At 41.3% G+C, this 72089-nt stretch overlaps 1 protein-coding gene across 1 annotated transcript; it reads left to right on the top strand.

Moving 5' to 3' along the window:
- Nucleotides 1–21818: 21818 nt before the first annotated feature.
- LOC126253162 (trypsin-1-like) lies at nt 21819–37024 on the top strand. Its single transcript, XM_049954319.1, has 2 exons — nt 21819–22236; nt 36543–37024. Exons 1-2 carry the CDS (start codon nt 21826–21828, stop codon nt 36903–36905), a joined length of 774 nt encoding a protein of 257 aa, XP_049810276.1. The 5' UTR covers nt 21819–21825; the 3' UTR covers nt 36906–37024.
- Nucleotides 37025–72089: the final 35065 nt, after the last annotated feature.

Consider the following 72089-nt stretch of genomic DNA (forward strand, 5'->3'; position numbering starts at 1 on the left):
CTGCTCGGACCTCTTACAACGTGTGCACGAAATCTTGCAAGCAGTAACTAAACTAGACAGCAGGTCCTGAAGTTAACGATATTTCGTGCGTTGCCCAAATGACGCTACGATTGCAGGAAGTCTCGTGAAATGAGTGTTACCGTAGCTTTCAAAAAAGAGATATTACTGCCGCGCGAAGTGTGCACTCGTATTTTTGGAATTATACGTATGGTCAAATGATACTACATATGGATCTCAAATACTTTTATCAAACGAACAGTGTTTAGTAACCGGTCGTTTTATGCCAGACGTTCTCAAAATGAGTGTGTGAATTCCTAAGTGACCAAACTGCTGAGGTCATCGGTCCCTAGACATGCACGCTACTTAAACTAACTTATGCTAAGAACAACACACACACCCATGCCCGAGGGAGGACTCGAACCTCCGGAGGGAGGGGCGCGCAAACTGTGACATGGTGCTGTGGTGGTTCTTTACATATCGGTATATATATGTCATGAAAAGTTTGAGTTAATGTTATTGTGCCTGCTTCACAACTGGAAAAATATTTACGTCAGTGAATCAGCTGTGGAACTTTTCGCAATTAGTTTGCCCGACACGGTGTGTTTATATTAAAAGATACCACCAACACACAAAATTCCAGATATGTAACTTGTAATATTGGTAACTTTCACCTCTCAAACATTAGTATACGCTCAATAATAAACGCCTGACGGCCTCAAGTTATCAAACAATTCTAATGTAAAAGAAATGAACCGTTTCATAGTAACTATATTTTGTATAACACTACAAACTGTAATTATTTTGTAAAAATTGATTTTTGTAAATTATTTTTACCTTTGTGAAAATACAAGGCTATGAAGATTCTCGCAATTTCGTTAAGCGGCGATCAAAACAATTCACTGAACTCACTTTACTCAAATACGATTCAATATTGGAAATATTGATTACTTTTACTGTTGCAAAGGAAGAACCGCTAATCAAGAGAAATCTCCTACATTTACATATATTTTTATCTGTCAAAATTAGCAAATATTAAGATATTTATTACGAATCTCGGCCGTTATCATTTGGAAAAATGGCGCTGACCTCTGCACCAATGGTCCCTCTACACAATTTGTATGAAGACATTAATTTTGAAGCTTGAAACACGTGTATTCAGTAGTAGCGATGGCGAGGCATGACAGAATCTCTGACCAGAGAGTTATTTATCGTTGCTAGTCTGCGCTTGACCGCGCGAGAGTTCAGTGCAGTTGCGAGGCAGTAGTTGTACGTAGCGAGTCGCGAGAGCATGTAGTGCAGTTGCGAGGCAGTAGTTGTACGTAGCGAATCGCGAGAGCATGTAGTTCGTCTGTGCCAGTAGCGCGCGAGACACAGTCGGAGTTGTGTGTGAGGAGTCGTCGGGCGTCGACATGGGTCTCTGGTCAAGATTCGGGACAAGGTATATTTTTAAATAAGGTAATGAAGCAGCATTGCGCACATGTGATAATGTAATGTATATTAACTGTAATTAATTTGTTCAAGAATTGCCCCAATAATAATTTTGTTCTGAAAGCAATTTTTTAAGAAAATATTCATTACAAATGAAACAATATTTCCTTTGCTTTTCCTCCCAGAATCAATTTATCAGGTTGATTTTAACGTTAATTTTGTGGGGACTTAACATTTTTTCACATTTTTGTTATTATTGAGTTTTATTACTGTTGGAAGCTAACATTTGGCACTATTTGCAATTCTTATTCAATTCTTTTCATTTTCATATTTTTGTGGGAAGGTTACACTTGGCTCTATTCCCATTCACATTTAAATAATATTGTCATTATTACAAAATTCTCCGGGTAGGTTACACTTGGCGACATCCAGTCCAGGATCGTATTTCTTTGAGAATCTTCTGAAAAGTAGTCAGATATTTGCTCTTATTTACTTAATATAATTAGCATTTGGCGCAACACTTTTACTAATTTTATGACTTTCTTTCCTCAGATCATCGCCAATTCGTTGCTCTGTTGTATTCGTGTGTTGCTTTTGCATTCTGCTTATTTGTTTTGTGAATAATTGTGACTATTGTAAAAATGCCGCGAAAGACTGTGAATAGTGTATCGCGAGGTATTATGAACGAAATAACCGACTTAAACAACTTCACCGATAGTACTTGTGACACGCAGTGTAATGATGACAATCCTGCGTTCACTGACAATCAGTGCGTTCCAACCACTAATGATGATTTTTATCTTAATGATGAACAAATGAACTCAGTTGTGTCCTCTGTTAATATGACGACAATTGATGACGTGGGGCGCCCTGTTGTAATGAGCACTGCCCAGCTTAACACACCCGGTTTGAAAAATTCAAGTGACGAACAGACAAATTTGTCTAATGAAAATGAACAGGATACACAAAATAGGACGGATTTATTTAATTCCGAAATAGTGACCGACAGTGTACATTTGACTGGCAAACAATTTTGTAAATTACAGAATGACCAAATGGTCACACAGAACGCGACAATCGCAGGTACAGCACTAAACAGCACAGAGAATAGAAATGCTAATTTTGATTTGGAACAAATTATGGCAAAATTGCTACAACAACAATTTAGTGAAAATTTCAAACAACTTAATGAAAAACTAGATAACAATAAAGAAGATTTCAAACAACTTAGAGAACAGAACAAACAAGATAACGAAAATCTCAAACAACACTTAAATGAAAAATTAGACAACAATTCCAAACAGTTAAATGAAAAATTAGACAACAATTCTAGACAGCTTAGTGAACAGATCAAACAGCTTAATGAAAAACATGACAGCCTTAATGAAAAATTAGACAACAATTCTAGACAGCTTAGCGAGCAGATTACAGCCATTGCCGTGCAGTGTCATGATACTAAGGAACAGTTACGCTAGGAAATTGAGGCTTGTTCAAGAAAAAGTAGCGAAGAAATTAGATCTGTTGCTCAAGAATTAAGGGATATGCAAACAGCTACAACAGAAACACTTAGAAACGAAATTAGCGGAGTCGCTAAACAATGCTCTGAAAAAGTTACACAATTACGCGACGAATTTAAATTAATGACAGCAGAACTTTCGCGCACAATGGACGCAAAGATAGACGCGAAATTCGAACAACAGAACACTGAAATTGACGAGCACTTTAATTAGCACATACAAAACAGTGATACACGTTTCCGCAAATTTATACAGGATCAAAATAAAGTAAAACGGCAAGTAATGGAAACAATCACAGCACAGAGACAAGAAGACAAACGTAAATTGTTTGCGAAGGCAAAAACATACGTAGACAACAATATTGCTACAGTGTCCGAAGAAATTAATACCATCAAACAGTCGAACACAGAATTACGTGATGAGATTTCTGACCTTAAATCAAAAACAGATACACACTCAGTAGATTTTCAAACAGTGACCGACAGACTCGAACAATTAGAACTAACATAGGATTCCTATGTCGTCAAAGCTGACGTTAAAAAACTGAACGAAACTACACGTAAATTGCAAAAACAGATTAATGCCTCTGACACTAAAACCGATTATCAGGTAAAAATACTGACTGAAAAATATGATGAATTGGCCAGTCGTATTGACGTTATTGAAAGTAATAATGACAGCAAATCAGACGATACTTCACCGGTTTCATTTAATCAAACACCTGAATTTCAAAATTTACAGCAGACAGTTAATGAGATCGATTCATCTAATAACACCTTGCGTAGAAAATTGTCAAGTTTACGGCAAGAGGTAACAGAGATAAAAAATTTTTCAGCGTTTAACACATCACAGCAGACGCCACTTAGTGAACATTTGTCAGACTCACGCAGCGCGTAGAACTTGGGTAATCTACAGAGAGTACGGGACTTAGATTCAGAACAGACACAGACAAATAGATTCTCTTACAATCGTGAACCTGTTCCATCATACAGAGACGATAATTTTGATTACAAACATTTTCTGTCAGTGAGAAAATTTAAAGTGTTTAAAAATGACAGAGCACAGATACACGATTTTCACCGTATACGACAATTTATTTTTGTATTTTCACCGCTATTACCTGTAATGCAGAAACTAGCTTCGAACTGGATGCAGCAATTTATTTTTGAATTTTCACCGGCATTGCCTGTAACGCAAAAGCTAAAATGTATTTGCAGCGCATAAAAGACCTCAGGGGATTCATTACGCTTTAATGAATATGTGCCGTAGCGTGCATAGGACCCCGAGCTGTAGTAGTGCTGTTTCATCTTTAGTTTTCTGCACTGCTTGCTTCTCTTCTACTATCCTTTATATCTATCAAAACAGCTCTTTAACTATTGCTCTACCTAGTATTAAGAAAAATGACTAGAGAAAACCCGATAAGACAAATTTTTACCGAAAGTGACAATTTTCATTAGGCACTCCAGAACTACCAGCGTAATTTTAATAATAGATAAAATTGTAATCATCAGTATGTGTAAAATTTTCAGCAGTCGCAACCACATTTTTGGTAACAATAGACGTTTTTCTCCACAACAGCAACAAAACCAGCCGGTTAGCATACCTAACTAACAATGCAGTCTACAAGGTCAACCAGGCTTTAATGTTTCGCCGCGTGCATGTATAGTCTCAGCTACAACAAATAGTAACGCACGGCAGCAAAGAAATAACTACGTACAGACAACACACTATTTCAACTCGTATCGCAATGCGCCGTATAGAAATTACTATCATGACAGACGTAAAAATGATGAGCACAATTTTCAGCGTACATTTAATAACAGTCGATCTTATGAGCAGCAACAACATCAGCAACAACATATTATCATGAATGAACCAGACAATAGGTGTCATCCATAGCGTAATACGTCAGGAAGAAATAATAGTGCAGTTCAAATAGTCGAAATGCCACAGAATCCTGCTGAAAATAATAACACGTACGATAGAATTTAAACAGATACAGCACAGATTGCATATTCCAGTAACGTAAGCAATAATTTTGACACGCAGAATCTTGTTCACGAGAATGTTATTTGAAACATGCTTTGTTGAATGCACCACTTTTATCGCACCCAGATCTTACCAGAAACTTTTCCATTGCCACCGACAGTTCTAACACCGCTTTAGGCGTACATATTTTTCAGGAAATTGAAGAAGATGGCTCAACAGTAATTAAAAACATAGCATTTGCAAGTCGCATTCTATCACCTGCTGAACGAAATTATTCTGTTACAGAAATTGAAACATTATGTGTTGTTTGGGCTTTTACGAGATTTAGGCACTTTCTTTATGGCAGACATACCACTGTTTATACAGATCACAGAGCGATACAATTTTTATTTTCCGCTAAATTCACACACGACAGATTAAGCAGATGGAAGCTTTATTTACAGGAATTTAATTTCACAATTGTTCACATTCCCGGCACACAAAATGTTGTAGCAGACGCACTATCCCGTTCTCTCAGCAACAATCAGCAAGACATCGCAACCAATTTCTGCAAAGCAAATTTCAGCGTCATGTACATTCAGCAAGTTGCATTTGAAATTTTTATTTCATCGTCATTACAGGACATAGCAAAAGAGCAAAATAAAGGCAACGTGTGGAAAGAAATTAAACACCTTTGGCAAGATAAGAATAATGTTACGATTAGAAACCACTACACTGTACGCAATGACATTCTGTTTCGCCGCTCTCATCCTGACAGCAACAATTGGTTATTATGCATTCCTGACAAACTGGTTAACAAATTAATATGGTATACTCATTTAAGTTACGCACAGTACGGAGCCAGAAAATGTTTTCTTATACTGAGACAGAACTGTTACTTTACCAACATGGAAAAACGTATACGACGAGTTTTAGCGTCATGTAAAATTTGCTAGAAAGCTAAGTGAGACACAACTTCACATATTCTTCCATTACATCCAATTGTACCTGTTAAATTGAGACATATGGCCGCTGTAGACATTTTTGGTCCAATTCCGAGAACTAATAGAGGTTTCTGCTACATCTTTGTCGCTGTCGAACTCACTTCAAAATTTATTACTTTCACTCCGTTACGCAAAGCTACTGCTAAAACCGTTTCGAAAGCATTTGTAAAGCATTTTTTTATTTCATGTAGGGCATGTGTTGAAAGTAATTTCCGACAATGGATCACAATTTCGTTCTGCTATATGGACACGTATGTTACGAGCTAGAAACATTTCTCCGATCTATATATCCAAGTACCATGCTTCTTCGAACCCCTGTGAACGATTAATGAAAGAAATTGGTAAACTGTGTAGAATATACTGCCACAAAAGACATATTGATTGGGACACACACATATTCTCATTCCAAGATGTAATTAATTCCATTCCAAATGAATCCACTATGCTATCTCCGTCTGTTATACTGAAAAACGTTGAACCACCAAACAAAATTACAGAATTAGTAAATTTTCCTACATCTCGTCGATTACGACACCACGAAATAATTGACATTGCGCTGAACAACATCAAACGTGCCGCAGAGCGCCGGAGAAGACAGCAAAAACAGGTTTGTACACGCCGAGACTTTCACATTGGACAGAAGACATTAGTACATACACACTATTTATCCAGCAGAATAAAAGGTATGTGCAGTAAATTTGAACCTCTATACGCAGGTCCATATCGGATTCGCAGCATTCCTCACCCCAATGTTGTACACGTCGAAACTCTGAGAACCAGAAAAAGTAAAGGCAATCACCATGTCTCCAACATTAAACCCTTTATTGAATGAACATACTTTATGATTTATCACACTGTAATGCCATTTACTAATTTTTATGATCACTTATGCAATTATATTTATGTGACTACTTACTGATGATTATCGTATTTTTTCTTGGCAAGTGCCCGGCAAGGTAAAGTTAGCAGGTCGCTCCTCTTGTCGTTACAGATCAGACCGTGCACATTTTTAATTTTTTTTATGTATGTACGATTGTTTTCATGTTTTGTTTGTATGCACTATGAAATGGTTAAGATATAACCAACACCAGTTGACTTTGACATTTTTTTTTGCCCTATGACATCTCAAGATCGTGACTGTTTTACATTTTTTTTTTTTTTTTGCTGCTGCATTGTGATATTCTGTGTACACTTTTTGCATGTGAACACTGTCAATGTCTTTGACATATTACGTTTTCTGTCATATTATGCTGTATGCTTAATTATGTTACCATAAACCAGTCATTATTTAGTGAGTATATGATGTAAATGCACGACATTAATCTTTGTTCATCATTTTCAGAAAGAAATAACGTGTAAAGGAAATAAATTAAACAGAAATGGGAATTTCACATACGGAATAAACGAAAGAAGATGCAAAAACCCTATGAGGAAGAGTAAATGGATCAGAATTAACAAGCATTAACAAGAATATACTATACACATCGTAGAATAGCAGTATTAACTAATTTTTTTCTTTCAGAATACGAAGCGATTGATGCAGGCTGTCAGACAGAACTACACATCTTAGTTTTAGTGATGAAATATGCTAGAGATAAGGAATAGTTATGTAGTGAGTAATGAAGTGATTTTTTTGCAGATGATAATGAATGGTGATGAATAATGATGAAGAATATGCTACTATGGATAATGAAGTTTTTCTTTACAGGTGATGATAATAATGGAGTTATGATAATGTAAGTAATGAAGTGATGGATAATGAAGTTTTTTCTTTACAGATGAGGATATTGTTGAATTTATGCATTTATGCTATATAGTTATTTAAGTATTTATTGCAGTTTGCTTTGACAGCAGGTGTTATATTGCATAGTATAATGATTGAAGGTTTTGGAAAGGACAGATATGGAACACATTTTTATACACATTTCACTACCTGTTAATTCGAAATTCACTACTTTTCAGCATATAATGCACTTCTTCTTTCAGCTTAATAATCCATTTTTTTATATATTTTTGCAGAAGAAATTATTTATGAAATTAATGTGCTATAAGCAGTGGTTCATTAAATCTATGTCATCTATGAATGTGATTACATATATTCTACTTGTTTCATAATCTTGCCACAGCTGACTTATGATGAATGATGTTACACATTTTCATTTACACCAACAACCCAGAAGCAAATTTTTCTCTCTTTCTTTCCTCTATAATTACCCAACGCAATGCATTGCTAACAAAAAATGTATTACCAGTCCCAAATAATGATACCAGTTTAAGAGAATTCTGAGTCATGCTGATCAGCTATGAATAATATGTCACCTGAAAAATGAATAGTACTAATTACTATATAGAGGTAACCAATGCTTTGTAACTAAAAAGAATGCTACTAATTATGCTTTGTAACTAGAAAATGAATGCTATTCATTATGCTTTGTAACTGAGAAAAGAATGCAATTATTTAATAATGTTTTGTAATTAGGAAAAGAAGGCTACTGATTATTACTATATTGAAATTACAAATGATTAATTAATGAATGCTAGCTTTGTAACTAGAAAATGAATGCTATTCATTATGCTTTGTAACTAGAAAATGAATGCTATTTATTATGCTTTGTAACTAGGAAAAGAATGCGATTATTTAATGCTTTGTAACTAGGAAAAGAATGCTACTAATTATGCTTTGTAACTATAAAAATAATGCTATTCATTATGCTTTGTAACTGGGAAAAGAATGCGATTAATTAATAATGCTTTGTAAATAGGAAACGAATGCTACTAATTATGCTTTGTAACTAGAAAATGAATGCTATTCATTATGCTTTGTAACTTGGAAAAGAATGCGATTATTTAATAATGCTTTGTAAACAGGAAAAGAATGCTACTAATTATGCTTTGCTATTCATACTGCTTTGTAACTAGGAAAAGAAGGCTACTGATTATTACTATATTGAAATGACAAATGATTAATTCATAATGTTTTGTAACTGGAAAATGAGTGCTACTAATTAATAATGCTTTGTAACTGAGAAATGATGACTTTATTGGGATGACCAATGATAGAGTATCAACATTATTATTGACTACCTCCTGTTTTAAGTAATGACTTCTGAAGATTTGTAATTAGAGAATGGGTGCAAATATTCTATGTAAAACAATTAATGAACATTTTTCTGTAATACTACATACATGGTACAGAAATGTCCAATAACTGGGCTATGAATGCCGCAAACTACTAATGTAATTCCTAATGAAGACTAGTATGTGACTTAATGTCCTTCACCTTCTAACCTCACTACCCTGAATTACTGCAATATCCATTTGTCCTGTATATCCTCTTGATCATGGAGCACTATATTTGGTTTTTGCACTAATTCTACGTTGGTGTGCCTTGTACAAGCGTGGTGTTGACACGACATGCTGTCCACCACCGTGAGCGATGGAGACGTTATTATGGTCCCACTGTTTGGTGTACCTAGTGTACTGCCAAAATGAAAACATGGAATATTACTACGACATTTCAGTGTCTTGGCTACGCTGATAAATACTTCTGGGAATAGAACTTCAAATTGTCTCACTTGGTGTTGTACTTCTGTGGAAAGATATGGACTTTCAGTGCAGCTGCGTGCAACCTAAAGTGCTACAACCATGATGCAATCCTTCCCTTTCCTATCCTAATTCTTGTAACATAGTGAAAATCATTTATTTTTTTTGCTACCATTATTTATATTCATGGCCTATACATTTTTTTCGATTTGCTGAACTGTAGTACATGTGTACTTATGTCACTTACTAACATGATTTTTTGCCATAATGTTTATTTTGTTGTGAAAATGCTAAAGAGTTTTTCAGTGTGTGTGCACTTATGTCATTTGTTTTGTCCTATATGTTTTGTACTTGATGCATGTGCACCACATTTACTTCATGTTCTATATCTGTATATATGCTGTAATTGTAAAGTTCATTAGTTAAGAAAAAATTTGTTGCTCATGGCAAGTCCAAATGACTCACCATCGCTGCCAAATTTTTGCCCCCCCCCCCTCCCCCCCAGTGGAGGGTTATGAAACACGTGTATTCAGTAGCAGCGATGGTGAGGCATGACAGAATCTCTGACCAGAGAGTTATTTATCGTTGCTAGTCTGCGCTTGACCGCGCGAGAGTTCAGTGCAGTTGCGAGGCAGTAGTTGTACGTAGCGAGTCGCGAGAGCATGTAGTGCAGTTGCGAGAAAGTAGTTGTACGTAGCGAGTCGCGAGAGCATGTAGTGCAGTTGCGAGGCAGTAGTTGTACGTAGCGAATCGCGAGAGCATGTAGTTCGTCTGTGCCAGTAGCGCGCGAGACACAGTCGGAGTTGTGTGTGAGGAGTCGTCGGGCGTCGACATGGGTCTCTGGTCAAGATTCGGGACAAGGTATATTTTTAAATAAGGTAATGAAGCAGCATTGCGCACATGTGATAATGTAATGTATATTAACTGTAATTAATTTGTTCAAGAATTGCCCCAATAATAATTTTGTTCTGAAAGCAATTTTTTAAGAAAATATTCATTACAATTGAAACAATATTTCCTTTGCTTTTCCTCCCAGAATCAATTTATCAGGTTGATTTTAACGTTAATTTTGTGGGGACTTAACATTTTTTCACATTTTTGTTATTATTGAGTTTTATTACTGTTGGAAGCTAACATTTGGCACTATTTGCAATTCTTATTCAATTCTTTTCATTTTCATATTTTTGTGGGAAGGTTACACTTGGCTCTATTCCCATTCACATTTAAATAATATTGTCATTATTACAAAATTCTCCGGGGAGGTTACAAGCTTCATGAATATAGGAGCTGGGACATATAAAATTTTACCACATTTTTAAGTAGTATTTGATTACATTTAGGCTAAATATTACATAAAACTTAGACGTTTTCGTGCCTCCTCACAAAATAGCTTCTTATACTATGAAGAAACAAAAGAGAAAAGAGTGCGATCTCTTTGCAAAAGAACAGAGATTGCAGTTACATGCGCAGATCATATTAATTGATTACAGAGTCTTTGTTATTTTTCTGAGATAATATTTATTTCGTTACGTCAGTTTTGGTATATTTGTGAAGTTATTCAATATCATATTTATCATGTTTTGTTGCTTACCGCCACATGGGACCCCCTAGTGAGGATGTACCCAAATATTTCCAATGTTGGATCTCACTCACAACCAGACCCGATCACTTCACATGGTTTTTAAAGTCTTCAGTCACATTTTTCGGTGGCAAGCACAGTTTCAGACTATTCAAATTATTAAGCAAGTAAATCTTTAACTTACACCTACAGTATTTGTTTACAATGTATTTGCAGGTTTAGAACTATTTTTGTCGGAGATTGTGTTTAACTTACTCTTTGCCCTGTGTCTACACATGAAGGCGAACAGCTCGGAATAAACTACGACCTGATAACAAAAGACTTATACTACCCCATTCGGGTTACGGGCATATGGGATAAAACGGGTCGACAATACCTCCCCCCCCCCCCCACCAAGAGTGTTCGAACTGTTTATTTTCATGTGATATTTACTAATTTTTTCGTAAGATAGACATTTAAACATACATATACACAACAATTATGATAAAACAAAATTTACATCAACACAAACGAAAAAAAGTTCATGTAGCAGATGGTTATAGTGCAAATTATTTTAGGAAGTTTTTCATAATCGATGGTTTAGAATTTCCATGACATGTTTTGTCACTTAAGGCTCAAGTCCGTAACAAGTTATACTAGTTTCACATATAAGGCAAAAGTCTTTGTCAGTTTCCAAATATTGACGAAAGGATTGACGCGCATGCTGTTTTAGCACATCAAGTTCATTTGACTTTACATTCATGAGCAAAATGTTCCACGCTTTCTCAGTTACTTTCGTAAAGTGTTCATGTAGTTTGGTATTGAGAACATACGTGTTAGCATTCACATTACTATTCAGCGCAGGCCAGCAGCATAAGCGTCGACAAGGGGCGCGGAAAGCATGTTCGATGACCGGAGGATGGCGTCAGCGGACAAGTGAGCGTCGCCCGGCGCCGATCACCTGACCGGTCCAGAACTGCTCCGCGCCCGCTCGCCACTCGCGCGACATGGAAAGTACACACCGAGCATTAGACTTCTCACCAATAGTACTACAAAATACACTGGCTGTAAGGGAAACGTTATTAGGCCATACGCTCCACAGTCACGTGTGTATTTGTAAGTATCTGTAGTATGCTGGTCGAGAACAGACAATAATAGTACTTCACTCGGGATTTTGGCTTTTTCAAATCACTCTTTTACTTTAACGTAAGTAGTGTTTCGTGACACACGTGTTCACTATGATTTTCCTGTACGTCACTCTGGTGGGCGTCCGTAAAAGCTTTATCGTCGTGACACATTCACGCTGTTGCGTTAACATTTGTGCCACTGAAAGCGTTCACTTGTGATTATAGCTCGCGGTTTTGTTGTTTCTTAACCGCTCAGTTTTAACTACGATGTATAGGTTCACTGTCTTGCAATAAACACCACTGTTTCTTGCTATGCACAGTTCAGTGAAACTATAACGATCATATAGCACTTTATTTAATACAGTTCAGCCATATGTGACGGGAATTTTCGTTTACTTTATTACTGCTGCACTTTGGTACAGTTTATCAATGTTTTGACTAGCTATATCACGTACGGTCTGTTTCATTCTAACTTTGTTTAAAGTTTGTACCGTGTGAGTAGCTTCTTTCTTCATGTCACTGAGTGTCTACATCTACATCTACATCTACATCCATACTCCGCAAGCCACCTGACGGTGTGTGGCGGAGGGTACCCTGAGTACCTCTATCGGTTCTCCCTTCTATTCCAGTCTCTTATTGTTCGTGGAAAGAAGGATTGTCTGTATGCTTCTGTGTGGGCTCTAATCTCTCTGATTTTATCCTCATGGTCTCTTCGCGAGATATACGTAGGAGGGAGCAATATATTGCTGGACTCTTCGGTGAAGGTATGTTCTCGAAACTTTAACAAAAGCCCGTACCGAGCTACTGAGCGTCTCTCCTGCAGAGTCTTCCACTGGAGTTTATCTATCATCTCCGTAACGCTTTCGCGATTACTAAATGATCCTGTAACGAAGCGCGCTGCTCTCCGTTGGATCTTCTCTATCTCTTCTATCAACCCTATCTGGTACGGATCCCACACCGCTGAACAGTATTCAAGCAGTGGGAGAACAAGCGTACTGTAACCTACTTCCTTTGTTTCCGGATTTCATTTCCTTAGGATTCTTCCAATGAATCTCAGTCTGGCATCTGCTTTACCGACGATCAACTTTATATGATCATTCCATTTTAAATCACTCCTAATGCGTACTCCCAGATAATTTATGGAATTAACTGCTTCCAGTTGCTGACCTGCTATTTTGTAGCTAAATGATAAGGGATCTATCTTTCTATATATTCGCAGCACATTACACTTGTCTGCATTGAGATTCAATTGCCATTCCCTGCACCATGCGTCAATTATCTGCAGATCCTCCTGCATTTCAGTACAATTTTCCATTGTTGCAACCTCTCGATACACCACAGCATCATCTGCAAAAAGCCTCAGTGAACTTCCGATGTCATCCACCAGGTCATTTGTGTATATTGTGAACAGCAACGGTCCCATGACACTCCCCTGTGGCACACCTGAAATCACTCTTACTTCGGAAGACTTCTTTACATTGAGAATGACATGCTGCGTTCTGTTATCTAGGAACTCCTCAATCCCATCACACAATTGGTCTGATAGTCCATATGCTCTTACTTTGTTCATTAAACGACTGTGGGGAACTGTATCGAACGCCTTGCGGAAGTCAAGAAACACGGCATCTACCTGTGAACCCGTGTCTGTGGCCCTCTGAGTCTCGTGGACGAATAGCGCGAGCTGGGTTTCACACGACAGTCTTTTTCGAAACCCATGCTGATTCCTGCAGAGTAGATTTCTAGTCGCCAGGAAAGTCATTATACTCGAAAATACTCGGAAAAGTACTTCACATTGAAGGCACATTGAGCACATTTTGATGCTTTTCATTAAAAGTATATACATAAATACATATACAATCGATATTATATTTTTCGTCCGCTTTACTGACAAGTAATTTAACTAGTAATAAGCTTTGTCTATTACAAAATTATCATGTTCTTTGCCAAATCCTCTTATTCATGAAGTGTCGGCCATTTGGTCACTCTGATATCGTGATTTCAGTAAATTTTGTACATAATATTATTATTCAACACAGAATCATTCTGTTAACGTAGATTGCGCGCTTGCTGCTGCCTTGCTCGTGAGAGTGTAGCCACAAGTACTTCCAGCAGGTATTCACGCTAAATCTATCAAGCTATGCTGTAGTTGAAATGAGAAATACGAACGATCCCGTCCAGAGAATGAACATTATCAAAACTTCAATGGGACAAATTTTCGGGTGCACACATCGTGCTCAGTGTTAGTAAGTCATTTACGGGCACTTACTTCCGATTCATTTGCTAATGTGTTAGTTAATGTATATACATAAAGCACACATTCAATTCAACTCATTCAAAAATACACATACGTGCACACTATATAAGACAAGAAAATTTATGCACAAAAAAAAATAACACTTAAATCTCCAAAAATCATATTTAAACTAAATTTGTTCAAAGTATGTTGCTTGCTTGTCAAGTACGAATATATTTACAATTTTCACAGAGTGATTTGTTCTCAGTTTTCAGGAATGTCATTGGTTGTATTTCCTTTCCTACCGCTTGCTTTTTCGACCAGGGTGTAGAATAGGTTACGCGGCAGAACGTATCGTGAGCTAGGACTTGCATGTTATACTCAAACCCTGATATTATACCGAGTCTTGCGGTAAATACTCCGGCTGATTCATTAAGCAACTGTGTCAGTTCACTTTATTGCTGGTCATTCAAACATGTGGACTCGGCTACCTTTTCGACAATATTTCGCTTAATGTTCCGTGACTCCTGCACCCACGCATCTTCCGTATCATTTTCACCCTCTACTGTGAGATTATTCACCTCCATTAGTGTGAGACTGTCAGGGAGCACTACGCCAACGTGCCGACAGTAGTTCGTGCACTCATCAGGCGTCCTGATTAACACCAATTCGATCTTATTATCATGGTATACTAAGGCGCAGATGCCCCGTTCCAGGGCAATTTTCACCTACATTTCACTGAGAGCATCTAAACCCAGGATACAGGGTACGGCGAGATTTCTAACCACCAGGAATGAGCTTCTAAATGCTTCTTTTTCCAATGTTAACTCGACCTGCAACTGGTTTTTTATTGACTGTCCCTTCCCTCGTAGGGCTCCTACCACGCTACAGTTTGCGACTGGTAAAATCGGTAGCTACCTGATCTTGTCCAGGACAACGCAACAATTGTTCATCTATCATGGATGTGATGGCACCGATGTCCAGAATCACTGTCATTAAAATTTCGTTAATTTCAGCCTGAAAGGCAGCCTGAATTAATTCCATATCATCCGTACTTCGTTGTCGCGGTTCAGTTATTAGTTCGTCCTTTAAATGCTGGCCATCATTGTACCTCAGAATACACAAGTTTACATTCCGCGCGCTCCCTACTCCTCGACTGCCGACCGACTGGAAGGGGCCTACAGCGGTCGGTCTGTCTCCCGCTGTAGGTGTCTCACCTGTGACGTCCACAACCCTCACGCTCTCGGTTTGAACGCAAGACTGACTCTGTGCTACATACACTTGCGCATTATGGTTAGATGGATGCGGCGGTGGCGGTGGCATGGGTAAAACGTTAATGTGATAGATCGGTACATTATTATTTGACATTTGACTTTGTGCCTGCCAGTTTGCGGCCCTGGGCGTTGTCAGTGGTCGTTGGCGGAGAGCATGTTTTTCTGGGAGGAGTTGTGGTTACATCCTCCTTCACCTCCCCTTTTACGGTTGTATTGTTCATTGCCGGTTTTACTCGGTGAGTAAGTAAGTCGTGAATATTGGTTACCTTCCGCATGGTTAGGATGTCAATTACTGTTACTCGTTTGCTGGTTATGCCCCGCCTGTCTTTTATTGTACGCTTCACCATTTGAAAAGTCATTATTCTTCGCGAACCCGTTCTTGCTAGGGCTGTTATTATTCGACTATCGTGATTTATTGTTGTTTTGATTGCTCCCCGCATTGCCATATTCGTTTTGACTTGCATCTTCTTGAATTAAATCCAAAGAATCTAGTGTTGACATAAATTGTTCTAAGTCCGTGTCTGGGACATGAACGAGTTTTTCTCGAATGGCAATGGGTAGTTTTACTTTAAGAATTCTCAATACATCTCTTGCCAATATCGGTTCATCACAATAGCGCGTCTTATTAAGACATTTCTCAAAATACTTTCTTAAATTCCCCTGGCGGGTGTTGCACAGTTTTCTTAAGTGTTCTTGTACAGATCGGGAACAGAACCGTGCAAGAAACTTGTTATCAACATCAGTAAACGACGCACACCGTTCGGCCCTTTCTAGTCTCCACAGGGCTGCATTTCCTGTTATAAAGGATGTGACAAACTGAAGGTTTAGACTCTCTGTCCATGAGAGAGGCAAATTTTTTTAAATTTTTTATAAAGATGACAGGATGCACAGCCTTTTTCTCATCATTGTATATCTGAAACGGTCTGTGTTTTATCAACGGTTCCTCAAGTTTTGCTTGGGAAAGGGTTGGTAATACGCCTGAATCCGCTGCGCCAACAATTCCCGTAAAAGTCGGTGGAGTCTGGCTTGGCTGACTCTCGCAGACAAATTTACTGTAAAGTTGACGTATTGCCGTTTTTGCTGCGGAGTATCCGGATTCACGTGATGTGATGAACGGGTCGATTTGTAACCGGTCCACCGCTTCACAGATACTCTCGTCAAAGTGTTGGTCTGAGTGTAGTGTGAGGTCATCAATCGTCCAGTTGATGATCTTTAGTTAATCTTCGAGCACGGCATGCGTATTGTCAAGCATATTAACTCTATCGTCAAGTTCATCGATTTTTCCCGGAACATTTTCGTTTTGTTCTATAAGTTCCGAAACTTGATGTTTTACCACATCCATCTCCTGCGATATATGCGAGAAGATAGCCTTATCTCGTTGTTCTAAAAGGTCGTTTTATTTCTGAACAAGGAGCGCATCACGCTCTTTTCTCACTTTCGTTACGTTCTGATTGTAACACGTCTTTTACCGGACGTAAAAGTGCTTGTTCGCGTTGTCTGTCCCCGATAATATCTAATTGTGCTAACAAAATCGCAAGAAAATCATATTTGGGACCTTCTGTTACTGATGCACCAACAGGTGATGCTGTGACATCAGTCTTCGTTTCTGGCCTAATTTCATGAACATGTGTGCTCACTTGAGCTTGTTCCGTATTTTCAGTAACATTTTGAGATGTTGGTCCCAGTTTATATCCATATCGATATTTTATGCTTTTCGTATGTTACCAGCCTACGTTAAGCCGTATTGGCTCTCAATAATGTCATGCAGCATATGAGGGATGGAGCTTCCTCTTCATAAGGCGTAGCTTTTCGATGCTGTTTAGCAGCTACGATGGTGTCTTCCGATACTTACCAATGCTGCAGCCGTCGTTTCTGTTCACCGTCTCATGGTATAAAAACTTAAAGGTTATCTGTACATATTTATTATGTAGATTAAGTGTGTAATTTTCACGCCTTTTTCCCTCTAAATAATATTAATATTGAAGGTTTCAGAGAGATGGTCTGAATATGATTTTTGATAAAATCGAAACCGGTTATCATTTTTACGTGTGATTATTAAATTTTAATGAAGCCTTGCGCTCAAGACTGTTGAGTATTTTAATTATGAGATAGCTTTTATTTTCCTCCAATTTTTTCAAGAGTTATGAACATTAAAATACTTCAAACTGACCAAAGCGAAGAGAAGTAAACCACAATGCAGACTATGGACGGTCTCTACAATGTGAAAACTCTTGGATGACATCTAGTGTTTGTTTCTTTTAACGGAGCTCTTTGTGTGCTTCTGGAGTGTTAGTTGTTCGACAATAGTCAGCTGGTAAGAACACTGATGACAAAATATTTTGGAAGAAACTGCTATTCTTGAAATGGTTCAAATGGCTCCGAGCACTATGGGACTTAACTTCTGAGGTCATCAGTCTCCTAGAACCTTAGAACTACTTAAACCTAACTAACATAAGGACATCACACACATCCATACCCGAGGCAGGAGTCAAACCTGCGACCGTAGCAGTCGCGCGGTTCCGGACTGAAGCGCCTAGAACCGTTCGGGTCCCGCGCGGCGCTATTATTGACGTACCAGAAAGTGAAGTATACTACGACTGCTTTCTTGTTCACATGTATTTTTAATTCACGGAGGAAATAAAGTATTAAAATTATAAAAGAGTGAGTTACCTCCAATAGTGTGGTTGGGTATTTAAATTTATGGCTCTTACCTCTAACGACACTTACCACTAGCACATGCAGCAACGGGCTGCCCGAGATACAGAGCATTTCCTTTTCAAATGGCTTTAGGATTTAATTTTGGCATACTTCGATTTTTGGGAGACAATCATGCTACTTGTCACGATAGTGCTTGAATCAGAGTAGTCACAACGTCAGTTAGGAGTTTTGTCAAAAACTGTAATAAATTAGCGCAGTGAGTTACTCGTTGCTTTGTATAGGAGATAGTCACGTGGTTGTACGGATCACAAAACTGACTGAAACACAGAAAGTCGTAGCATCTTCTACCAGTAGCCATACGACGTGGAACGCCTCTGATGTGGCGGTCATGACGTTTGAAAAATATGGTCTCAACACTAATAGCATGAAAAGTCCTTGTTGTTAATAACAATAAAAAATGTCATGTATTTGTAAGAAATAACTCTAGGAAAGTAGGCCGGATCGAAAAATTTACATATTGCAGTCTTACGTTTGTTTCCATTTGCAGGTCAATATGTGCTTAATTTAGAGAGACTGGACAGAGTTTGCTTCTAGGATCATGTTATTTGAAGTAGAACGTCATTCTACAGCAACTGCACTATTGTGAAGAAAACGGGTCTCAGAGATCTTCTTTGTGTAATTTTGACCGCAAATTTCTATTATTTAAACTCAAAAATGCAACCCATTTTACTTCTCAAACACAACGGAAGTAGCCACGTCAGTGTTTGGCAACAAATGCCACAAGAGCATATAACAGGAAAACTACAGAAAATAAATTCGTAAATAATTGAAGGGACGAGAATGATATAGCCCAAAGCCACACTTTTCTCAAACCACGTTATTTGTGTTAGTTCAACTTCTACTCAACAGAGGAAGCTACTGTGTAAATATTTTAACTTTCCCTCACTAGATGGCAGAGCAGTTCACACTTGTTCTGATACTGTTAGGAAGCAGTCTTTTTCGCGTCTGAAACAACCCAAAGTCACAGTACAATGGCGTTCCCAAAGAAGAGGCTAGTTCCATGCATAAGCGAAAAAGAAGATTCAGATACAGAAATGGCTAGTTCTGAAGACGATTTTTCGTCCAGTGGCAGCAGTTATTGTCCCTCTGGTGAATTTTCTTTTGAAAATGACATGGTAAGTCTAAAGTACTTACTTTCTTAAACATTTAGAACATTGAGGCTTAGGTCTGTATCACAGTGAAATATTATTGCTTAATTATAACTGTTATATACTCGCTAATTAAAATATGTACATGTGAATCATGAACAAATTTTACTTCTCCTATTAATTACTGCATTATTGGTTATATGCCTATTTGCATAATATATTAATGACTGGTACACGTGCTAAAGTGGATTTGTTCTTTCTCATTCTGAATACTTTATTTGGCTTAGGATGCTGATGAATGTGAAAGGTCTCCTGAAGTATCACCTGCTAAAGAACCTAAAAGCAGAAAAAAATAGGAGAAATATGAGCAATTGGAAAAGGGAAAAATGTAAACGTCGTAGAAATTATGGCAGAGTGTACATATCTGATAAAACAGGAGAAATTGTTGGTGCTAAAATTCTTGGTCGTGGATGTAAATCTAAAAACATATGTTCGAGCAAAATTCATGAATGTGTAGAACAGATATTCAATTCTTTTTGGGATATGGGTGATTTCAATTGCCAAAATAATTACCTTCTGAGCAATATTAAGATGCAACAAGTGCAAAGGAGGTAATTACGTATTTGTAAATCCACTCTGAATTACGCCATTACCAATTACATTTTTGCTACAAGCAGTATATCAATAATTGTTCTAGCCAGCAATTTACAGGAGTGGGATGGACGATTATTCTTGATTCTGCATTCGCAGTGTGATGATAACGCTTTTCTGATGAGAAGTTTTCTGTTCGTATATTCTGAAGGTGACATCAAATAACTTTCTAGATCGAGTGCCATCCCTCTGTTTTATACTGTCGGCACTTTCATGTGACCATCTGTCAATAGCCTAAATAACCACCCTTTGTAACGTGGATCGCTGTGAAACGTGCAGCAAGAGAGTCTATGAGATTGTGGAAGGTATCGACATGAATGTGGAGCCATGCTGACTCCAGTGCCGCAGGCCGCTGCGACAGGTTTGTCGGGTGAGGATCCAAGTCACGTGCAATCCAATCTAGGGAGTCCCACAGATTCTCGATTAGGTTCAAATCCAAGGAGTTTGGTGGCCAGGGGTGTAATGTAAACCATCCTAGTACTCATAGAACTATGTACGTACACTGCGAACCTTATACAGCTGGTAGATGCCATCGTACAGAGAAAAACTAAACTGCATGTAGTGTTGGATATGCAACAAGAACAGATGCATAGTTCTGTTGATCCATTGTGCCTTCGAGAATGACGAAATCGCCCAGGGAATGTCACGAAAACGTTATCCATACCATAACGCTCCCTCCGCCGTCCTGGACCTTCCGACGACTGTTGCAGCGTTAGCTTTAAGACGTTTTGAGGAGTACAGGCCAACAGCCATCTGTCCGGTGAGGCATGGAACGCGATTCATCTGAAAAGCCTACCTGTCGCTACTCCCTGGATGTCCAGTTGCGGCATTGGCGTGCAAATTCCAGCCTTCGTCGCCGATGAACAGCAATCAACATGAGTGCATGAACCAGGCGACTGCTGCGGAAGCGCATACACAGCAACGGTCGCTCAACGGTCGTTGAGGGTCCTTGGTTCATCTGAGTTGTTAGCTGCTCAACTGTTGCATGTCTATTCCCCTGTACACGCCTCCGCAGCCGGCGTTCACCCGTTTCATCTGCAGCCCGTGGTGCATCGAGGTTGCGTCATCGCTGATTTTTGGTAGCGCCAGTCTGCCATGCTCGGTGTCTTTTAACCACGGCGGCACACAAACTGTTTATAAATTAGTCGTTTCGGAAATTCTTCCACTCTTGACGTCAGATAAATGGCTCCGTTTCAGCATTACGATAACGGCTGCACTGTTCCCCGTGTACCCTTCACACATCTTATATACCCTCCACTGCTCCTGGTACCACCTGCCGTCTGTGAGTGATTCTTTCTTCTTTGACGTCAAACATTAGCGGTGGTCACGTAATTGTGACTGGACCGCGTAGTACGTCTCAAGGCAAATGTTTTACATTGCAACTCATTGTTCTGCATATGACACAAGTGTAAGGTGGAATTCATTTCATGAGGCGTGTTGTCATGTTATCAAATTAGTTGAAGGCTTTCTTCTAATGAGTATTCATAGTTGTGCTTTTCTCTGCATTTTTCACCATCTGTTGTACTCGATGAAGTATATAAAACGCAAAAAACGCTCTATATTAAAATTGAACTTGTACTGAGAGATATGGAGGCTGATGAAGTACATCAGCTTATTGTATTGATTGAAAGTGGCCGATAAGTCTGTAGAGGTACAGATAAGCGATAAGACGGGGGACACTGAATAACGTGGTAGCCAGTGCTGCCAAGCACAGCCATGTTGAAAGCAGCCTTACCCCTTTGCCTGCTGTCTGTAGTTTGCGGTGCTGCGCCTTCCACGGCGCCTCGCAGGCTTCTTGCACTTGAGATTAATGATCGGATATTGGGAGGTGAGGTCGCGAACATCTCCGAGTACCCGTGGATGGTCTCAGTAGAGTACTTGGAGGCGCACCGCTGCGGCGGCACCATCGTCAGCTCCAGCTGGGTGATGACTGCGGCGGCGTGCATCTGGGGCACCACCGCCAACAACTTCGCCCTGCGGGTCGGCACATCTATTCGCGAGAGCGGCGGCACCGCCTACTCAGCCACCCAGCTGTTCTGGCACGACGATTACGATGCTGCCACATCGGACTACGACATTGGTTTCTTCCAGACCACTGATTCAATCTTGTTTGATGACAACGTTCAGGTACTGTGAACAGCTGCATGTCAGATTCATTCACCAAATACCTAACTAGTACAGTTCCACAGCCTGTTCATCATCTTCCGCAGCTGGAACCGTATTATTGCCACTTCTGCCTCAATCACTGAAGACCTGCACATAAAGGGTATAACGGGTATAAGTGCAGATTCTTCTGTCGGTGACTGGGACGATGTACTGAACAACATTACATGTGTAAGAAAACGGTTCAGATGGCTCTGAGCACTATGGGACTTAACATTTGAGGTCATCAGTCCCCTAGACTTAGAACTACTTAAAACTAACTAACCGAAGGACATCACACACATCCATGTCCGAGGCAGGATTCGAACCTGTGACCGTTGGAGTAGCTCGGTTCCGGACTGAAGCGCCTAGACCCGCTCGGCCCCTGCGGCCGGCTTTACATGTGTACTTACGTCATTTGAAGACTAATAATTGTAGCTATTGCATGTCATATGTTTTTATGTTGTTTAGTACCTCAAAGTACATGAGGCAAAAGCAAGCCACTAATGCGTATTTTCCCCGGGGGAGCAGGTCAGGTATTGAAGTGTGGATGTGAGTGGGCGAAACGGTTAGTCTATACTGACAAGTGTAGTCGATTTAGTGATGCAGTTTCGACCGTGAAGCAAACATAAGACCGTAAAGTTTGTGACATGTTTGTGGTTAGACTGTTCAAAATAGACTGTTCAACACATAGGAAGAAACAACCAATACCCTGATGTGTGTATATATTAAGATTCCGCATACAAAAGTATCTGCGCTTATATCCGTTACACGATGTCTAAAATAATATTTCTTACCAAACTGATCACTGAATTCTGCACGCACAATTCTTCAAGAGAAACATTGCTATGATCTAAGAGGTGTAGCTACCACTAATTGTGTCATTCATTCGTGAAAACGAAATTATAATGAATCTTTTTATTTCTTTCCACAATACTTCAGTGAAGATATAGATTGTAAAACATTTTGGGAAACTAATATGTTTATAAAAACTTTTGGATGTTTCTGAGCCACAGTCATGCATTTCTTTTTGAAAGAGTAACCGCCATCTGAAAGGGTATTAATATATTTATATTTTGTAATATTTAGATTTCGGCTTTTGTATCATTATCAAGTAATATGCTAAAAGTTGTTAGACCATTATTATGTCATATCTGTCAAGGTAAACAAGACTAACACATGTCTTTAAGATTTAGCTTTCAAACTCTCATGATAATGGCACAGAAGCCCCAATATAGATAGTACATATGATAAATGTAGTAATTCACAATCAAATGGCGGTTTACTCTGTCATATGTTTATGCTACAGTAATCAATGTAGAAACAAAGGGTCTCCTGATAAAGTTGCACATCTATTAAGCATTATATCACCAAATAACTACACTTTTTCAAAGAAATGCACTTTATGTTCGTTTCAAAAAAAGGTTGTTTTCAGTTATATCTAGTGCTTTGATATCACAGCTATTCATCAGTTTCATTTTGCAAGTAAATTAGAATAAAATGGTTAACTGACTTCAGTTGGCCCTGCATACTGAAGCTGTTGGACTTCTCTACTTCTCAGTGCGTTAGCAATCCAGTGATAACATCGTCGCCCACTCGACTAATATTGCTTTTTTTATTTATATATCTATCTGTGGAAATTTGGAAATTTGTGGTAAGTTTCTATGGGACCAAACTGCTGAGATCATCGGTCCCTAAGCTTACACACTACTTAATCTAAAACTAACTTACGTTGAGGACAACACACGCACCCATGCCCGAGGGAGGACTCGAACCTCCAACGGGGAGAGTCTCGCGAGCTGTGACAAGTGGAGATGGGTAGTTCGCGAACGAACGGGTGCAAAGAAACGGTTCACCAAGATGAACGATAGGACCGAGGAACGAATTCCAAGGAACGATCACTTCATAGTTCACTTCGGTCGCGGCGGTCTACTTATAGTTCGCGGGAACGAGGAACGATCGGGTCATAGTTCACTAGTTCACTTCGGTCGTGGCGGTCACTTCGGCAGTTCTCGTTCCAGCCTCGGTCGCGTGCTCGTCTCAGTCTCGGTCTCCCTCGGCCGCACTCGTCGTTCTTCGCATGACCACCTGTCTCAGTTCCCCTGCCGACTGCTCCTAGTTAGTTCAGTATCCAGTTGTTCGTTTTGTTCACTGAGCTCACCTATTTTACATGTGTTCCAAACTGTTCTTCCACTTGGTTGTGGCTATTCAGCGTCGACGACCGGTAATCAAAAAGTATTTTATAGTTACGTAAATTACATAAAAACTACGTTGTATGTAATAGGTACGTCTTTTCAGGTAACAAAACGGCATATCAGCTCACTTCATTATATCGATGAACAGCAGAATACATACTTGTAACAAGGCAAGTTTTTGTTGTTGTTGTTGTTATTCATATATTATTTTGGTTTCATAGACTTGATTTAGCAACAAACTTTCAATAATTTGATTAATTTTTAGTGTAAGAAAATTCATATAAAACGATTTTCGTTTATCTTTCATATACAAAACATTACATTTAGGAAGGCTCTAATTATTTTTAAGTTTGGTTGTTTCCAATTTGCATTACCTGCTAGTTAGGTTTCTTTGGAAAAGAAAGTGAGCTGTGGTCATTTTGGCTCAGTAGGAAAAGCGGTGCCTCTCCATTTGAAAAGACATACATTGCCATAAAATCGTATTTACTTATTATCTCAAAAACATTTGTTCAGAAGGAGCTTCCAAACCAAAAACTTTATTACTGAGAACTTAATTATTATTTTTATTATTGCTGCATTAACTTTAATGATGCAACATAAAAACCTAATTTTTACTAAGCTTGTGACGCAAGTATGATGAGAAAACCACATTTTATTTTATGCTTCCATAAAGTCTCCACTTCGCCTACGAACCCAGAGACAACGTGAAACTACATATAGGGTTAAACGATTATTGTTTACAACGTAGTATAGCTATGTAGTGGAAGTCGAAACGAAGAATTTTATACAAGACACTGGTGGTCTATTAAGTTGTGAAACAGCCACCAACAGGTTTACAAGACTACATGGGCTATAGCCCACGCGCGTCGCGTGAGATTTTCATGTTCTCTTCTCCAGCTCTCTACACATCGTCATCGATTGTTTCGCAATTGTTGCTTGCATTAGCTTGTTATTTCTTCACTGCCTAATTATTACATGTTTGTCTGTTTGTTGTAACTGCTCGTAACGGGCAACACATCGTCCGTAATTGGCGAGCGGTCTGTACTCGGGGCCGGTTTTCCGTTCACCACCCTATATTATTTCCCCGCGATCATCCACACAACGCTACAGTTGGCTAAACGAGAGGTTCTGCAGAATCACGGAAATTACTTCTAAAAGTGTGTAAGAATTCTGTAATGGATAAAAACTCTATAGTCCAGGGAGGAGGCAAGTACCCCCTCTTGGTGCCCTCCATCCTTCAGTCACCTACACTACTAATTTTCAATTTTTCATAAGAACCATATACCAAGCACAAATGAACGGTGAACGAGTAAAAATGAACGGTGAACGAGTAAAAATGAACGGTTCCCAAAAAAGAACGATGAGCTGTGAACTAGTTCCCAACGATCAACGAGTTTGCCCATCTCTAGTGACAAGGCACCTAAGAGTCCGCGGCTACCCTGCGTGACTATCCGTGTTTGTATTGATGTTAAATTCTATATTACCAGACGATATTGGAGTAGCTGTGTTGTTAAAAAGAACGATCGAACGTTCCTTCATAAATGCTAATACGCACTGCCGCGACTATAGCCGTCATGAAATACGTGAAATACATTCACAGTTGTGAAAACGAACAACAGTTACCTGTACAATGGAATGACGACTGTTTTGGTTGGCAGGAGAGCCAACACCGTGTTACTAGAGGAGGCCGAAAGGCACGTGTTTTAGCTCACGCAGGCTGGCGTGAGGTCTGGAACAGGACAAGGAAATTAGAATTTAGAAAAACGGACGTAGCTGGTGGAATACTTAACTTTAATCCATTAATGAAGAACGTCGGTCTTGACGGTACATGATTCATAATATCAATAGTAACTGATAATGGCGCCTTGCTAGGTCGTAGGAAATGACATAGCTGAAGGCTATGCTAAACTATCGTCTCGGCAAATGAGAGCGTATTTTGTCAGTGAACCATCGCTAGCAAAGTCGGTTGTACAACTGGGCGAGTGCTAGGAAGTCTCTCTAGACCTGCCGTGTGGCGGCGCTCGGTCTGCAATCACTGATAGTGGCAACACGCGGGTCCGACATATACTAACGGACCGCGGCCGATTTAAAGGCTACCACCTAGCAAGCGTGGTGTCTGGCGGTGACACCACATTCCTCCCCCGCAAATCGGCGTACGGTTGTGTTATAAGGCTTCCGCCCGCCGTGGGGAGGACCCCATGTTGACGTATGCGACGAGGTGGGGAGCCTAACAACAGGCGAGGCTGTGCCACCCGCACCCTGCCATTCGGACCACGGGGAGCTAGGAAACGCCTGAAAACCTGCTCCAGGGTGCACGCCAACATGCGGTGTTTGCGCCCGTAGAGAGACAGGAGGGGCCGAAGGGTCGACCTCCATCGGGCCGGGGCACCCGACGGGCGAAGACGACATATGATCCGGAGCGGGCAAGAGTTCCATGTCGGAGGACAACTGGTCACGGGAAGCGATCGGCAGCGCGTGACCCAGGGAGGCGCCCGGCAGTTGCAGCGACGCGTCCACTACGGGCGTCGCCGGCGGGAGAACAGGCGGCGGCGGCGGTGGTGGTGGCAGCGCGTCGCCATGGGGCAAAATGGAAGGCAGCGTCGGTAACACCTGGGGCTGAGGCGAGCCAGTAGATGGGTCCCCAGGGCGCTGGCCGGACGGCACTGTCGCTGAAAGCAGACGGCGAGCGGCAGATCCCGTGCGACGACAGAGGCGCAGCTGGTTGAGATGCCAGCGCACCTCACCAGAGGCCCCCAAAACCAGATAAATAGCGCGTCCGAGGCAGCGAAGAATGCGCCCTGCGAGCCAACGCCGTGAACCTCAGTAGTGACGATAGTAGACAACGTCGCCTGGAGCAAAAGCAGGTGTCTGCCGCTGCACAGGAACCTGATGCGGCGGATGTAGCAAAGACATCAAGGATCGATGATGACGACCGTGGAGCAACTCAGCCGGCGAGCGACCATCTCGGGGCTGAGAGTGATACGAGGACAAAAAGAGAAATAACGCATCCTCCCGAGAATGTGACTCTTTCAACTTCAACATCTGTGACTTGAAAGTCCTGACCAATCGTTCAGCGGCACCGTTTGACTGTGGCGAAAACGGCGCGGACGTCAGATGTTGAATACCATTGGCCTTGCAGAATGAATGAAATTCTGCGGACATGAATTGTGGTCCATTGTTGGAAACAATAGTCTGTGGAAGACCTTCAAAGCAAAAGATAACAGATAACGCTTGGATGGTGGCAGATGACGTCGTGGAAGACATCCGGACAACAAAAGGAAAATTACTGAATGAATCAACCACAACCAACCATCGAGCATTCCAGAATGGACCAGCAAAATCGATCCGTAAGCGTTGCCAAGGGGAAGTGGCTTTTGGCCATGCAAAGAATTTCCGCGGTGGGGCTGATTGTTGTTCGGCACACACCATACAAGAAGAGCACATATTCGTAATCGCGGCATCGATTCCGAACCAAGTACAGTGCTGACAAGCAAGTTGTTTCGTTCTCACTATACCCAATGTCCTTGGTGGAGAAGCTGTAAGACAGAGGACTGTAACGAACGTGGGACCACGACCCTGGACTGATCAATATCAGAACGCAACAGCAAAACACCACGTCGGACAAAAAGTCTCTCCTGGTGACCAAAAAATCGGCGAACCAACGGATCCCCGATCCGTGACTTTGACAAGGACCATTGCGTGGCAACAAAACGCAGAACGGTAGCAAGGACAGGGTCGGCAGTTGTGGCTGTAGCTACACGACGAAAATCAATCGGAAAGGATTCGACCACGTCATCGGTTTCCGAATCAATGAACATGCAAGCAAGTTCAGAGGAATCGATTGCCCTATCCTCAGCAACAGGCAAACGGGACAATGCATCGGCGTTTCCGTGCTTAGCAGTGGACCGGTACAAGATATCGTGGCGGTACTGCGAGAGGAAAATAGACCAGCGAATGAATTTCTGCATTGTACGTGGAGGTACAGGCTTGTTCGGATGAAAAAGCGATGTCAAAGGTTTGTGGTCTGTGATTATGGTAAAGTGACGACCATACAAGAAATCATGAAACTTTGTAACACCAAATACGAGAGTCAATGCTTCTTTCTTGTTCTGTGAATAATTTCTTTGCGCAGACGAGAGCAATTTGGACGCAAAGGCAATAGGGCGATCGTGCGATCCATCTTTGTGCGCAAGCACAGCACCGATCCCGAAATCCGATGCATCCACCATCAACAAAAGGGGCTTCTGGGGATCGAATGGCGTAAGGCAAGTATTGGAAAGCAACGCCGATTTCAACTGTCGAAAGGCGCGTTCGCATTCCGTCGTCCAGGCGAATGGAACACCTTTACGGCGTAAGCGATGAAGCGGAGCTGAAATGGAAGAGGCGTGTGGGATATATTTATGATAATAGTTGATTTTTCCCAGCACACTCTGTAGCTGCTTCAAATTCTGCGGCGAAGGCAAGTCTTGTATGGCACGGAGGTGCTCGGGACTAGGAAGTATGCCTTGGGCATTGAGTACATGTCCCAGGAAGGCCAAGTCACGAGCAAAAAACGCACATTTGTCCTTCCGCAAGCGAAGACCATTTTGTCGCAAGACCTGAAATAATGTTCTGAGTTTGGCTAAATGTTCTTCTTCCGTCTTTCCGGAGATCACAATATCGTCCAGATAACTTGCTGCAGAAGGGACCGACGCACAAACAGTTTGTAGATATTGCTGAAACAATGCAGGGGCGGAGCACACCCGAATGGCAGTCGTTTGAATCGATACAAACCAAGATTCATGTTAACCACCAAAACGCGCTGGGAGTCTTTGTCCACCGGTATTTGCAAGTATGCATCTGCTAGGTCCAACTTCGAAAAATATTTACCTGGGCACAGTTTGTCAAAATGATCTTCCGGGCGGGGTAAAGGAAAAGTTGCAATCACTAGTTGTAGATTCACTGTTGCCTTGAAGTCCACACAAAGTCTCAATTTTCTCGAAGGTTTTGGCAAAATTACTAAGGGTGATGCCCAGAGAGAAGCCTGCACACGTTCAATTACACCTTGTGATTCCAAATCGCGTAATGTTTTTGCGACCTCATCACGCAATGCGTGGGGAACATTGCGCGCTCTGAAAAATTCCGGTTGCGCGTTTACTTTCAGTTCCAAATGTGCTTTATAGTTCTTAGCGCAACAAAGGCCCGGTGCAAAAATGTCTGCAAATTCTTCACATAGACGAGAAACACTGTCTGAATGCACGGTCTGGTTCACTGATAGGACCTGATTTACTATAGACAAGTTAAACAACTGAAATAAATCGAAACCAAACAAGTTTACTGCAGAAGAAGAACGGAGGACGTAAAATGACACACGTTTTGTTTGTCCTTTGTATGTTGCAAGAAGGCTGCACTTTCCTAACACAGGGATCTTTTGACCTGAATAGCTAGTTAACTTAACATTTGCAGCACGCAACGGAGGTATGCCCAGCTGTTTGTATGTGTCTTGATTGATCAGTGAAACTGCAGCTCCGGTATCGAGCTGGATTGGTATCACTTTGCCGTTAATGTCCAAGTCTACAAAAAGTTTATTGTCCTGCTGACGACAAGAGCGACTGTCTCGTGCAACGTGAACTGACACTGGTACACTTGCGACTTGACGGGATTTCCGGTGATGTCGACGCACACTATTTGTGGGATGAACACAGGCACTGTTAGAGAGAGTGGCACTGAGCGGAGTGGAATGAACTACATGAATTTCCATGGGCGAAATTTCACGAGCCTGAGTATCCTTGGTTCGAATTCGGCGCGAAGTAAAGGGCCTGGAATGGTTTTGAGTTTCAGATCTGAGCTTTTTCTGGCAAACACTCTGAACATGTCCTTTTTTATTACAGAAAAAGCAAATAGCCTGACGTGACTGGCAATTCTCACTCGAATGTCTAGTAGCACACCGCCGGCATGATTTTAGCACTGCATTTGCTTGCCTGCACGGCACACGTGGCTGAGAGCCTGGCGGCAGCGGCGTGGCCAGGTACGAGGGCTGTTTACTGCTCCCTGCAGCTCGCCCGGTGGGCCGGTTAACCTGACACAAGGCTGGTGAAGTTTCAAATGATTCCTGAGCAACGTCAAGCGTGTCCTGCCGATCTAATATGTCCATCACTTGTTGAAGGGAGGGATTGACTAGTTTCAAAATCTGTTCCCTTATACGAACATCAGAAACGTTCTTTGCAATTGCATCAAGTACCATAGTATCTGAATAAGGGAGTCCACATTGACACTCAAAAGCACAATCCCTAGTAAGGCCTTGCAAGGTTGCAACCCACTCCCGATTAGTCTGATCTGCCGTACGTTTTGTACGAAAGAAGGTATACCTTTTTGCAACTACATTGACTGATTCTTTGAAATATACATCTAATGCAGACAAAATTTCGTCGTAGGACAGAGTTGCTACGTCGCATCGGGGAAATAATTTGACTATCACACGGTACATTTGTACGCCGACCGAAGACAACAAAAATGGCTGCCGCTCGTTACCTTGAATTCTGTAGGTGGCGAGATGGAATCCAAATTGGCGTGACCACTCCGTCCAGCTTTCCAGTGCAGCATCAAAAGGTCGAAAAGTTGGAGCAACAGCGTGTTGTGGCTGCGTTAGCGGTGGAGCGGAGGCTGCCGCATCGTTTTGCATTCCCCGTTGACCCTGGACGAGCTGTCCAAGGGCATCCAGTAAGGCCTGCGTTTGCTGATTCTGTAAGCGATAAAATTCGGACAGTACATCTGGAGATTGTGGCGAAGCCATTACACAAGTAAATCAGGGCAATATCGATAAGAACGCGGTATTTCCTCGTCGCCAATGTTTTGGTTGGCAGGAGAGCCAACACCGTGTTACTAGAGGAGGCCGAAAGGCACGTGTTTTAGCTCACGCAGGCTGGCGTGAGGTCTGGAACAGGACCAGGAAATTAGAATTTAGAAAAACGGACGTAGCTGGTGGAATACTTAACTTCAATCCATTAATGAAAGACGTCGGTCTTGACGGTACATGATTCATAATATCAATAGTAACTGATAATGGCGCCTTGCTAGGTCGTAGCAAGTGACGTAGCTGAAGGCTATGCTAAACTATCGTCTCGGCAAATGAGAGCGTATTTTGTCAGTGAACCGTCGCTAGCAAAGTCGGTTGTACAACTGGGCGAGTGCTAGGAAGTCTCTCTAGACCTGCCGTGTGGCGGCGCTCGGTCTGCAATCATTGATAGTGGCGACACGCGGGTCCGACGTATACTAACGGACCGCGGCCGATTTAAAGGCTACCACCTAGCAAGTGTGGTGTCTGGCGGTGACACCACAACGACAGTGATAATTTGTGCTAGACCTGGGCTCGAAACCGGATTTCCAGCATGTCCGAAGAACTAATACATCGTTCTTGTTAACAACACAGGCACCGCAATATTGTATTTATCCGCCGATATCAGGCAGCGACTTTCAGTTAATATTTCCTCCCCTGTACGGAAATTTCCTTGTATTGCTCTCTAGGAGACCTACTGAATCACAGAGATACAAGAAATGACGTATTTGACAATATACCAACATGAATAACATGTCTCACAGACTGCGTGTTACCAAGCGCAGTTTTATGGCATTTAACCTTAGAAACATTCTCTATATTATGGGTGGAATATTGAATAGAAATGTGTATTCAGCAACAAATTTGTGTCGCACGTATTATGTATTTTTACACAAAAAATTTTACAAATGTATATTAGGTGGCATAAAGTTCATTTCTTTATACAATCTGTGCGACAAACTACAGTAAGCATACGTCATTAAACTCATCATTTAGGATTCATAGCCGGCCGTTGTGGCCGAGCCGTTTTAGGCGCTTCAGTCCGGAACCGCGCGACTGCTACGGTCGCAGGTTCAAATCCTGCCTCGGGCATGGATGTGTGTGATCTCCTTAGGTTAGTTAGGTTTAAGTGGTTCTAAGTTCTGGGGGACTGATGGCCTCAGATGTTAAGTCCCATAGTGCTCAGAGCCATTTGAAATTTAGGATTCATATACATTAGCACAGATTATCTTGTTTTGAGTAAATTAAGAACTATCTGAACTAACTACATGTATTTCACGTAGCAAAGTGGCGAAATATATGGCTGTTGAAATAAAAGAATACACTCGACCATTTAAATGTTACACTTAGAGTAAAAATTAGTTTAACTCTTCGGTGCAGCACTCCATACAGAACATTGACCTGTGCAATTATCGCTGTACCATCCCCACAATTATGGCCACACAAAACTTCATTTCATTCATGCTGACTTACGAAACTGCAGCAGACGCTTCTCCTTTGAACAAGTTTCTGTTCCTCTTTACGAAACTGGAAGGACACCATGAATGTCAACTCACATTAGACAACTCTTTGACGTCGTTGTGGATGGAAATACGAGTAGGTTCCTCCGTGCTGTGGTCAGACACATAGACCATTGAATCACGGAGTTGAACCCAAAGGTAAAAGCAAAATTCAGTGCAAAAGACGAACTAATGCATCGTAAGTACTTGAAATGTGCAGGGTGAAGTAACGGTTGCATTCTGTTCAACATGATGTGCAGCTCTGCATGAAAACAAGATGGGCATGCAAGTCTTATATGATAAGACATGAAGACTCCTGACCGTAGCGAGAAACTGAGTACAGGGGAGTGTGTGGGGCAGCTTTCAAAACAGGATACGTAGACAGTTCAAATACCGGCAGTATTTTCAATAAGGCTTCCACAGTAGCCACTAGTCAAATCGTGTTATAGACCACAACCAAGGAAATTAAATACTGATTTATTGCATCACTGATAAAGAACTACCTTTTCGGTTGAGCACTGAAATTTAGTTCCGGAATTTCAAACTTATAGGCGATCGAGAGGAAAGCTCTTCCAAGCGGCATTAACTTACCATACGTTTTTGTTTTGTTACTTCTTGCTGTTGATCAACGCTTATTTGATACTTCGTTTTGCATGTCCTACTGAACATAAAAAAATATCCATAACGAAAGAAATGAGTACCTTGGTCGAAGTCTACGAATTATACATGATCTGCTTTGATTATTACAGATTTTTAACGTGATTTTATTACGTCGCTTTCTTGTCTGTTAGTTCGATACAAATTTTGCAATTGATGTTGAGCGAACTTCGCGATGAGCTAGAAATCTGAAACTTTAAATGTATCTCAGAAATGAATGGCAATGCGACATTAACTCCCTTTCTTGTCTAGTGGCAGTGCCTTGTTCACCGCTACTACTTCCTGACGAATTAGTCACTTGAATCTTTCAACGTAGCTCAGAACTCGATGACAATGCAATATCAACCTCCTTTCATGTCTGGTGTGTGTAGCACTTCTGTTTGCACCTTTCCCTGTTCCTCTTGCAAATATTTTGTGGTAAGAACTATTGCTGCTAAGTCCTCGCGAGAGCTCGATTCTCTCTAATTGTTTACCTCTGAGGGCTTTTCGTGAGATAATCATAGGAGGAAGCGACGTATCGGTTGATTCCGGAAAAGAGAAACTGAAATAATCCTGAAATTTACTTTCTGGCACTGTAGTAGTTTCATCAAGAAGTTTGAAATATATTGGGAAAAAGTTGACAACGTTAGGAAAAATTAGGTTGTTACTTACCGTAAAGATGACACGTTAAGATGCAGACAGGTACATTTAAAGACACTTACACATTAGCTTTCGACTACAACATTCGTCAGAAAAAGGAACAGATATACACACACATTCTTTCACACAAGCAAGCACAACTCACGCACACATGACCGTCATCTCTGGAAGCTCGGACCAGAATGAAAGAGGTGTGCTTGCTTGTTTGAGTGTATGTATGCGTGTTTCTTTTTCTGACGAATGTTGTGGCCGAAAACTAATGTGTGCCTGTCTGCTACTTAGCATGTCATCTTTATGGTAAACAGCAACCTATGTTTTCCTAACACTGACATTCCAACCAGCATTTTCCATTGTTTCAAAAAATTGATACACACAGGATTAAAGGCCGAAAAACAATTGTTATAAGACTTTTTTAAAAATTTAACACATTTTTAAAATGGACTAAAAAGTATAAAATAGTTTCTCTTAGCCCCATACAGATTCTTAGCCCCATAGAGATATTCCTGAAAATTTGTGCTTGAGAAGTTTTAACAGCTATGAAAGTACTTGTAGAATTAAAACGAAAAACGTGGGGAGCATGAATCATTGATGCATGAAGAGTTCCCTTTCTTGCTATTATCTCTTGCATGCACCCCAAGTTTTTCCTTTCAAATTCTGCAAGTAATTTCGTATCTATCACAAATTCACAAGCATGTATTTTCACGATTATGGGGTTAGGAATTTTTATGGGGCTAGGGGAAATTATTTTATACTTTTTAGTTCGTTTTAAAAACGTTTTGTATTAAAAAGTTTTTACTTAAATTCGAGGGTTGCCCAGAAAGTAATGCATCGCATTTTTTTTCTCAGCCGAAAACAATGCTACGAGTGCAAAACGTTGCGTATGTATTATTTGAAGTCTCCTCAGTGAGGCACCCGTCACTTTCGACAGATAGCGTAGCTACAGAACAGTTTCAAAATGTCCACTGTAGGTGTTGTACGACACATGCAACGTGCCGTCATTGAATTTCTCACTGCAGAAAAAGAAACTGTGAGGAACATTCACAAACGCTTGTGCCATGTCTGTGGAACATCTGCTGTCTACAGAAGTACAGTTAGTAGCTGGGCATCGAGGGTGAGGTCATCCAGAAGGCAGTTCGGAGGAACTTCACGATTTGCAGCGGCCGGGGAGACCATCCACGGCTTTCACACCTGACAAGCTGCAGCGAGCTGATGTCATTCGCGGGGACAGACGCATTACGACTCGGCAGATGGCGCTGCATCTGTCAATCAGCAAAGGAAGTGTGGATGCAATTATCCGCAAGATGAATCCGCGGTGTCTAACGGTGAGTCACAAATGACACAGAAAAAATATTTGTCTTGATTTCTTGCAGTGTTTTGAAGCTGAAGGAGAGGCCTTTTTGTCCTGAAATGTGACAGGTGATGAAACCTGAGTTCATCAATTTTAGCCCGAAACAAAACGACAGTCGATACAATGGCATCATTCCTCCTCCTCAAAGAAGACAAAATTCAAAGCAACTGTTTCTGCCGGTGAGGTCATGAACACCGTGTTCTGGGTTGTGAAGGAGTGATTCTCATTGATGTGATGCGAAGAGGCGGTACCATTAATTCAGAATCATGTGTCAACACATTAACAAAACTTAAGACGCGCTTCCGGCGACTTCGGTGGCACTGCAACCCAGGAGACGTTTTGTTGCAACATGTTAACGCTCGGTCCCACACAAGTCTGAGGACTGCTGAACACATCGCATAACAGGGTTGGACAGCCCCGACCTAGCCCCCTCGAACCTCCACTTGTTTGGGCCTTTAAAGGATGCCATACGTGAAAGACAGTTTGGGGACGGTGGGGAAGCGATTCAGACAGTGAAGCACTGGCTTTGCCACCGGGACAGGGAATGGCACCGACAGGGCATAAGCGGCCTTGTTTCGTTGTGGAGGAAGGCCATAGAACGGGATCGATATTACGTGGAGAAATAGGATGCGTAGATAAAACAACATTCTTTCGTGGGTAATTCTCATTATGTTCAATCAAGAATTGTTCAAAAAAAATGCCCTACATTACTTTCTCGGCAATCATAATACTGAATACAGGAAAACACTACAGTAACTGGAAAGCTCACTTTCTGTTGACCAGAAACCATATTCAGATCAAGCTGTTACAGTAATTTATACGTGAGAAATACGAGTAACTTGTCAAAATCTCTTAAATTGTCTGTCAGGATTAGAGCCGATAGAAAAGAGCGGTTTTATTCGTTTTTCAACTGTTCGTGTGTTTTAAGACGTAAGGGCTCAATCGGTTTTCATTTTGGTGCTGGGAAACTGAAACATAGGTCGCTAGGACGCCAGAGCAAGTAAAGCGGAAAAAAATTTGAGGGTATTTTTAAATTCTCCGAAAAGCTATCAATCTTTTCTCATGTGTTATATCTTATTCTTATGTCCTTTAACTCGCATAAGCTTCACTGAATCCTGTTAACGTCCCTCTTTATATAGCCTGTGGCTCTGGCCACTGAGGAGCTCGAGGCTGGCACGTCCGTGACGGTGAGCGGCTGGGGCAGCCTGCAACCCGGGGTCGACTACCCGGAGGAGCTGCACGCCGTTAACACGACCATCATCGACCGATCCTTGTGCAACGACACCTACGAAGGCCTCATAACCGACAACATGATCTGCGCCGGAGAACCACAGGGCGGCAAAGACTTTTGCAATGGTGACCATGGCGGCCCACTGGTTGTAGACTCCACACAGTACGGAGTCATCTCGTGGGGCTACGGCTGTTTCTATCCACCATACCCAGGGGTCTACACCGATATTGTTGCACTGCGTTCCTGGATTAATGAAGCAATTGGAGTGTGATGAATTTTTTCTCCCAGTTACCTTCAAATGCTTGAAGTTGCAATATAACTGGGTTCTATTTGTAATTCTCTATGGAATGTAATACAGCAAATTAGTAAATTACTCGCTGATGGCGAAAACGAGTCGTCTTCTTGGTATTAAAGTAGAGAAGGTAAATGAAATTTTCTTACCCTCTAAAATTGGTCCCTTCCTTTCCCTTACACACACACACACACACAGAAGGGGACAGAGAGAGAGAGGGAGAGAGAGATCTGATAATGATTATTTACTAAACCTAACGATCTTATTTAAATCCTTACCTACAGTATGTCGTGTCGTGTCGAAGTCAGGGGACACATTTTTAACATGCATAACGACAATTATGTCAATTTATTGATGACAACATAGCCATGACCAAGAAATCTAAATTGAATAAAGAAAACGTCTACAAGGAACAACATCAAGTAGAGAAAATTTCTTCCGAATGGAAAAAGGTAAAACCGTGAAACATGAAACTTTAAACATGTTGGATGTAGTTTCAGTAAAAGATTAAGGCCAAATCTGTTAAAGTGATGAAAAGATCTTGTGTAGAGCAAGCCGCCCCACAACTAGATGGCCTCACGCTTTTCTACGCCTGTGTAGTCCTCGAAGAGAAGTACTTGATATCTGCTACAGGACGTGACTGCTATTTTGTACAGGGTGAAACCCCACGGGAATGTTTACATATAGCCTTCCTGTTGCCAAAATAAATTAAAAATTAGCGCTGGTTAATATGTGCTGAGGTGACAAAAGTCATGGGATACCTCCTAATATCGTTTCAGGCCTCCTTTTGGCCGACGTAGTGTAGCACCTCGACTTTGCATCGACAGAACAAGTCGCTGGAAGTACTCTGCGGAAATACTGAGCTACGCTGCCTCCACAGCCGTCTATAATTGCAAAAACGTTACCGCTGCATGATTTCGTGCACGAACTGATCTCTCTATTATGTCCATAAATGTTCGATGGATTCATGTGGACCGTTCTGGATGGCCAGATCATTCCGTCGAACTGTCGAACTGTCACGAACAGTTGTGGCTCCGTGAGAAAACATCGTTGTTTGGTTGCAAAAGGTCTCCAAGTAGGCGAACAAAACCATTTCTAGGCGCTACAGTCTGGAGCCGCGCGACCGCAACGGTCGCAGGTGCGAATGCTGCCTCGGGCATGGATGTGTGTGATGTCCTTGGGTTAGTTAGGTTTAAGTACTTCTAAGTTCTAGGGGACTGATGACCTCAGAAGTTAAGTCGCACAGTGCTCAGAGCCATTTGAACCAAAACCATTTCCAGTCAATGATGGGCTCAGTTGGACCAGTGGCCCAGTCAACTCCATGTAAAAATGTCCACACAATTACAGAACGACAGTAGCTTACACAGTGCCTTGTTGACAATTAGAGTCCATGGCGCCACATTCGAACCATACCATCAGCTGTTACCAACTGAAATCGGGACTCATCCGAGCAGGGTCAGTCGTCTGTGGTTCAACCGATGTGGTCACAAGCCAAGGAGAGGCGCTGTGGCCGATATCTTGCTGTTAGCTAAGGCACTCTCCCTAGCCCACTAACGCTAATTTTAGCCGCACCGACCTAACGGACACGTTCGTCGTACGTGCCACATTCCTTTCTGTGTTATTTCACACAATGTTGCTTGTCTGTTAGCACTGACAAGTGTACGCAAACGCCGCTGCTCTCTTTCGTGACGTGAAGGCCATCAGCCACTGCGTTGTCCGTGGCGAAAGGTAACGCCTAAAATTTTGTATTATCGGCACACCCTTGACACTGTGGATTTGGGAATACTGAATTCCCTAACGATTTCCATGCGTCTAGCTCCAGCCACCACTCCGCGTTCGAAGTATGTTAATTCCCATCGTGCAGCCATAGTGACGTCGGAAACCTTTTCACGTGAATCGCCTGAGTACAAATGACAGCTCCGCCAATGCACTGCCGTTTTTCACATTGTTTAAGCGATACTACCGCCATCTGTACATGTGCACTTTGCTATCCCATAACTTTTGTCACTTCAGAGTTTTGTCTTGAAGTACTCCTAAACTCCGTTGCACAGCTGCATGCTGCTTCAGGGGCCACTGTTACCTTTAGTTTTGCTGGGGACTATTTATTTATAGCTGACACCTAGAAACAAATTCTGACTTTATTTCTGGTCTTATCCGTCACCCTCTCAAGGTCTGAACGTTATTCTGGATTTGAAAATGAAAATGTTAGAAGTACAGGACAGCCGGATGCCCTTACTGTTCACACTCCTGCCCGCTTTCCCCGACCCATCCCTACCCGGGACGTAAGACGCGTACAGCTGCCTGCGTCTGGTGTTATCCATGTGAATGTGTGAGAAAGAGTTTCGAAAGGTCTGCAAATCATGTACCTGTGGTGGAACGTGAGTTTCAGTCCTGTATTCACCTAGCGAGATGTGGAGAACCACCTAAAAACAGTCCACACGACAGACCGTGCCTGTCGTTAATCCACCCAGCAGATTTGATCGAGTCCGACGAGCCTTCCCGAATACTGGAAGTGGAATGCTAACGCTGGCAGCTGGCCGGACTGTTGACACCGAAGCAGACTGCTACCAAGAACCAATAAGCAGCTATACAATGATGATTTCTCTTTCACTTCGCAACAATTTGAAAGATATAACAATACTTATTGATAAACGATCACCCGAAAATCCCGTTCCACTTGAAGGTTACCTGTTTAACACCTACCAGAGACAAAAAACTCTGCTTACCAGTATTTCATGTAATTATTTAACTGATTCAAAAATTTAAAATTTTGTCAATATCTAATAATAAACAGGTCTATAGTCTTACATTAAATCATGTGTGAATAAAAATCCTAAGTCAAGATCGCACTTTTCTTTACTGGTTACCTCTTTCGGCTCATTAGCGAGCCGCCTTCAGATCTAAAAATGCAGAAAAGTGCGTATAAAAGGTGAACAATAAGAAATACATTCAATACTTGAATTTCCATTATGCAATACATACCAGTCTAAAATTTTCATTGTGTGACACACTTCGTATTTGTATTCGTCATCGCCCGCATCTCGTGGTCGTGCGGTAGCGTTCTCGCTTCCCACGCCCGGGTTCCCGGGTTCGATTCCCGGCGGGGTCAGGGATTTTCTCTGCCTCGTGATGGCTGGGTGTTGTGTGCTGTCCTTAGGTTAGTTAGGTTTAAGTAGTTCTAAGTTCTAGGGGACTGATGACCATAGATGTTAAGTCCCATAGTGCTCAGAGCCATTTGAACCATTTTTGTATTCGTCATCGTATTCGTCTTCGTATTTTTAGAGCTAAGTCTCCCTAGTTAAATAAAAAATATAATGCCATTTGTACGGAGTACCCGACCTCAGGTTATAACAATATGTAACTGTTAGCTATTCACTGCTTTTATATGAGGCATAGGTTCTAGAAGTACCTTACACAGTATGCAGTATGTGAAACACAAGACCTTAAGCTAGATGTGTATTATATACATATTTTATGGCTTCTGTGTTTCGGTCTTCTAATGTAACTTACTTCACGAATACGTTACGAAGTAAATTGGCATTTTGCTCGTTAGTCATCGGCTTATTTTATTTTGACATTTGTTGCACATGTCAGCAGTCCATGCTATTTTCTATAACAAATAGCTAAGTATAAGGTTACTTTGACAAAACTCTTGTCTTTCGAGGTTATATTCTATCTTCTGTAACACTTAATGACTCAGTTGAAATACTGCTTGTTAGTCACATACATGCTCGTTGGTTATCATAGCTATTGACCCAGATGGCTGCATTTGGTATCTAGATCCCGGCTTACGATATTATTTCGTCGTAATATTCAGCATCACAAATTTATGGTTTCGGTTAGTAATTTGTTAGATTATTGTATTTAAAATAGTGTTCCGTCTCCAGTGTAATTCCTGATTTTTATCATTTAATGAACTGTGTTTCCTTACTACAAAAGTACTGGTATGGATATAATTTCTCATATTTATATCGTGTAAATGTATAAAAAAATTTCATTATATTAACGTCTTTTGTCTTATTAGAGTCCCATCTGTGTTAAGTTGGTTGGCTGGTAGCGCTATCTGGCAGCCAGAGTTTTCGTGTAGCCATGACGCTACAACTCAGCCGGTTGGCTGACAACTGTCGCACAGACAGTTCCTTGTTCCTGATATGAATGTTAGAAATAATATCTAGTTTACATCAACTTATGGGCGATGCAACTATTTTTAACAAGGGTGACTTAGCTCTAAAAATGCGACGATGTGTAAATAGTGTCCCACAATGAACAACACTTTAGATTGGTATGTATTGTGAAAGGTGGCTGCACTGAGTCACAGCGCCAGAGATTGCGCCAAAGAGTATTATTCCGCCGCCTCCATTGGCGCAGTAGTTGTTCGGAGAATGTCGAGGGCAGTGCTTGTTGAGAGGATGTCGAGAGCAGTACTAGTTGAGAGCATGTCGTGTGCAGTTGCTCTGTTGGAGGAGACAGCGGATGCTGTTCGGTGACGGAAGATGTTGCAATGATCACAGTGTATTTTTCTTCAATATATATGAAGGTAACAAAAAAATTTTTTATTTCAAATTTCCTAAATAACAATGCCTCTTGGTGACAGTCTCAGTCAACAAAGCATCTGGCTTGTGTTCATGTATTAAACTTGTAATTCTGGTTCTATGTGCAATTATACTATTTCTGGTTTTTCAGTTAGTTCATTGTAAATGCTGTTTAAAATTTCTTAACGTATTGAGGAAGAACCGTGCCAGATACATGTATGTTGAACCACACTACCACACAGAGAACAGTTACACTTGTGCTTTGTTGTGTCGTAGCTTTTATAGTTGCTGGGGTCTTAATTAATCAATTGTGTTAACGGAAATTTCCTTTTATTCTTTATTGTTATTTTATGCAGTCAGATTGCGTACTAATACTACTCAGGGCCAACCGGTTACGAGACTTCGTAACCGGACACACAGCTACTAAAATTATTGCATTTTAATATTTAAGCCCCCATGCACGTGGCGACCGCTGCTTCGGATCGTCCCTTGGAATTCTTTTGACAGTAAAAATAGCAGACAGAAGTATTGTTGTAGTAATTTGTAGTTTAGTAATTGTAGTCTATATTGCATTTGTAGATTTGGTAATTGAATATTTGTAGGTGTCTTGTCATTCTTCCAATGGTATTTTTGAAGAATTTAATTTTTGATGTCTCGTATATGGGTTTAACAATTTAGTGCAATTATGAAATTTAATTGTTCGTTAGGCGTGTTTGTCGGGAAGCCTTTCGTGTGAATGGTATTGTTGGTGATAAAGTGTTATATTGTGTGTAATTTTCGTATAGGGACGAGTTTTGTATGTTTTGTAAATGATTACGCGATCGATGAAAAAGGCAAAAATGATGGATAGTCAGAATGACGAAACTGTTAACATGGCAAACTCGCCAACACAGGAGAACAGTATGATGAATAATGAAGTAGAAAACAATTTAATAAGCCGGGAAAATAGTCCGGAACCAGTTCAAAAGTTTTCACAATCGGAAAATTTTCAGAATATGAGATTAACGATAGAAGATTCTGAAATAGTATCGAACACAGAAAGCTTTACAGGTATGACGAAGGAAGTTAGTTTTACGGGAAATGTTAGGGGCGAAAAGAATTTTGAACCAGTTAAATGGAGCAGTTGATGGGTGCTATATTAAATTTGGGATCACAGATGGGATCATTGGCAACACGGTTAGACTCACAAATAGGAACAATTAAAACTGGTATGGGAACAATGGAAACACAGTTAAGATCTGTATTAAAACAGAGATGGGAACATTGGCAACACGGTTAGACTCACGAATAGGGACATGTTTCAAAAACATGAAAGATGAATTAATGAAAGAAATTAGAGAAGAAGTACAACAATTTTTAATTCTCACAATAATAGATTAATTTCAATAGAAGTCAGACAAAAGGAACAGGATAGAGAACAGGAAGAAAGAGATCGCGTGAAAGTCCAAAAATTTTCAGAGTTAAATTTACAACGTGCACACGATAAGGAAGAAATATTTGAAACAATCGAGGAATCCGTACCAAATGACAGAATAAATAACCTAACACAATAATATGAACAGTTAACTACTAATTGTGTCAATACTGAAACCCGAGTTGCGACACTTACGGAAGACGTAAATAAACAGAAAGAACAAATAGGTCACTTATCGGAAAGAGTTGAGAAGATTTCAGATAAATTGACAAGTCTTAGTTTAAATGGGGACAGAGATTCAGATGATACAGCTCCATTGCCATTTGCAAAAACAAAAGAGTACCAGAATATAACTAAACATGTTGAGGCGTTACGAAAGCAAGTTAAACAAATTGAAAGCGAAATCGTAGGAAAAGACAGTAGAAGAAATTTAGAATCACAGATAGCAGCGGGTTTTGAAGAAAATAATTTATTTCCATTACGAGATGCAACAAGAGAGCGCCAGGCGTGCGAACTTGACAATAATCGACATTCGGACTGGGACAGACGCGGTACGTCTTTGTCGTCACGAGGCGAAAACTTTGACTTTAAACACTTTTTAACTGTTCGGAAATTTAAGACCTTTCGCAATTCTAATAATGACATACATCCATGTTCATGGTTATAGTAATTTATGTGCGCACTTCCGCCAAATTGACCGCTAAGTCACAAACTGGAATTTATGTGTGGATATTTAAGTCCTCAGGGGATTCACTACACTAAGTGAATATGTGCCGTAGCATGCACAGGGCCCCGAGCTGTAGTGGTGCTATTTCCCTTTTAGTTTTCTGCACTGCTGCCTTCTCTTTTACTATTCTTTGTCTCTATCAAAACAACTCTTCAACTATCAATATACCTAGAAAAGGAGTCAGTAAAGGATAACCGGATATGACTATTTTACCCAAAAGTGATAGTTTTCAGGATATTGATGAGAAAACGAACCGGCGACCGCATGCACGCGCTTATTAGAGACTGAATTATTTTTATCAAGCATTTCTATCGGCATATTGGTCCGAAAACACGCAAGACACAGTCAAACATAGTCTTATTATGCAGCGTAATTTTAAACAGTCTGAGTTCCGCACGCCAGCAGAATACTTTGAAGGCATGATTCGAAAGAGTCAATTCCTTCCCAACCCTTGTAGCCCGACTGAATTAATTCGCATTTGTTTAACTAAGCTGCCACAATCGGTAAGACACATTGGTTTAGCCGGAAGATGTAAAGACGACATTGAAACTTTTAAGACTTTGCTACAAGAGCTTCAGTATGACAACGATGACGAAACTTCTTGTAATTTTTTCAGTAACGGTAATCACAATAGATTTTCAGAGAAAAAGGATAATGATCGGAACGGACATTATAGCGGTAATTTTGAAAATGACAGACGAAACAGACAGGACAATAGATACCAGCCTTATGACAAAGGAAAGCGTAGCGATTAGACAGTATTATTTAGTTCGCAATGATATTCTTTTTAAACGAAAATCGGTTGACAACTCTTGTATGGTTGGTTTGTATTCCTGATGAGTGGGTTAATAAATTGATTTGGTATACACATTTCAGTTATGCACACTTTGGTCCCAGAAAATGCTTTCATAAATTACGAGAAAATTGTTACTTCAGTAATATGGAAGAACGTATTCGATCTGTTCTTGCCAAATGCAAATTATGTCAAAAGGCTAAGCCGCCAACTATTTCTCACAGAGCACCGTTGTTTCCTATCATTCCAGCGAAATTAAAGGAGATGGCTGCAGTCGATTTGTTCGGTCTAGTGGTTCGTTCTACTAATGATTTTGCGTACATTTTGGTAGTAGTGGAATTGACATCAAAATATGTGTGTTTTACACCTTTACGTAAAGCAACAGCTCGTTCAGTATCTAATGCTTTCATCAAACATTTTCTTAAAGAAGTGGGTCATGTTGATAAGGTCATATCAGATAGTGGATCACAGTTTCGCTCTAAAATTTGGCTTCGTACTCTACGGCGTCGTAAGATTAAACCAATTTTCATTTCACTTTTTCACCCTCAATCTAACGCTTCAGAGAGATGGATGAAGGAAATCAACAGATTGCGTCGTCTTTATTGTCATCAGAATCACAGAACGTGGGATCAGTATCTTCAAATTTTTCAAAACATTCTGAATAAACTCCCTAATGATTCAACTTCTTTATCGCCTATATTGATATTAAAAAATTAAGCACCGACAAATCGCATTTCTGCAATAGTTCCTTTTCCGCCTACACGGAAACTGCGGCATTCTGAAGTTGTCAACCGGCTCTAGAAAATATTGCATCTGCGGCTGCTAGAAGAGAGAAATCAGCTAAACGTCCTGGTCCTTTAAAAACCTTGTCTGTTGTTCAGAAGGTGTTAATTAAGTCCCACCGTTTGTCTCACAAAGGAAAAGGCTTGTGTCGCAAATTTTTTCTGCTTTATAACGGTCCATATAGAGTTCGCAAAATTACTCATGATAACACTGTCGAAGTAGAAACTAATTAAATCACGGCACTCTAAGGGTATACATCATATATCGAACGTTAAAATTTTTGTGGAATGACATCTTTTTGAGAAACTAACAGTTATACGTAGACATGCAGAAAATATACGGATACCGCGCCGTGTTCTGGCGGCGGCACATCTCAAAGCAACAGTCAAGTCTGCGCGCCGCACAAGGCAGTCGTTGACCGCAAACAATTACTTCCTACGTCACGCGTACCTACAGCTGATCGAGCGCTCAGTGCGAATGCACTGACAGCCGTAAACAAATACACAGTCTAATTTCTCCGAATAAATTCAGTATAAAGCTATAGTGACTTGATAAATTATGTTATTAACGTTCATTTTTTTTCAGGATACAGTTGTATAAAATATTCAAGAACTTCAGGTAAATTCTGTGTGTGTCCGACGTTAAGAGGACTTGCTATTGAGAAAATTTCAGGAAGAATGTAATTTCGAAGAATAAAGTAATAAACTAAAAAGGTAACTATTAATTGAGTTTATTTTTCAGGTAACATACACTCCTGGAAATGGAAAAAAGAACACATTGACACCGGTGTGTCAGACCCACCATACTTGCTCCGGACACTGCGAGAGGGCTGTACAAGCAATGATCACACGCACGGCACAGCGGACACACCAGGAACCGCGGTGTTGGCCGTCGAATGGCGCTAGCTGCGCAGCATTTGTGCACCGCCGCCGTCAGTGTCAGCCAGTTTGCCGTGGCATACGGAGCTCCATCGCAGTCTTTAACACTGGTAGCATGCCGCGACAGCGTAGACGTGAACCGTATGTGCAGTTGACGGACTTTGAGCGAGGGCGTATAGTGGGCATGCGGGAGGCCGGGTGGACGTACCGCCGAATTGCTCAACACGTGGGGCGTGAGGTCTCCACAGTACATCGATGTTGTCGCCAGTGGTCGGCGGAGGGTGCACGTGCCCGTCGACCTGGGACCGGACCGCAGCGACGCACGGATGCACGCCAAGACCGTAGGATCCTACGCAGTGCCGTAGGGGACCGCACCGCCACCTCCCAGCAAATTAGGGACACTGTTGCTCCTGGGGTATCGGCGAGGACCATTCGCAACCGTCTCCATGAAGCTGGGCTACGGTCCCGCACACCGTTAGGCCGTCTTCCGCTCACGCCCCAACATCGTGCAGCCCGCCTCCAGTGGTGTCGCGACAGGCGTGAATGGAGGGACGAATGGAGACGTGTCGTCTTCAGCGATGAGAGTCGCTTCTGCCTTGGTGCCAATGATGGTCGTATGCGTGTTTGGCGCCGTGCAGGTGAGCGCCACAATCAGGACTGCATACGACCGAGGCACAAAGGGGCAACACCCGGCATCGTGGTGTGGGGAGCGATCTCCTACACTGGCCGTACACCACTGGTGATCGCCGAGGGGACACTGAATAGTGCACGGTACATCCAAACCGTCATCGAACCCATCGTTCTACCATTCCTAGACCGGCAAGGGAACTTGCTGTTCCAACAGGACAATGTACGTCCGCATGTATCCCGTGCCACCCAACGTGCTCTAGAAGGTGTAAGTCAACTACCCTGGCCAGCAAGATCTCCGGATCTGTCCCCCATTGAGCATGTTTGGGACTGGATGAAGCGTCGTCTCACACGGTCTGCACGTCCAGCACGAACGCTGGTCCAACTGAGGCGCCAGGTGGAAATGGCATGGCAAGCCGTTCCACAGGACTACATCCAGCATCTCTACGATCGTCTCCATGGGAGAATAGCAGCCTGCATTGCTGCGAAAGGTGGATATACACTGTACTAGTGCCGACATTGTGCATGCTCTGTTGCCTGTGTCTATGTGCCTGTGGTTCTGTCAGTGTGATCATGTGATGTATCTGACCCCAGGAATGTGTCAATAAAGTTCCCCTTCCTGGGACAATGAATTCACGGTGTTCTTATTTCAATTTCCAGGAGTGTATTTCCACTTAGGTACGTACTTAAGACGTAATTTGCTGCTCGCGATTATGTGATTTCTAATTTGTGTTAACTGATTTTGACAATGATTGATTAATGAAAAGGGTTGTTACTTATGTATATTATGCATCGCTTGGCTGCTCTGTCTTTTCACTGATGTCATATTTTTTTTTTATTATGTGCCTGCCGTGCTTATTTATTTAAATTATAATTGTCACCTGATTAGTCGTGCTGATATGGTTATGTATGTCAGTCATACTTTGTGATTTATCTGCTTGCGCCTTCATGTTTACTTATTAAGATTACATATGAAAATTTATTTGCTTATGCTGATATGATGCTAATGACCTGTTTATTATGTAAGATATATATTTGCTGCTTTGCGTATGGATTGCATATTTACACATTTTTGTTTTGTTGTCATAACTACTCTTTAATTCGGTATATAGAAATGCTGATATACGGTGTACAAACATGGAGTTTAGGTCACACTATGGTATTAATTATAGATTTTTCGCTTGGCAGAGCCTCGTTGTAGGGATTGCGCTACATCCGTTTGTTGACATTCTGTTCTCTACTGGTATATTATTCGCTATTGCATGTTTTGCTTACGCTCAGTGCTTTATATTTTAAGATAAGAAAATGAACTGCTATAATTCTACGAACGACATTGGTACAAAAAAAAAACTTCTTTGAAGTCACATGAGCTGGAGGTTTTATGGAAGCTGTATAAATTTATGCTAATAGAAAGGAAGCTACCGACATGAAATACCAACACAAGGTTTAGACCATTGACAGTTATTACACTGCTTTCTTCGTGAGCAATTGAAATAGCAAGTGACACTTGACACAAAAAATACTCCACATGTTTGCTTCTGTTTTGCCACGATTCTTGAAGTGGTGTACACACTGTGAAATATTACGATCATTCACACTCCATACTCGTACTTACTTACTGAAAGTTATTCAAACTAAAGGCTGTTAGAGGTCATGTATGCATTTCTTTTATTTAATGATGGACAAGGTAACCAAAATGTATTTTATAATTCATAATGAGTAGAAGATTTTGGTCAGGTGGATTACACAGGGGTTGTGTGTGGACATTGTGTCTTCAGATTGTATGGGATGATGAATTAAAGTTTGCACTAGGATTTTATCTGTACTTGTTCGAGGAGACTGACTAGAGGAAAGAGTTGTTATTGAAGTGAAATGATATTGGTGATAAGGTTTATATGTATCGACGTGTTGAAGAGGTATTATTGAAGTATTGAGATTGTGTGAAATTGATGATTATTGGAGTTTTGGTGGACAAGAGGTAAGGTAAATGGTATTGCTGATAAGGTTTATATGTATCGACATAAGAGGTATTATTGAAGTATTGAGATTATGTGATGCTGATGATTATTGGAGTTTTGGTGGATAAGAGGTAAAGTAAGTGAGGAGCATATTTTTTTTTGTTGGTTTATATGGCACAAGGAGGATGAAGATGTCAGACTAGAACACTCAAGTAGAAGGAAGATTGTCAACACACACACTTTGTTACATCAATAAGTGGTATATACTTTTTTTGGAGAGAGGAAGTATTTGAATATCTTGGCACACCGACAGTTGTTCAGCAACCGTACATTTTGATTTGGCTTGGCAAACATTGGTCTTGACATGAAGACTGTGACGTTGACTAACTATTATTGACTGTTATACACTGTTACCATTACTACTTGATACACATGTTGAACATCAAATTTTGACAGAATTGCATTTACACAGTTAACACTATTAAATTACACAGTAGTACTTAAATGTGGATGAAAGGTGAGTGAGTGTGTTTTCCTTTCCTAATCCCAAATAATTGGTACCGACCTATCTCCTAAATATTATTTTACTTGTTTGTTGTGGCTTGCACTGACACCCATAAATATTATAGGTTTACTGATATTTGTGTATTTGTAATAGTTAATAAGACAAATATCTGATATCATTTGTGTGTCTATTATAATTTGTATGTTTAGTGTAAGAGCATTGATAATAATTTTGTAAAAGCAATTGTGTGTGCATTCAAACTGTTGTTCGTGCTTACACGTATTAACATCAGTGGGTGCCACTTGGAAAAGTTTAATTACTGTTAATGAACACTGATGAACTGTTTAATTATTGATAGTGAATATTATGGACTGTTACCTGCACTTGTTCAACATTGATTGGTGCCACTGGGCAATGTTTAATTTCTGCTAATGAACTCTGATGAACTGTTTAATTATTGATAGTGAATATTATGGACTGTTACCTGCACTTGTTCAACACTGATGGGTGCCACTAGGAAATGTTTAATTTCTGCTAATGAACTTTGATCAACTGTTTAATTATTGATAGTGAATATTATGGACTGTTACCTGCACTTGTTCAACACTGATGGGTGCCACTTGGAAATGTTTAATTACTGCTGATGAAATCTGATGAACTGTTAAATTAGTGAAAGTGAATATTATGGACTGTTACCTCCACCTGCTCAACATTACTGGGGGCTACTGATGGAACTGCTTCTACTGAAATGATGTCACTTGTTGCTGTGAGCACCTGCTCAACATTACTGGGTGCCACTGATGGAACTGCTTCTACTGAAATAATGTCACTTGTTGCTGTGTGCACCTATTCAACATTGCTGGGTGCCACTGTTGGAACTGCTTCTACTGAAATGATGTCACTTGTTGCTGTCTGCACCTGTCAACATTGCTGGGTGCCACTGATGGAACTGCTTCTACTGAGATGATGTCACTTGTTGCTGTCTGCACCTGTCAACATTGCTGGGTGCCACTGATGGAACTGCTTCTCACTTGTTGGTGTCTGCACCTGCTCGCCATTGCTGGGTGCCACTGTTGGAGCTATTTAAATACTGCTGATGAAATGTTATGAGACTTCTATTTGCATCTGTTGACCATTGCTGGGTGCTACTGATGGAACTGTCAACTACTCTGAGGAGTGCTACTTGTTCATTGAACTATTGAAAAGGTTTTATGTGAATATTTGTATAAACTGAGTTTTTGTGTATTTACTGTTTATGAAATGTTATGAGACTATTACCTTCACCTATTCGTCATTGCTGACGCTATTGATTGAATTATTTAACCACATTGTTTAACAAAGGCTACACGTGTAAACTATTATGTAAAATCACATGTATGCAAGCATTTGTATTCCTTACCGTATTTTATATATTGGGTTATTGAAGGGTCAGTGCAAAGCCAAAATTTATCTAGTTATGTGATATTTACTTATTAATATCATCTTTTATTTTTGTCTGTATCTTTTTCTTTTTTTTGATGAATTTGGTGGTATTTTCACCACCAATGCTGGCAAAAATACCGTCAGATTCTAGCCTGTGGAGGAGGGGCATATGAAAGGTGGCTACACTGAGTCACAGCGCCAGAGATTGCGCCAAAGAGTATTATTCCGCCACCTCCAGAGAATGTCGAAGGCAGCTGTAATTCAGATGTTGCCGTGGGCAGTGCTTGTTGAGAGGATGTCGAGAGCAGTACTAGTTGAGAGGTTGTCGTGTGCAGTTGTTCTGTTGGGCGAGACAGCAGATGCTGTTCGGTTGATGTAATGCATAGATGGAAGATGTCGCAATGATCACAGTGTATTTTTCGTCAATATATATGAAGGTAACAAACAAATTTTTTATATCAAATTTCCTAAATAACAATGTCGGTTGGTCACAGGTTCAGTCAACAAAGCATCTGGCTCGTGTTCATGTATTAGACTGTAATTCTGGTTTCTATGTGCAATTATAGTATTTCTGGTTTTTTAATTACTTCATTGTAAATGCTGTTTAAAATTTCTTGTCGTATTGAGGAAGAACCGTGCCAGATACATGTATGTTGAATCACACTTCCACACATAGAACAGTTACACTTGTGCTTTGTTGTTTCGTAGCTTTTATAGTTGCTGGGGACTTAATTAATCAATTGTGTTAACGGAAATTTCCTTTCATTCTTTATTGTTATTTTATGCAGTCAGATTGCATACTAATACTACTCAGGGCCAACCGGTTACGAGACTTCGTAACCGGACACACAGCTACTAAAATTATTGCATTTCCATTTATATAACTAAGCCTCCATACAATTGCATAATGGAAATTCAAGTATTAAACGTATTTTTATTGTTCACTTTTTATAAGCAATTTTCTGTATTTTTCGATCTGAAGGTGGCTCGATAATGAGACGTAGCTGGTTATCATTAAACAAAATTTTGAGATCTTGACGTAGGGTTTTTATCCACAAATGACAGATCGCACATCTCCCCCCTCCCCCCCCCCCCCTTTCTCAATTGACAGTGTCAAAGAATAACTAGATTAAAAGGCTAGTAGAATGAGGCAGGTATTAAATTTAGGAACTGCATACAGGATGCATACAGGTAGCCAACTACGTCACTACACTTGCAAATTCAAACATTTTCACACGCCAAATGCGATAATGTATAGTGATCTGTGCGTCAGTGAGTTACCACTTGCTGCAATGCTTATTACCCTATTACTTCCTTTGCGGAAGTGATGAATTGAAGTTAGGTGAGCAAGAGCTACGTTTGTTCGGTTTGAGGAAACCAAATGGAGAACATGTTTGGCTACATCGTATATGGCAAGCTGCTTGAATTTGCGTTCGCGATGGCCTGATTGGAAAATTTCAATGCTAAATAACTCGGAAAAGGGACAACGTACAGAATTTATTTCTTAACAACTATTTCTCAGCGCAACCTCTCCTTCAATACCCTTACAAGTTTTCAGACTGTTTCTGCCCACCCTGTATGCGTAGAGCCAGCATAACTCGCGACGCTCCAACTACCCAGAGTATATTAATCCGTTCATTGAGAACAGTAGCACTTAGCGACTTCCAATATACTTTATACTTAAGGTCAAACCTTAATGAAATATTTCTTGCTGATCTCCCCCATCCAAAAAAAAAAAATAATAATAATGACAGGCAAAGCGTTTATCATTAATTACATTTTCGATGTTTATGCAGTAAAAGTTCACTGTTATCATTACTCCTTTGCTACCAATTCTATTTGCAAGACATTTTGGAGCACTGATTGAATCTGCAAGTTTATATCACTGCACGACACACAGTTTATAAGGTAGTAGGTCATAAATATTGACATCAGTGAAAAAAACTAGCTTTACTAAAAATTGAGTGATTTTACAGCTGTGAATTCGATTGTGTAAGGAATCGGGGTGAGGATTACTGGTTTACGGCTAGTTCTTTAACACTAGTTACTAACGTAACTTATTAACATACTGACACTTACTTTTAACTGCTTAACATTGTAACACTTCCTTTCCAAAAAGAGTGCGAAATACTGCATCTACCTGCCTTTTTTTAAAAGAAATGAAGGTAATGTATAAATTAGCTGCGTATTGCTAGCTGGAAAATAAATATGTAGCATATAACGAATCCAATAGTGGGAAATAATAAGTTAAAATGGCTTATACTTGGTGTGTTAATCTCTGATCAGTCAATACAATGAATAATTGTAAATTGCCAAAACAGCTAGTGACTTCATTAAGCTGTATCTCAGTAAAATGTGCTACATTGATGGCACAGTTATTTAAATTAACAGTAATGTTGCAAATAAGTGCAGAAAAGTTACATCAAAAAGACTTCGTGCTACAAAAAGGACACCAATTTTAGTTGTTAAGCACAGGGATACCGAGATTCCTGGCAGTCTGTTGCCAAGAGTACAGCATACGATGGACTTTCATTGCTTGCACCATAATATGGGCACGTCCTGCCAACTTGGCTAGGGCAAGGACTTAGCCAAAGGGGGGTCCGGAACCCCCTATCACTCAAATGAAAATATACACAACCTAGATGCTGCGTAGTGAAATTCAAAGTTGTTTTGATTTTTAGTCACACGACGGAAAAGCGATACGCACTATCCATAGCCAGCAGGCCATTGATCAGTTTAGTTCTTACATACAGTTGAATGTGGTGTAACTGCTGCAGTTTATTGTTTTTGTGCTACGTGGTGTTGTGATAGTTTGTAAATGGCGAAGAGTTTGTAACAAGAAGTTAAAAATATGTTCGTGCTTTTATGATATCTTAATTACCTATCTATAGCAGTATAATGTTAGAACAACTGTCTTTATCTGCAGACTGGTAGAACACTGGGATTGCAATATTTTAGTATTTCACAAGGCAGCGGTGCCGTGAACATCATTAAAGATAATATTAAAGTCAGTGCACAAAAATAGACTCGGAATTACCTGTATGGCCCAAAAATGGCTCATCGATCAACAACATTCTCGCCCAAACGGTGATGGTAGCATTTCTTTAAAATGTTGCTTAAAACCCTGTAATTAGTAACCTAAATGAAAAAATATTACTCAGTCTGGTCATGTGGGTGGTACTCCATTATGAAAACCAGTTCTGTTACGATCATTGGGGATGGGTTTGTGGAGAGCGGAGCTGAAGGCGTATGTGATGACACCACATTCGATAGTTCGTTCCTTCCTGAAAGACTTTTTCAGTGGGCTGCTTGAATTCGTCTGAGCTGACTACGCCCTGTATCTCCCCTCCCCCCCCCCTCCCCTCTTCCACCAAAATTTGCTCCCTGGAATTCCAAGCACAATTAAATCTTAAAATATGCATGCATTCATGGACTATCAAATGACAGAACATGCAACGTCAGAATACCATCTTTTGTTGTGATGCATTTTATTTTATTTTAAAATAAACTACAGTAACCAGCTTGCTAAATTCTCCGCCAGCCGAGATAGTTCTGCGCGTTGAGGCATAAAGACTCAACGAGGCGAATCCGTGGATTCGAGAGGCGATGCAGGTCGAATCCATGTGCTAGCAAACCTTGAAAATGGTTTTCTGTGGTTTTTCCCCATTTTCAATTAAGGCAACTGCTCGAGTTGATACATTACGATGGGCCACAGCCAATTCCTTTCGAATTCCTTTCTTTCATGAGAGAATCCAATTCACTTAAGAACGCTGCCTCTCTGCTTAAATGAAAAGAGCTGCTTCAGCCGAACATTTATTTGGAGACTCCGTGCACTAAAAGCCGTACGATAAGTAAATAATAATCCAAGTTCTCCTCGTTTAGGCGCATGCGTTTATCTGTCAGGACATTCAAAATCCAGATAATGATCTTTCTACATTGCAAGGACTGACAGATGCATACTGAAATAAGGAAAACTTTTCGCCTCGCATGGGCCCGTCAGCACAAACATTGGACTGTTGATGACTGGAAATGTGGTGCCTGGTCGGACGAGTCTCGTTTCAAATAATATCGAGCGGATGGATGTGCACGTGTATCGAGACAACCTCATGAATCTATGGACCCTGAATGTCAGCAGGGGACTGTTCAGGCTGGTGGAGGCTCGGAAATGGTGTGGGGCGTGTGCAGTTGAAGTGATATGGGACCCGTGATACGTTTACATACGACTCCGACAGGTCACACGTACGTAACCATCGTGTTTGATCACCTGCATCCATTCATGTCCATTGTGTATTTCGACGGACTTGGGCAATTCCGTGAAGACAATTCGCCACCCTACACGTCCAGAACTGCTACAGGATGGCCTCAGGAATATTCTTCTGAGCTTAAACACTTCTGCTGGCCACCAAAGTCCTCAGACATGAACATTATTGAGCATATCTGAGCTGTCTTACAACTTGCCGTTCAGAACAGATCTCCACCCCCTCGTAGTCTTATGGATTTATGGACAGCCCTGAAAGTTAATGGTGTCAGTTCCCTCCAGCACTACTTCAGACAGCATATATACATATATGGTGTAACAAAAAGTACAACTCAAGATGTAGGACACATTCCTCACACACAGATGAAGAAATATTATATGAACTTGGGTCTGGAAAAGCTTTGTTCCCACATTATAACTCATTTTCTCCAACTCGTTCATCACGGGAAACACACAAGAGCAGAACGTTAGCATCGTGGGGAACATGCTCTCTTGGTGACATCTGGTTGAGTTATGCACCGCGATTGTTTTGTTTCACATGTCCATGTTGCCGCACGATATACGCCATTGCTTGTTTACAGTTAAAAATAACTGATCAGTACGACCTTTGCAAGCACACAGACCATATGTAGACAGTGCTCGTGTAATGGCAGTGTATACAAGTACAGAGATGGCAGATGCCCTTTTGATATATGGATTAGCTGACGGAAATAGCGCTCGAGCTCAACGTTTGTACTGGGAGAGATTTTCAAGGTATAGGAAAACATTTGAAACCATTGATTGTCGGCTTAGGGAACATGGGTCATACTAGCTACGTGGGGAGTCCTAGAAGGATGGGGATACCGCAACGGGGGGTGGCAATTCTTCATGAAGTTGATGATGACTCTAGTCTCAGTACAAGACAGGTAGCTGCGACACTGAACATTGACCGCATGAGTGTCTGGCGAGTGCTACACAAGGACCAGCCGTATCCACACCATTTACAGCGTGTTCAGGCGCTATCAGCAGCTGATTTTCCTGCTCGAATCCTCCTCTGTTAATGATTTATTGAACAAAGTGTCAGCCCTAATTTTAGTGCAACTGTGCTGTTCACAGATGAGCCTATTCTTCAACGAGATCAGATTCTAAATTTTCACCGTGCGCATGTATGGAGAGACGTCAATCCTCATGCAGCTGTTGAAGCAAATCACCAACAAAGGTTTTCTGTCAATATGTGGCCAGCATTGTCGGTGACAGTGTGGTAGGGCCTCATTTCATCCACCCACGATCAACGGACGCAGTTATCATAATTTCGTAGAGAATGTTCTACCTGATTTGTTAGCAGATGTGCCTTTAGTTGTGCGACCAACATGTGCTTCAAGCACGATGGAGCACCTCCTCATTTTTGTGGTAATGTCTGTAGGCTTCTAAATAACAGATTCTGTTACAGGTGGACAAGAAGAGATGGATCAATTGCCTGGCCTCCGCGCTCTCCAAAACTAAACCCAATGAAGTTTTATCTGTGGGGGCATTTGGAAGCTTTTGTGTGTGGAACTTTAGTACAAGATTTTCTGAAACTCTGCGTCCGTATTGTGGAAGTCTGTGAAACCATATGCAATACTCCAGGTATACATCATCCCATCCGTGATTCCCTATGACGGCAGGCTCATGCATGTATCAATGCCCACAGAGGGCACATTGAACATCTGGTGTGAGAAACAGTTGCACATGGTATGCTGGTGTATTCTGTTCATGTGCGTTTTGCTTGATTAATGGGTTGGAGAAAATGAGATGTAACAAGGAACAAAACGCTTCCAGACCCATGTTCATATAACATAATTTCTTCTTTTACGTGTGAGGAATGTATCCTGCAGTTTGTACGGAACATTTTTGTTACATCCTATATATACACAGGACGTTAAAAAAATAGGTATCGATTACTTTGAGAGGTGATAGTACTTATCGAAGCAAGAAAAATAACTCCAACAAACATTTGTACGGAATTGCCTACTTTCTGAGATAAGTCCAGTAAAGATGGGTCCAGAAATGCATACTTTCTGCGATAAACATGTGTTTACAGCAGGTGTTCAACATGGTGTCCATTCAAAACAATGCACTCCTCTTCCCTCCGGCGTAAGGAATTATACAGGCTTTGAAGTATACCCAGTTGTTGTTGTACTTGCTGTCACGCACTGAAGACGCGACACTGTAGTGTCGATACATCATTGGCGTGGCGTAGACCAGTTCCTTCAAGTGTCCCCATAGCCAAAAGTCTAGCGGATTGAGGCCTGGTGAAAGACCAGACCAAAGTGTGGGGGCCCCCTGACCAATCCAGCGGTCATGAAATGTCTGTATTAGATGTTCGTGTACATAGTGACGAAAGTGTGCTAGTGCGCCATCATGCATAAACCACATTTGTATTCGTTGCTGCAATGGTACAACTTCCAGCAAGGTAGGCAATACATCAATGAGAAAGTCCAGATAATGCGCCTCAGTTAATCTTTGTGGCAGCAGGTATGGCCCAGTTAACCTGTCACCAAGTACACCTGCCCAAACATTGACTGAGAATCGGTATTGATGTCCTCTTTCCTGAACTGCTTGGAGATCTACATCCGCATATAAATCATGATTAAGAAACTTCACAACACTGTCTCTTGTGAACCCTACCTAATCAATGAATAAAACCTTTGATGTGAACAGTGGATCGGCATCACACTTCTGCAACAGCCACTGACCGTACTGCCAACTGCCATGATAATCCTGCGAACTTACAGCCTGAATGCACTGTAGGTGATATGGGTACAGCAGTTGTTCGTGAAGTACCCCCAGATAAGAGACTGAGACACGCCTTCTGCTGCTGCTAATCGTCGCACACTGATCCCGGGGGTTTCTTCCACCGAAGTAGCACATGCTCCTACACATCAGGTGTGTGGGCTGTGTGGTGCCTTCCAATGTCAGTCTTCTGAAATGCGTGTGTCCCTCAGATACTGGAAAAGCCTGCCAATCAACTTATCAGGGGGCACTCTGTGCTGTGTATATATCTCAGAGTAGAGGACACAGGGTAGCAGACTGCATCCATTGTTTGCCAAATCACAGCAGAATATCATATCCGCTACGGTCGCAGGTGCGAATGCTGCCTCGGGCATGGATGTGTGTGATGTCCTTAGGTTAGTTAGGTTTAAGTAGTTCTAAGTTCTAGGGGACTGATGACCACAGATGTTAAGTCCCATAGTGCTCAGAGCCATTTGAACCATTTGTCTTCATGTTACCTGCAACCTTGGTAACCTAAGCATACTTGATTGTTAAATTAAACACTCTTTAATTACTGAGTTATTTAAATTCATCAACTAGTCTATCAGGCACTTTAAACATAACAAATACTTTCCCTGGAAAGGATTTCTGTGCCTCAGCGTTCAGTCAATTCTGAGATAAAAACTATCAGAATTACAGCTAGAAATAAGAGCTTTGCAACAATTGCTCGAAATTAACGTTCTCCTAAAATAGCGTACAACATCTCGGATTTATTTTATGAGCATAACATTGAATCATAGGAGCAACGTACATGGCATAGTTAACTACTAAAGAATCGTCCATAAAATACCTGAAAATGGCCTAAGGCCGGAACTGTACAGTCTTACATTAAATAAAAAGGATGGCATCTGAAGGCACTACGAAATCTTTCAAAAAAGTCATCGCAGCTGAAGACCCTGTCGCATTGAAAATTATAGAGTCATTTAACTGTGTCAGTCTACTGCACTACCATACTGGTATTTTGCCATAAACGGCGTCCGTTTAAAACTGCCTGAGTTGGCGTTCGCATAAAGGCTTTTCACAAAAGGGGACATATAATATCAACTGAAGCCATAAAGTCTGAAAATGAGTCCGTGATCATAATTTGGAACTTTATTTTATAGGTCCGTCGATCACACAAATTTTTACACTTCGCTGTTACAGGTTTCGGCTACTGCCATCCTCAGATCTGTTACAAACAAAAACAGGATGTAACCAACTAAGTTCAATTTGCTGACGCTAAATCAATAATAGGCCTGGTGCTACATAAGAAAGATAAAGTGTAACCATGATTAACAGCCATATATACCAGCCATATATATCATTAAATATTGTGATGTAGTATCAACGTCAAACTAAACATGAAGGTATATATTAAGTGCTGGTGATCAGAATGCGTCTGGTATTTATACAGTTGCGGTATTGACTACAGTGCCATCTGCAGGTTCAGTTTTTTGTATAAATTCCAGGTGCATTCTGATCATCACCAGCACTTACTACACTCTTGGAAATGGAAAAAAGAACACATTGACACCGGTGTGTCAGACCCACCATACTTGCTCCGGACACTGCGAGAGGGCTGTACAAGCAATGATCACACGCACGGCACAGCGGACACACCAGGAACCGCGGTGTTGGCCGTCGAATGGCGCTAGCTGCGCAGCATTTGTGCACCGCCGCCGTCAGTGTCAGCCAGTTTGCCGTGGCATACGGAGCTCCATCGCAGTCTTTAACACTGGTAGTATGCCGCGACAGCGTGGACGTGAACCGTATGTGCAGTTGACGGACTTTGAGCGAGGGCGTATAGTGGGCATGCGGGAGGCCGGGTGGACGTACCGCCGAATTGCTGAACACGTGGGGCGTGAGGTCTCCACAGTACATCGATGTTGTCGCCAGTGGTCGGCGGAAGGTGCACGTGCCCGTCGACCTGGGACCGGACCGCAGCGACGCACGGATGCACGCCAAGACCGTAGGATCCTACGCAGTGCCGTAGGGGACCGCACCGCCACTTCCCAGCAAATTAGGGACACTGTTGCTCCTGTGGTATCGGCGAGGACCATTCGCAACCGTCTCCATGAAGCTGGGCTACGGTCCCTCACACCGTTAGGCCGTCTTCCGCTCACGCCCCAACATCGTGCAGCCCGCCTCCAGTGGTGTCGCGACAGGCGTGAATGGAGGGACGAATGGAGACGTGTCGTCTTCAGCGATGAGAGTCGCTTCTGCCTTGGTGCCAATGATGGTCGTATGCGTGTTTGGCGCCGTGCAGGTGAGCGCCACAATCAGGACTGCATACGACCGAGGCACACAGGGCCAACACCCGGCATCATGGTGTGGGGAGCGATCTCCTACACTGGCCGTACACCACTGGTGATCGCCGAGGGGACACTGAATAGTGCACGGTACATCCAAACCGTCATCGAACCCATCGTTCTACCATTCCTAGACCGGCAGGGGAACTTGCTGTTCCAACAGGACAATGCACGTCCGCATGTATCCCGTGCCACCCAACGTGCTCTAGAAGGTGTAAGTCAACTACCCTGGCCAGCAAGATCTCCGGATCTGTCCCCCATTGAGCATGTTTGGGACTGGATGAAGCGTCGTCTCACGCGGTCTGCACGTCCAGCACGAACGCTGGTCCAGCTGAGGCGCCAGGTGGAAATGGCAAGGCAAGCCGTTCCACAGGACTACATCCAGCATCTCTACGATCGTCTCCATGGGAGAATAGCAGCCTGCATTGCTGCGAAAGGTGGATATACACTGTACTAGTGCCGACATTGTGCATGCTCTGTTGCCTGTGTCTATGTGCCTGTGGTTCTGTCAGTGTGATCATGTGATGTATCTGACCCCAGGAATGTGTCAATAAAGTTTCCCCTTCCTGGGACAATGAATTCACGGTGTTCTTATTTCAATTTCCAGGAGTGTATGTACAGTCGTGGACAAAACGAGCGAGACCCCTCGCCTTTTCGTTATGCTGATCCGCACAGCTTTAAAGTCTGCTACACAGCATAACAGAAAAGGCGACGAAGTGCTACCAACATATTATGCAAGTTCGCTCAGCTGATGTGCTGAGAAACTCGCGCTTCGAAGACGCCACAGCATCGTTTGCCGCCACTTCTTGGGAAACGAAATACCTCAAGTATAAGTCAATGTGCTGTATTCGCATATCTATGACTATGACTTGGATCTAAAGTGTGGTTATGGATAGTACGCATGCTCAGATTGCGAATCTAACATCATGAATAATGACAAGGGAAATGAATTAGGCGACCTTCCTCTTCCGTAACGTCAAATATATTTTAGTTATTCTTTCTTAAATGAACTTCGCAGAAAATCATTCACCAGAAGTGAATAACTTTTTAGCAACAACAGATGATATTAACAGCTTGCCGGAGCTCAAAGGCGTCACATCGCGGACCGCGCGGCTCCTTGCGCCGTCAGTTCGAATCCTTCCACGGGCATGGATGTGTGTTAGGTTAGGTATGTTTAAATAGTTCTAGATCTAGGGGACTGATGACCTAAGCAGTTTGGTGGCATAGTTCTTAGAGCCATTTTTTGACCTTTCGCGTAAGTTTTCTTTACATAAACGGCCGTATCTTTAGATTGCGTTGACATAGGTCACTTTTTTACACCACCAAGGGACCGTATACCGCTGGAAGTGCGATACATTTCAGCTTATGATGTCCACCCGCACTCGAGGAAAACGGGTTTTAAGGGTTGGGTAGACAGATAGACGGTCAAGAAAGTGAGACCAGTAGGGTTCCATTTTTACCGATTTACGTGACGAAATTCTAACAACGAAAATAACTACCACAATTACTGAAGACGAGGGCGGCATAATGATTTCACCTACTCTTTATTCGAAATGTTCCAGTTGCAGTCGATACATCAGCATATTAATCGTAGCTACGCTTTCGATCCAAATCACGGTTACAGGAATGCAAATAAAATCCATTTGCCTATACACGTGGTAATTCAGATCCCACTATTATTGCTACCGCGTTTTAGATGTGCGAGCATTCCCATTGCTAGCTACCTTAAGGAACACTTCGGCTAATGAACGTTTGCTGCTGTGGCACGTCTAATGGAGATTTCGAAACATTGTAGAATACGTTTGGCAGCTACGTCGCCTTTTATTTCCTGGGGTGGTGCAGAATTATCCTACTAAATTTACTCGCTAATAACAGTTTTTTGTTATTTCGATAAACATCCCGAATGATTTTCACATAAGCGGTGAGACAAAGGTAGACAATTCATGTTTTTGAGTCCAGGAAGCTCTATGCAACAGAAACTGCAGATCATTTTACCATTTTCATTGCGAAATTGCCGGCTTATTCATGTCTGGGGTAATAATAGAGGGCTGTTTGCATGGGTTGTCTGCTAGCGTAGTGAAAGGTGTTTACTACAGCAAGGGAGGTCTGGTTTGTTTTCGGTTCTAATCTCGATGGAGGCAGATAGACTATCAGTAAAAGAATTTTATGAAATTCCCGCGCCCCCAATACGTTTTATTGTCATACTGGTTACTGCCTACTTTTTCCGTTTCTGTCAATAATTGAATTGACTTAAATGTGGCACTGAATGATTTTTAACTGAATTTCGTTATGAATCTTCACGAATTGCTAAATTTGCACACTTTCATGGTAGGTCAGCAACGGTAATCCGAACGTTGACACAGACCGTTTCGCGGCCGAATGCCCATAATATTTTACTAATTCGTAACGATCTGGGGTACTTGGTCTTACTAAAACAGTTATGTTATCTCGATAAGCTGAAATTCATTTTTATTGGTACAGTTCATACTAATTAGCGTTTCTTCTTTCATTTATTTCTTACATTTACGTGTTGTGTTTAACACACTAATCAGCAGTCTTACACATGATTGAAAACAGTCTGACAAAGTTCGGATAGTTTGTCAATTTAACGCCTGTGCATAGTATGTTGGTAGCACTTCGTCGCCTTACCTGTTATGGTGTATAGCAGACTTTAAATCTGTGCGGCTCAGCATAACGAAAAGGCCAGGTGTCTCGCTCGTTTTGTCTACGAATGTACCTACATGTCAAGTTTGACGTTGATACAACATCAGAATATTTTATGGGATGTATGGCTGGTATACAAGGCTGTTAATCGTGTAAACACTTTTTATCTTTCTTATGTAGCACGAGGCCTTTTCTAGATTTAGCGTCAGCAAACCGAATTTAATTGGTACCCTGTTTTTGTTTGTAACAGATCTGAAGACGGCAGTAGCCGAAACCGGTAATAGTGAAGTATAAAAGTTTGTGAACTGATTATTCATAATTTATTCACGCAATTAAGAGATGGAAAAGATGTAAGTCTAGTTCCTTATCTTAAATAATTGCTTACTTTTTATGGTGTTTGTACATGTTGAAACGTTGTTGTTTTTCTGTCTAAGTGCTTTGAAACATAATTCTATTTTATTATACGTGTGCAAAAATTTATAGAATGTCTTGCTGGAATCGATTTTGAATGTGAAAACCAATCTTCTGTAGTAAGGTTCTTGGGGTGATGCCTTGGCATTCATCAGTTACTGCCTAAAGATTTTGTTATAAAGCAGCCATTGTAATTTAACTTGTGTCGGTATAAGTCTGTTGGAGTTAAGTTGTTCTTTGAGTAAATTACATGAGTTTGTTATTCTTAAATTATTTTAAATTATTATTTATTTTTTAACAATAAATTTTCACGTGTTAATGGTCATTAGTGACTCTGAACTGTGTTAATGTTGAATGTGATTATTGGGACATTCGAAGTCCAGAGCTATTTAGTTAAATCCTCAGTGCCCTTTCTAGGAAACACATGGTATTTCACTTATTTTTTATGGTGCCATTAAATTACTTTGCTTATCTTTCACTTAATTTGGGTGGGGTTTTTCGTTAAAGCTTTGTGCTATTACATAACTGTATTATTAGTGTTTGAATTAAATATTAAAGCTGTTAACCTACCAGCATGCGCCCTTTGTAAACTCTTCTGTTATGCAATTTATGTGTCATTTTTCTGATGCGTCTGGCCTCACTCTTTTACCACACAAGAATCATCTCCTATACCGTTCCATTAGTGACTTTTTGCGTGGTTATTCGCCAAGTGGGCAGTTGCACATGCTGGTAACAAACGACGGGGCGTTTTATCTATTGCTTTGCTTGTATTGCAAAGTAAATGATCATGGGAACAGGAAGTATTCTGGGTACGTCATAAGGATTTGTAACTAACTGGAGCAAGACAGTGTCAATCAGTTATGTCAGTGATTGTGGGCAGAATTAAGTCGTTAGGTGAACACTACCGTGGAGACAGATGGGTGGGACGTACCGCTTGCCTGGGCGTTACTTCTTGATACGTAAGGGAATGCGTCTGTGTACGTTGGTGCTTTTCTATCCCACAAACAGAACTTTCGCTTACAAGCACTCATAAATCACATTGCTGATATGGTCTGTGGTCTGCGTCTGGCTAACGTGGATTCCCAGTTTTTACCAGACATTCAGGCATTGCAAGAGGATTTTTGTAATTGCAACAGTGAATTTCGTTTCTTAATTGGCAGGTAGACAGTGAAGCAATTAACACTGGTTGTAAGCACAATTTAAATATAATTGCGGACTGAGTAAGAATATAATCATGTGGAAAGAATTTAGTAAACTATGGAAACCACTGACGGTGATTATTCAGAACGTTCAGAGGTTATCTACTGAAAATGCTAAACACATTTTTGGAAACACTGTGGTTGGCTGTTAGATTGCAGAGACAGACCAATGTATTCAAAAGTCCACACGGCATTGTGTTCTAAGCTATTCATCCATTAGCAGTCGACAAATTACATGAACTAGATGCCGAAGTTCTGCAGAGCGGCTACTTACTAGGTGATCTCCGGAGGAAAGGTCTTTTAGGAAATTTGCGGTGCAGTAAATGAAAGGAACTCATTGATCAGCATTTTTTCAGAACGCTAGCAGGGGATTATATTGAGAGTGTAGGCATAGCAATGATGCCGCTTAGCTTAGATGTTTGGCCGGCCGAAGTGGCCGTGCGGTTAAAGGCGCTGCAGTCTGGAACCGCAAGACCGCTACGGTCGCAGGTTCGAATCCTGCCTCGGGCATGGATGTTTGTGATGTCCTTAGGTTAGTTAGGTTTAACTAGTTCTAAGTTCTAGGGGACTAATGACCTCAGCAGTTGAGTCCCATAGTGCTCAGAGCCATTTGAATCATTTTTTAGCTTAGATGTTTCCAAACATGATGCAGTGCTTAATAGTTTGGAAAGATTACCTCCTGTGGATGGTTCAAGGGTTTTATTTACTAATAAGCTGCACAAATTTTCTGATACAGACAAAATGACTGTCGGCGTTGAGAATAACCGACTCAGCGATGAGAAGTGAGAAAAGGCTAGACATAGCGACTGTTGCCGCTAGCGCGAGAGAAACACTTAGCTTGGCTCGGCGTGCAGGTTTTTGCTATGTCAAGGTTGGTCATTTTGTTAAAGACTGAAAGGAACCACGGGATCGGCGCCCGAGAAGTTGACGCTACAAAGAAGTGGAAATGTGCATTAGTCACATTCAGCCACTGAACGGCTTTCTAAATGTATACGCCATAGATAAAATGCGTCTCCACTTCGAGCCGTCATGTGTTCGGAATACATCGGTTTGTGCTTTGCTTGGTTATGATAGTAATGTTCCGTTATCTTCGGCTCCTGGTGGTATTATAGGTATGGCCGGATAGGAAATTTTCCTAGTTTTTGGGCTGCTCGCGGGAATTGCCATTATCTGTCAGGTAATCCTTTAAATGTTGTAGGGCAGGTGCGTTTTAAAATAAGCACTGGTGACTTCACGTGACTTTAAAGTTTATCGTCACCAAAAGGCTTAGTACTAAGGTATTGTTGGACTGTGACTATTTGGTGTCCTACTCACTGTGTGTAGGATTATGCGGGAAAGGTTTTTCTCCAAGTTACAGACTGAAAAGAAGACAGATGAGTTTGTTCGTGTATTTAGTCTTTGGGCAGGTGACACTAAATTTAACGTAGCTCACTTAGCCAAAAAGGAAACTATGCAGTTATCACAGTTCCTAGATGATGTTCCTAACGTTTTAACGGACAGATTAAGTGTTACCAACAAGATTTGCTATCAGATTCTGGTCCGGCAGATTCCGTACCAGCTTTCGCGGGAGTTACGTAATATCATAAATCAGCTGTTAGATGATGGCATTATTAGACATTATGTTTCACCTTATACCGCTTCTATCTTTTTCGTGCCAAAGCCAAATAATGCAGGGTATCAGCCCGTCGTCGATTACTATGAATTAAATCAGAAGATGCTGTTGGATTCTGCTCCACTTCCTGACCTAAGTAATTGCTACATGTAGTTTGCAGGGGCACGATTTCTTTTTACAATTGTTGATCTTTACTAAGCCTTTTATCATACACGCTTCACCTAAGGTTCCAAATCTTTAACAACATTCAGCTCAGATCACCATCTTTTGAGCTCATCACAGTTCGTTTTGGTCTCTCTATAGGGATGGCAAGTTTCTCTCGCCTGTTTTCTGTGCTGAGGGACCTGACGTTTAAGAGCATCTACAATTTCTTAGATGACGTGTCATTAATAATTCAACTTTTTCTTATCCTTTAGAGCATCTTAGACAAGTGTTGACGCGTCTAATAGAGGCGTCGTACTTGAGTATTAAGTCATCAAACGTGAATTTGGCCCATAGTGAAATCCCTCTTTCGGGGCGTATAGAGTCAGATATGAGAGTTATCATACATTAGCACCATACCCAAGCTATTTACAAGTTCCCGTCACCCAGGAAGAAGAAAGGCATTGCTAGATTCATAGGCATTGTGAATTTTTTCAGAAAATGTATCCCCTATTTTGTACAGCTTGCTGCTACATTCGGTCAGCTGCGCCACAAAAACCAGAAATTTCAGGCAACGTTTGACGCCCTTAATCATGCACAGAGCTGTGCTCCAATGCTGGGTATTCCAGATGTTAATTCACCGTTTGCTGTGCAGAAAGACGTGTCCAACAATGGCGTTGCTGCCGTTTTGTCACGAGAACGTGGTAGAGAGTGGAGGCTTTTGGCTTATACTTGAAGAGCTTTGTCCGGGCTGGAATAACCATAAGCTGTTTACGTTCTTGAAGCTTTGACTGTCTTTTCTACCCTAGAAAAGTTTAAGTTTAACCTGGAGATTAGTAACAGATAACTAAATGCTGATGTGGGCCACCGCAAGGCCTCAAAAGACCAGAAGAATTGCGCAGTGGGGGTGGGGGTTGCGAACATCAGCCTTCCAGCTTCAAGTAGTACGTATCAGGGGGACACAAAACAAAGTCACAAGAGCGTTCAGTCGCATGTTTCATGAGAACGTCCTGGAATCGACAACGAAGCAGAGGCACCGGATTTTGCTATAAATGCAGCAGTTCCCTGTGGGACTCCTTCACGATTTCCTGACTTTAAGAAGAGACAACAGCAAAGAGTGAGTTAGGCGAAATTCGGTGAAAGCTGGAGGTGGGATACTTGAGGGACGACTCTCAGAAAAGGGGGTGCTGTTACCATACATGCTACTATAGGAAGCTCAAGATATGTCTGCCTGAAAGCATAATCCCTCTTATTTTTAGCTATATTCATCGTTTGTTATGAGCAGGGCTATGGCGATGTATAAAACCACGAGGAAAATTAAAGAACATTTCACTTGGAAAAGCATTAAGAGTAGTACGCTAATGTCCAGAATGCAAGACCGCTAAACCTAACACTAGAAGGGGATTCTGCAGTCCACTAGATAATATCAGCCTATGGATATGCTGTTTATTGATTGATTGGAGGCCCTCCAGTGAACCAAAAAAGGTAATATTTAAGTGGTTTAGTGATTGGTGCCTTGTAAAGACGCTGCAATGTTATACTCTAAGACAAAAAGACGCACCATAAAAGAATGATCCGAAAGGATCGAAAATCGGTAGATGTGAAGTACATGCACGGACAAGGAAATGATTAAAATTTCAGAAAAATTCAAGAGAAAGAGCATCACAAATTGAGCAAGTCAGTCAGAGATAAGCTGGTCGACATCTACGTCCTTTACAAGCAGTTATGCAGCTTGGCACTGAGTTATGGAGTTGTTGGATGTCCTTCTGAGGTATATAGTGCCAAACTCTGTCCAATGGGTGCATTATATCGTCCTAAATCTGAGCCAGTTGGTGGGCCCTGCCCATACTGTACCGAACGTTCTCAATTGTGGAGTGATCCAGTGACCTTAATGGCCAAAAAAAAGGGCATGGAAAGCACGAAGGCAAGCAGTAGAAACTCTCGCCATGCCTGGGAGGGCATTATCTTGCTGAAATGTAAGCCCAGATGCCTTGCAACGTGGGGCAACAAAACTGGGTTTAGAATGTCCTAAACTTTCCGCTTGTTGTAGGATGCTGCAGATGGCAAACAAAGGGGTTCTGCTGTGGAAAGAAACGACAACCCAGACCATCACTCTAGGATGTCGGGCTGTATGATGGGTGGCAGTCAGGCTGATATCCTGCCACTGTCTGCGGTCTTTTCCAGGCACGTCTTCGGCCTTGAATCTCATTGGAGTCTTCAGTGATGAATCCCGCTTTGAAATGAGTCCCCATGACCACCAGACCTGTCTGGAGATACCACGGACATTGGTGAGATATCAATCTCAATGTCACCCACCACACGGCCGGACATCCAGAAGTTATGGTTTAAGTGCCATTTCTTTCTACAGCAGGACCCCATGGTTTTCATCTGCGGCACCCTTACAGTACAGATATGTCGACTACATTCTACGCCGTATTTTGTTGCCCTTCATGACGAGCCATCTTGGGCTTACATTTAAGCAAGATAATGCCCATCTGCACATGGTGAGAGCTTCTACTGCTTGTCTTAGTGCAAGCCAAACCCTGCCTTGACCAGCAATGTCGCCTGGTCTCCCCCTGCCTGAGAACGTTTGGCGCATTATGGGCAGGTACCTTCAACTAGCTAGCGATTTTGATGATCTAAAATGCGAATGGGACAGAATTTGACACAATATATGTCAGGAGGCCATCCAACAACTTTATCAATAGTTGCCAAGCGGAATAAGTAATTGCAAAAGGGCGAGAAGCGGACCAACGTGTTACTGACTTGTTCAGTTTCTGAATCTATTTCTCTTGAATAAATCATCCAGTTTTTCTAAAACTGTAATCACTTATCTGTATATGGACATCACAAGAGCCACATAAACGACATCTGTCAAATTAGTGTTCACATTCTCTGTCAATTCGCCAAAGAGTAATTTGTGTTCGTTGAATTATCTGTTACTGGAGCTTATTGACCGTGAGGATATCAGAGCTAAATGAAAGGTGGCAGAAAACAACTTTCCTCTTGCACATAAGAGAGAGACCCATAGGTACAATCGAGGGAGATGTGCAGTTTCAGTGATGGTGGGAGAAACTGCCTATGTGAAGAATATCTGGGGGCACAGTAGAGAGCCACAAGGAATCATAGGCAAAATGTTGCCCCTATCTCTCAGGTCACGTAAGGTCATTGAGAATTTGTCCAATGTCAGCTTCTTTCTCCATGACTTTAAAAAACTATAGCTTATTTGAATCAGCTGAAGTAGTGCCAAAACTGAAGCTCTTACGTAATGAGTTAGAGAAACAATGGTACCCACAAGAGTTCCTAGTTTATGAGAGGGGGGGCAAGACTGATACATTGGTGGCGGCATATTCTGGATTAGCCAGTGCTGCTACAATGTGTTCTTTGGTATGGTGTGAAGCATGGCGTTTCTGATAGGGCTGTCTTGAGACATCACACTAGTGCGAAGCTAAAGTCTGGGGTTTTACGTGTAAGGGCAACAGGTATTCCTCTTTAGAGGTGGCTAAGTGAATGGTAACCACAGGCAAAGTTGTCGTTTCCTTTGTGGCACCTCCATAGCTGATACGAAACATTAAACATAGTGAAACAAGGTTATTTTCCCACAAAGGCGCTACTGGAAGCCTGACTGGCTGTTACTATCATCACACAGCGACCGATGATGCACTCCTGACTGCTGTATTCTGTATTAGATAACAACTTAGTTGTACAAAAAGTGACTGAAATTAGCAGTCCTAGTGGGTGTTTCAGTGCTCATCAGTGCGGGTAACTTTATTTCTTCAAAGGAGTGTCAGTGCTGATCTTTGTGTGCTTTTTGTGATTTAATTGTTTTAAATTGCTGCACCACCCAAGCGGTATTTTCTCATAAACGACATAAATGACGATCTGGTTACTAATGAAAGACACTAGCCTTCGGCCACTTCTTTTATTTTACACGTTTCAGTTTCCACTCCTAGGAGAGGAGCGGGCTGTTCGAGTTCTGGCATAAGGATTCAGAAGAAAATGGAAATCACCGCATTAAAAACACACAACGTGTATGCACAAGGCATAAGGCCTGTAACTGAAAAAGTGTCATGATTATTTCTCCACTGGCAAAAGTTTCCGGATTAGTCCCCCATTTGCATCTCCAGTTGTGAACATTAGAAGAAGATTCAACAACCAGCACAAGGGCTAACTTTCTTGGAGTCGAGACTTCGAATGTCAGGAGTTTGAACGTGTTAGGGAAGGTGGAAAACATGAAAAGGACATGGTAAGGCTCAGTGTAGATATAGTTGGGGTTAGTGAAGTGAAATGAAAAGAAGCCGAGGTTTTGTAGTCAGATGAGGCTAGGTTAATATCAACATCAATAGAAAATGGTATAACTGGAGGAGAATTCATTATGAATAGGAAGGTAAGACAGTGATTTACTGTGAACAGTTCAGTGATGGGGTGGTTCTCATCAGAGTCGACAGCAAAAACCGACAACGATAGTGCAGATATCAATAAACGACTTTGCAAGCTGAAGATTAGAGCTACAGAACGTATATGAGTGTACTGAATGGTTAATTCGTACGTGAAGGGAGATAAAAATCTAACAGTTATGGGATACTGGAATGCGTTTTTAAGGATAGGAGTAGAAGAAAGGGTTATGGGAGAATACTGGCTAGATAGTATGGACGATAGAGGAGAAACACTAGTTGAGTTCTGCAATAAATGTCAGCTACTGATGGCGAATGTTCTGCTATACAATTACGAAAGGAGGGGTTGTATCTGGAACAGGCCGGGAGAAACTGGATGATTTAAGTTACATTACATAGTGGTTAGGTAGAGATCTAAAAACCACGTATTGGGCTATAAGGCTTACGCAGGAGCAAATATAGACTCAGATCAGAATTTGGTAATGACGAATAACAGGCTGAGGTTTTAGAGACCAGTTAGGAAGAATCAATGTGCAAAACAGTGGGATACAAAAGTGCCAAGGAATGAAGAGATACACTTGAAGTTCTCTAACACTGTAGATATTGTGATAATGAATAGTTCCTTAGGCATTTCAATTGAAGAGGAATGATATCTAAAAAGAGCAATCACAGAAGAGGGAAAGAAAAACATAGGTACGGAGAAGGTAGCTGCGGAAACTATCTATAACAGAAAAAGTACTTTATTTGAGTGATGAAAGAAGGAAATACAAAAATGTTGAGGGAAATTCAGGAATGCATAAATACAGGTCCCTTAAGTATGAAATAAAGAGAAAGTGGAGCGAAGATAGGGGGAAATGGCTGAATGAAATGTGCAGAATTTGAAAAAGAAATTATTGTCGGAAAGACTGTGTCAGAACAACCTTCGGAGAAATTAATAAAAATGGTGACAACGTTAGGAATGCAATGCGGATGAGATACAGGGAAGGCGGAAACAGTGTATTGAAGGTCTCTATCGCTCTGAAGTCTTGTCTGATGACTTGAAAGAAGGAACAGGTGCCGTCAGGGAAGAGACAGGGATGTAATATTACAGTCAGAATGTAAAAGAGGATTGGATGACTTCAAACCGAATAAGTCAGAAGAGGTGGACAATATTCAATCAGAATTTCTAAAATCATTGTGGGGAACTGGCAACAAAACGACTATTCACGTTGGCGCGTAGAATATACGAGTCTAGCCGTATACTATCTGACCTTCGAAAAACATCATCCACACAATTCCGAAGATGGCAAGAGCCGTCAAGTGCAAGAATTATTGCACAATTAGCTCAGCTGCTCATGCGTCCAAGTTGCTGACAAGAATAATATGCAGAAGAACGGAATAGAAAATTGAGGATGTGTTAGATGGCGATCAGTCTGGCCTTAGGAAATCTTAAGGCACCAGAGAGGGAGTTCTGATGTCGCGGTTGATAATGGAAGCACGACTAAAAGGAAATCAAGCCACGTTCATGGGATTTGTCAACCTGGAAAAAGGGTTCGACCATGTCAAATGGTGCAAGACGTACGAAATTCTGAGAAAAATCTGGATAAGCTATTGGGAAAGATGAGTAATATACAATATGCACAAGAGCCAAAAGGGAACAATAATAGTGGAATAACAAGAACGAAATTCTCGTATTAAAAGGGGTTTAAGATAGGGATGTAGTCTTTTGCCACTACTGCTCAATCTATGCACGGAAGAAGCATTGGCGGTTATAAGACAATGATTCAA

The sequence above is a fragment of the Schistocerca nitens genome, chromosome 4 (assembly GCF_023898315.1).
Source record: "Schistocerca nitens isolate TAMUIC-IGC-003100 chromosome 4, iqSchNite1.1, whole genome shotgun sequence".
NCBI lineage: Eukaryota > Metazoa > Arthropoda > Insecta > Orthoptera > Acrididae > Schistocerca > Schistocerca nitens.

Coding starts and splice junctions, on each gene's coding strand:
- LOC126253162 (XM_049954319.1), top strand. CDS start 21,826: ATGTTGAAAGCAGCCTTACCCCTTTGCCTGCTGTCTGTAGTTTGCGGT. Junction 22,237..36,542: donor TGTTTGATGACAACGTTCAG/GTACTGTGAACA, acceptor CTCTTTATATAG/CCTGTGGCTCTGGCCACTGA.